The 58,608-nt window shown below is 38.8% G+C and overlaps 2 pseudogenes; both read right to left on the bottom strand.

The window, feature by feature from the left end:
- Window positions 1-27,672: 27,672 nt before the first annotated feature.
- On the bottom strand, window positions 27,673-53,384 carry LOC131903700 (vomeronasal type-2 receptor 116-like; annotated as a pseudogene).
- Window positions 53,385-56,175: 2,791 nt separating this feature from the next.
- On the bottom strand, window positions 56,176-58,359 carry LOC131903691 (vomeronasal type-1 receptor 4-like; annotated as a pseudogene).
- Between the last annotated feature and the right edge of the window lie 249 nt (window positions 58,360-58,608).

The raw sequence follows: 58,608 nt of genomic DNA, 5'->3' as shown, positions 1-58,608 counted from the left end.
GCTCCAACAGGCCCTTCTTCAGGCCCCAGCGCTTCATCTCCCAGACTTAACCTATTCCTTCTCCCTCTATGTAGCAGAGAAGGGGGGATTTGCTCTGGGAACTCTAGGACATCAGCTGGGACCCTCCTTTGCACCTGTAGCCTATCTGTCAAAGAAGCTAGACCTTACCATTCAGGGCTGGGCACCTTGCATCCATGCCTTAGCAGATGCAGAGTTCCTTATTCGAGAATCAAAAAAGCTAAGCTTTGAGTCACCCATTATTGTGTTTTCTCATCATAATCTGTCCCATCTTTTAACTTATAAAGGCTTACAAACTTTACCTCCTTCCCGTGCTCTTTCTCTCCAGTTAGCATTACTAGAAGATGTCACACTTACTTTCTAGACTTGTCCACCTCTTAATATTTCAAGCCTTCCCTCAACCTAATGCTGACTATTCTCCTCATTCCTGCACTGAAACCTTAGAGGAACTGTTACCTCACCCTTCACACATACAGGAGGGCACATTGCCTCAGGCTACTTATACCTGGTATACAGATGGCAGCTCCTTTTTATATGAAGGAACCCGTAAAGCTGGTTATGCCATAGTGTCAGATACTGAGATAACAGAGGCACAGGCATTACCCACACACACAACTAACCAACAGGCTGAGCTGATAGCTCTCACCTGTGCCTTCCAACTGGCACAGGGACAATCTCTAAGTGTTTACAAAGACTCCAAATATGATTTTCATATCCTCCTTCCCACGCTGCTATTGGGAGGGAGCATGGCCTTCTCATAGCAAAAGGGGGATCCATATCTAACTCAGGCCAAATAATGGCCATGCTGGAGGCTTTCCACCTCCCCAGGGCTATAGGAATTGTCCACTGCTGGTCTCACCAGACCAATAGCTCCATCATCTCTAGGGGAAACAACCGGGCTGACCAAGCAGTCAGGACAGAGGCCCTCCAGGGCCAATTTTCACCTCACCCACCACAGGGAATCCATACAGTCTACACCCTCATAGGGAACTCCAGACACTAGACAAATTCTTTCCTATCTACACCAGCTCTTTCATCCTAATAATCTTGCTCTGTCTCAATTCATAAAAGCTCACCTGCAGCCCACCTCTGAGGACTTACAGTTCTTAAGAGCTATTACTGCCTCTTGTGAGATCTGCCAAAAAACAGATGCCAATTCCAAGTACAGGAGTCAGCCTTTTCCTACCCACCAGGCTAGAGGTTCCCTTCCAGGGACTGAATGGCAGCTCGATTTTACCCATATGCCCACCATCAGGGAAGTTAAATATCTCCTCGTGATGGTAGACTCATTTTCAAATTGGGTGGAGGCATATCCTGTTTCTAATAAGCGGGCTCAAACAGTTGCAGGCCTCTTTCCCTGAGGAATTATTCCTCAGTTTGGGGTTCCTGCTTCTCTTCAGTCTGACAATAGCCCAGAGTTCACCTCTCAGATTTCTCAGACACTAGCTAAGCCTCTTAACATTCCTTGGCATTTTCATATCCCATACCGTCCTCAATCCTCAGGAAAGGTGAAGCATACCAACCAGTCTTTAAAAACTTTTCTTCCTAAGATGTCACAGGAACTTCATCTCGACTGGGTAAGATTATTGCCTCTAGCTCTTCTCAGGCTCAGGGCTCTTCCTAAAAAGCTTCTTTCAATTTCTCCATTTGAACGAATGTATGAAAGGCCAGTTCTAACACCAGGTCATTTATCCAAACCTCCAACTATTCCAGATAGCCTGTTAACTCCTCTTTTATGTCACCTAAGGTCTATTCTATGGAGCTATGCAGACTGTTCATTACCTCAGCAGTGTGACAATAATTGTCCACCTCCAATACACATTGGGGATCAGGTTCTTCTCTTCCCTCCAGGCCAGCACCCTTCATCCCTTTCCCCTTAGTGACAGGGACACTACAAGGTAATTCTTGTGACTCTTACAGCTGCTAAACTAGAGGGCTTTCCTCACTGGGTCCACCTGTCTCATCTAAAACCTTTTATCTCACCTCCATCCCAGAAAAATCTCTCTTCCTATACATCAAAACCAACAGGGCCTTGCACTCTCAAGCTCCAGAGGATATCAAGATCCACTGCCTTGTCACCAATTCCAGAGGAATAAGGTATTACCCCTTCCTTTTCCAACCAGGGCCACACAGAGCCAGAGACAAAAAGGACCATGAAAAATATCCAGGTGGTAAGGAATATTATAATGCAACAATCTATCATTGTTCAATATTCAGTAACTGATCACCTGCGTTTCCTAAATGCTAAACTAGTAAAGGAAACTGGTGCCTTAAATAAACTACCTCTAATAAGGTTTGTCTCAGATAAAAATTAAGCAGAGTACTAAGGCCAGGTCTAGCTCAGATAAATGCCAACTCCAAAAATAAAATAATAATGATTCTTTTTTCTCTAAGCTTTTTCTATTTCAACAGTATCTTGTCAAACAGAAGGTTCCCAGCCACAGCATGGATGGACAGCTGCAGAATAAGGGGATGGCAGAACTTCTGTACCCCCCCACCATCCTCCCAGGACTTCACAAGCTACCCTCCCCATTTCCCCAAGAGCCAACCAATGCCCACTCTTCAGCTGTAAGCATTCTTTGAGAGAAACATCACCCTATACCCACTCAACCACATTTATTTTTCTTTTTTAAAAAAGAAGAGTCAGGGATGATGGATTCATAACACGCCCCCAAAGTTGGGCATGTTTACGTATGCCCGGCAGACCTAGACACTTCCATCTAGCCAGTTCCAGGTCAAAATAGCCATTTTTGAGTCAAGGTGTCTTACATGACCAAGACCATGTGGCTTTGCATGGTTTTGTAAGAGCGCACAATGCAACCATGTGATCTGCGCATGAGTGGAGTAGCCACATTGACCTGTGTACACTTGTGCCACCCAGCCTGTATAAGCCGGCACCATATTCCTGGCCTCCTTCTTCCTCTTCTCCACACAGTTGTCTCTCCGCAGGCCTGAGCACTCGTCTGTCTCTTTTATCTTAGTAAAACTCTTGTTAGTGGATTCTGTTGTGTATCATGACATTTCCTCACAGGGTAAGAGCGCAGCTAAATAACTAACAGCTACACTTGAATGCTTGTTAAGTCCATTTGCTTGAAATATATAGTTCTGATCTTTTTTAATTTATTTTTAATTTTGCAATACAATTCAGTTCTACATATCAGCCACGGATTCCCTTGTTCTCCCCCCTTCCACCAACCTCCCCTTCTCCCCAGTGCACCCCCCCATTCCTAACTCCTCCAGGGCAAATCCTCCCCCGAAGACTGAGATCAACCTGGTAGACTCAGTCCAGGCAGGTCCAGTCCCCTCCTCCCAGACAGAGCCAAGCGACCCTTCATAGGCCCCAGTTTTCAAACAGCCAACTCATACAATAAGCACAGGACCCGGTCCCACTGCCTGGATGCCTCCCAAACAGATCAAGCCAATCAACTGTCTCACCCATTCAGAGGGCCTGATCCAGTTGAGGACCCCTCAGCCATTGGTTCATAGTTCATGTGTTTCCGTTCATTTGGCAATTTGTACCTGTGCTTTACCCAACCTTGGTCTCAACAATTATCGCTCATATAAACCCTCCTGTTTCTCGCTAATTGGACTCCCAGAGCTCCACCCAGGGCCTAGTCATGGATCTCTGCATTCAGATCCCTCAGTCGTTGGATGGGGTTTCTAGCATGACAATTAGGATGTTTGGCCATCCCATCACCAGAGTAGGTCAGTTCGGGCTATATCTTGACCATTGCCAGCAGTCTGTTGTGGGGGTATCTTTGTGGATTTCTGTGGGTCTCTCTAGCACTTTACTTCTTCCTATTCTCATGTGGTCTTCATTTACCATAGTCACCTATTTCTTGTTCTCCCTCTCTGTTGTTGATCCAGCTGGGATCTTGGTATCTATCCTTGATGTAAAGGCATGTGTCCCTAATGTAACAGAGGAATGGATTCTATTTTCACATCCATTCTATCAGTGTGGGTATTTTTATTGTGGAATTGAAATCATTGAGATTGAGAAATAGTAATGATGAATGATTGTGGATTTCTATTATGTTGTTGTTGTTATTGGGGTGTTTGTGTTAGTAGTGTTGGTTTTGTGTGTGTGTGTGTGTGTGTGTGTGTGTGTGTGTGTGTATGTATGTGCATTTTTATTCTTTTAACTTGCTTGTCTGGAATTATTTATTTCCTGTGTTCCCTAGGGTGTGATTAACCTCTTTAGGTTATATTATTTCTCTAGTGACTTTTGTAGGACAATATTTACAGACAGATATTTCTAAAACTTAGTTTTATCATTGAGTATCTTGTTTCGTCCATCTATGGTGACTGAAAATTTTACTGGGTATAGTAGTCTGGGTTGGCATCAAAGGTCTCTTAGAGACTCTATAATATTTGCCCATGACTTTTTGACTTTTAAAGACTTCCCAGGAAAGTCAGGTGTTAGGCTCTGCCTTTATGTGTTAATTGTTTAGTTGATTCTTTTCCATTTCAGCTTTTAATATACTTCTTTGTTTTATACATTCAGTATTTTGATTATTATGTACCAAGTGAAATTTTCTATTTGGTCCAGTCTACTTGGTGTTCTGCTTGCTTCTTATATTTTATTCATTTGTTTGTTTTTCATGACATTGCTAATCAGTGTTGTTTTGGTGCCTGTTCTGGATCTTGCTCTATAGACCAGGCTGTCCTTGAATGGCAATATTCCACACTAAATTTTATTGTGTCCTCTGTTTAATCACACTCAGACTCTTGTACATGCTCATGTTTCATTGCCAATCTGTAGTTATATTTTGTAGTAAAGTGTGGTCTATTTGGACTATTATTGGTTACAGGAAAGAAACCAAAAGTGTAAGTATAGAAGAAACACTGGAGGTTCTCACAGCTCCTGACAAATGACAGCCTCAGTAGCAGGTGCTGTGACAGGCCAACTCTACCATGTCTGTAGCTGTCAGATACACCACTGCTGCCCAAATCTCTTCAAAACTACAGATGATGACCTCATCAGAGTTCTCTCCATTTCTTCCACTTTTCCCAAATCCACAAAAGCATAAAATGAGAAAGAACATAAAGACACTGAGATATTTGTCTTCCTGATGACAACCATGTGACCGGGGGATGGGGAATAGCACATATTTTTTAACTTGCCTTCAATTGATGCAGATGGTTATAAACACTGTTTCTTTCTTCTTTTGGTAATTTATATTTCTTCAACCAAGATCTCTCTGTGATATTTATTAATGTATTTCGCAGTTCCATAATTCCTGGGACTCAGTGTATTTAAACTTTCATTTCATGATTTATACATTAATATGTCCTAAAATCTTTTCTTAACAAGTATTTTATGCTCTTTTTCTGTTTATATTCTTATTATATTCATTTATTTATTTTGGGGAGGTGCTTTCTTTTATGAGTTTGGAAGTTACCTTTCAACTGTTCTCTCCATTCCACATGAGGGCCACCACAATTGAACACATGATCAGGATGATGATTGATTCAGTGATTGAGTTTTGCTGTGTTTCTTCTCTCTCTGGATTTTAGGACACACTTAAAAACATTGCTGTCAGCTCTTTAAAGGTTTGGCAGAAGCCAGCAAAGGATCCATCCAGTCCTGGGCTTCTTGTGTAAAGACCGTTTTTATGATGATTCTTCAGTCTTCTATAATTGCTTATACCTTTTGGAGTAATCAAATCAGGTCATATGTATCAGAAATTTGTCTACTTCAATATTTTTAACTTCTTTTTATAATTGAAAATTTAATGTGTTCCCTAATAATTCACTAGATGTTGTTGGGATCTGCTAAGACACTTGTTTTCACTGAAAACTTTATAATCCTCGCTCTTCGTTCTCCTTCAGTTTTACAAATGGCTTCTCTTGGCACAGCAACCTTGGCTCTAAGCCATGTCCTTATCTTTTTTATTTAATAACTTACTTATTTTGAGACAGGGTCTCTCTATGTAGCCTTAGCTGCCATCCACTTATCTTCCAAGAACAAGCTGTCCTTGAATGTGTAGAGATCCACTTGTCTCTGACTTCCCAGTACTTAGATTACAGCAGTGCTCCCCTTAAGTGTTGAACTGCATCTTTCCATGTCTTGCTGCTAACTTGATGCTAATGAGAAGCCTGACATCCTTCTGTTGTATTTTCACTTTCAGAGTGATGTCATTTCACTTTATATCTTGTTATTTGTTTTATTAGTTATGTATTTCCCAATATCTGACTACAATATGAGGGACAGAGTTTCTTCTCTAGACATAACTGTCTGAACTCTAAACACCTCTCATGCTAGAATGTCCATTTCTTTCTCTTCATTTGGGAAATTCCTGTTCCTTCATTAAACACAATCTCTCTGACAACTTCTAACTCAGTTTTGTTCTTTTGATCATATCCTAGAAATGTTGTGTTATTTATTCACCTTCCTTTCCACTATTGGTGTTTGAATGTGGTATTCTGTAGCTTTGTTGTCCATCTTTCACACTCTTACACTGTCAAGTCTTTCTGTTTTGCATTGTGCTTTCTTATTTGATTCAATAACTCATGCAATTCCACCATTTTCTTTTGAAATCAACTTTACCTAGTGCACTGTATATTCTTGAATTTAGTAAATTGGATGATGATTAGCCGGGAAGAATTTTCTTTTGTGCTGTGGTTCCTCTTTATGCTGATGGTTGTTTTCTTTGTGAAACACATAATTTTTCCCTTTCTCTCACTACTTCCTGAAGTATTTCCATACTACTCAGGAAGTCACTGCCTTTACATCAATGCTCAAATGAATCTCTTTTCCTAGAGTAGTTTTAAGTACTTGAATTATGTTAAGGTATTTCATAATCCTAAGTTGAGTTATTCACTAGGTAATTGGTGAGGACTTAGTTAAGCACAGTGTAGGTGGACACTGACGTTTATAGCTTCTTCTCTTCCTAATGCACTCTTTTCTGAAAAGTATTGTTTATATTCCTTATCAAGAATCAGAGGATTATATTCAATTAGGCCTTTGCTTTATAAAATTCTATCATACCTCATTCACTTATGTGTCAGCTCTTAATTCACCTTCAAGGATTACTTTTTTTTTTGGTAACTAATTTTCCTATGGCAGTAAACATAGTATATTTGATTTTAAATACTATGGTAACTTTGCTACTACCTTTCTTTTTTTAAAAAAAAATTTTAATTTGCAATACAATTCAGTTCTACATATCAGCCACAGATTCCCTTGTTCTCCCCCCTCCCGCCCCCCTCACCTTCCCCCCAGCCCGCCCCCCATTCCAATCTCCTCCAGGGCAAAGCCTTCCCCACAGACTGAGATCAACCTGGTAGACTCAGTCCAGGTAGGTCCAGTCCCCTCCTCCCAGGCCGAGCCAAGGGACCCTGCATAGGCCCCAGGTTTCAAACAGCCGACTCATGCAATGAGCACAGGACCCGGTGCCACTGCCTGGATGCCCCCCAAACAGATCAGGCCAATCAACTGTCTCACCCACTCAGAGGGCCTGATCCAGTTGGTGACCCCTCAGCCATTGGTTCATATTTCATGTGTTTCCGTTCGTCTGGCTATTTGTCTCTGTGCTTTATCCAACCTTGGTCTCAACAATTCTCGCTCATATAAACCCTCCTCATTCTCGCTAATTGGACTCCCAGAGATCCACCTGGGGCCTAGTCATGGATCTCTGCATCCAGATCCCTCAGTATTTTGATGAGGTTTCTAGCACTACAATTAGGGTGTTTGGCCATCCCATCACCAGAGTAGGTCAGTTCGGACTGTCTCTCGACCATTGCCAGCAGTCTGTTGTGGGGGTATCTTTGTGGATTTCTGTGGGCCTCTCTAGCACTTTGCTTCTTCCTATTCTCATGGGGTCTTCATTTATCATGGTCTTTTATTCCTTGTTCTCCCTCTCTGTTCTTGATCCAGCTGGGATCTCCTGCTCCCCCAAGCTCTCTTTCTCTAGATACTTGCCCTTCATTACCTCCACTCACGTCCACGTTGTTCATGTAGACCTCATCCATTTCTCTGTCATTGGGCAATCCCTGTGTCTTTCTTGGGGTCCTGTTTTTTAGGTAGCCTCCCTGGAGTTGTGAGTAGCAGCCTAGTCATCTTTGTTTCACATCTAGTATCCTGCTATGAGTGAGTACATACCATGTTTGTCTTTCTGAGTCTGGGTTACATCACTCAGGATGATTTTTTCTAGATCCATCCATTTGTCTGCAAACCTCATGATGTCATTGTTTTTCTCTGCTGAGTAGTATTCCATTGTGTATATGTAGCACATTTTGTTTATCTATTCTTCAGTTGAAGGGCATCTAGGTTGTTTCCATGTTCTGGCTATTACAAACAATGCTGATATGAACATAGCTGAACAAGTGCTCTTGTGGTGTGGTTGAGCATTCCTTGGGTATATGCCCAAGAGTGGTATAGCTGGATCTTGGGGGAGATGGATTCCCAATTTTCTAAGAAAGTGCCATATTGATTTCCAAAGTGGTTGTACAAGCTTGCATTCCCACCAGCAGTGGAGGAGAGTTCCCCTAGCTCCACATCCTCTCCAGCATAAGGTGTCTTCAGTGTTTTTGATATTAGCCATTCTGACAGGCATAAGGTAGTATCTCAGAGTTGTTTTGATTTGCATTTCCCTGATGATTAGGGATTTTGAGCAATTCCTTAAATGTCTTTCAGCCATTTGAGTTTCCTCTGTTGAGAATTCTCTGTTTAGTTCTATAGCCCATTTCTTAATTGGACTGTTGGGCATTTTGATGTCTAATTTCTTGAATTCCTTATATATTCTGGATATCAGTCCTCTGTCAGATGTGGGGTTGGTGAAGATCTTTTCCCATTCTGTAGGCTGTAGCTTTGCCTTGTTGACTATATCCTTTGCCCTACAAAAGCTTCTCAGTTTCAAGAGGTCCCATTGATTGATTGTTTCTCTCAGTGTCTGTGCTACTGGTGTTCTATTTAGGAAGTGGTCTCCTATGCCAATGCATTCAAGACTACTTCCTACTTTCTCTTCTAGCAGGTTCAGAGTAGCTAGATTTATGTTGAGGTCCTTGATCCACTTGGACTTAAGTTTTGTGCACGGTGATAGATATGGATCTATTTGCAGCCTTCTACATGTTGATATCCAGTTATGCCAGCACCATTTGTTGAAGATGCTTTCTTTTTTCCATTGTGCACTTTTGGCTTCTTTGTCAAAAATTATTTGTTCATAGGTGTGCGGATTAATGTCAGGGTCTTCAGTTCGATTCCATTGGTCCACATGTCGGTTTTTATGCTAGTACCAAGCTGTTTTTATTACTGTAGCTCTATAGTACAGCTTGAAGTCAGGGATTGTGATGCCTCCAGAAGTTGTGTTATTGTACAGGATTCTTTTGGCTATCCTGGTTTTTTTGTTTTTCCATATGAAATTGAGTATTATTCTTTCCAGGTCTGTGAAGAATTGTGTTGGCATTTTGATGGGGATTGCATTGAATCTGTAGATTGCTTTTGGTAAGATTGCCATTTTTACTATGTTAGTTCAGCCTATCTATGAGCATGGGAGATCTTTCCATTTTCTGACATCTTCTTCAATTTCTTTTTTCAGGGACTTAAAGTTCTTGTCATATAGGTCCTTCACTTGCTTGCTTAGTGTTACCCCAAGGTATTTTATGTCATTTGTGGCTATAGTAAAGGGTGATGTATCTCTGATTTCCTTCTCCGCTTTTTTGTCCATTGTATATAGGAGGGCTACTAATTTTTTTGAGTTGATCTTGTATCCTGCTATGTTGCTGAAGGTGTTTATAAGCTGTATCAGTTCCTTGGTGGAATCTTTGGGGTTGCTCAAGTATACTATCATGTCATCTGCAAATAGGGAAAGCTTGACTTCTTCCTTTCCAATTTGTATCCCCTTAATCTCCTTATGTTGTCTTATTGCTCTGGCTAGAACTTCAAGTACTATATTGAATAAGTATGGGGAGAACGGACAGCCTTGCCTCGTTCCTGATTTTAGTGGTCTTGCTTTGTGTTTCTCTCCATCTAATTTGATGTTGGCTGTTGGCTTGCTGTAAATTGCCTTTATTATGTTTAGGTATGTTCCCTGTATTCCTGATCGCTCCAAGACCTTTATCATGAAGGGGTGTTGGATTTTGTCAAATGCCTTTTCAGCATCTAGTGAGATGATCATGTGTTTTTTTTCTTTGAGTTTGTTTATATGGTGTATCACATTGACAGACTTTCGTATGTTGAACCATCCTTGCATCCCTGGAATGAAGCCTACTTGATCATGGTGGATAATTGTTTTGATGTGTTCTTGGAGTCTGTTTGCCAGTATTTTATTGAGTGTTTTTGCATCAATGTTCATGAGGGAGATCGGTCTGTAGTTCTCTTTCTTTGTTGTATCCTTGTTTGATTTAGGAATCAGGGTAATTGTAGCCTCAGAGAAGGAGCTTGGTAATGTTCCTTCTGTTTCTCTTGTGTGGAACTATTTAGAGAGTGTTGGTATTAACTCTTCTTTGAAGATCTGGTAGAATTCTGCACTGAAACCATCTGGTCCTGGGCTTTTTTTGGTTGGGAGACTTTTAATGACTGTTTCTATTTTGTTAGGGGTTATTGGACTATTTAAATAGTTTATCTGGTCTTGATTTAATTTAGGTATGTGGTAACTATCCAGAAAATTATCCATTTCTTTTAGGTTTTCCAGTTTTGTGGAATAGAGGTTTTTGAAGTATGACCTGATGATTCTCTGGATTTCCTCAATGTCTGTTGTTATGTCCCCCTTTTCATTTCTGATTTTGTTGATTTGGATGCTCTCTCTCTGTCTTTTGGTTAGTTTGGATAAGGGCTTGTCTATCTTGTTGATTTTCTCAAAGAACCAACTCTTTGTTTCATTAATTTTTTGTATTGTTCTCTTTGTTTCTATTTTATTGATTTCAGCTCTCACTTCGATAATTTCCTGGCATCTATTTTTCCTGGGAGACTTGCTTCTTCTTGTTCTAGAGCTTTCAGATGTGCTGTTAAGTCACTAGTGTGAGATTTCTCCAGCTTATTTATGTGGGCATTTAGTGTTATGAATTTCCCTCTTAGTACTGCTTTTATAGTGTCCCATAGGTTTGGATATGTGGTGTCTTCATTTTCGTTGATCCCTAGGAAGTCTTTAATTTTTTTCTTTATTTCTTCCTTAACCCATTGGTGATTCAGTTGGGTATTATTCAGTTTCCATGAGATTGTAGGTTTTCTGTAGTTTTTGTTGTTGTTGAAATCCAACTTTAGACCATGGTGGTCTGATAGAACACAGGAGGTTATTCCAATTGTTTTGTATCTGTTTAGATTTGTTTTGTGGCCAAGTATGTGGTCGATTTTAGAGAAGGTTCCATGGGGTGCTGAGAAGAAGGTATATTCTTTTTTGTTAGGATGGAATGTTCTGTAGATGTCGATTAAGTCCATTTGAGTCATGACATCAGTTAAGTCCTTTATTTCTCTGTTAACTTTCAATTTGGGAGATCTGTCCAGTGGTGAAAGTGGGGTGTTGAGGTCTCCCACTATTAATGTGTGGGGTTTTATATGTGATTTAAGCTCTAATAATGTTTCTTTTACATATGTGTGTGCCCTTGTGTTTGGGGCATAAATATTCAGAATTGAGACTTCATCTTGGTGGATCTTTCCTGTGATGAGTATGTAATGCCCTTCTTGATCTCTTTTGATTGATTTTAGTTTGAAGTCTATTTTGCTGGATATCAGGATGGCTACACCCGCTTGTTTCTTAAGACCACTTGATTGGAAAGTCTTTTCCCAGCCTTTTATTTTTAGGAAGTGTCTATCTTTGAATTTGAGATGTGTTTCTTGTATGCAGCAGAAAGATGGGTCTTGCTTTCGTATCCATTCTGTAAGCCTATGTCTTTTTATAGGTGAATTAAGTCCACTGATATTGAGGGATATTAATGTCCAGTGATTGTTCATTCCTGTTATTTTTGGGTGGTGATGTGTGTGTACTTTTCTTCGTTGGGGTAAACTGCTGTGGCTTTATCTATTGCCTGTGTTTTTGAGGGTGTATCTGACTTCCTTAGGTTGGAATTTTCCTTCTAGTGCTTTCTGTATGGTTGGGTTTGTGGATAAATATTGTTTAAATCTGGCTTTGTCATGGAATGTCTTGTTCACTCCATCTATGATGATTGAAAGTTTTGCTGGGTATATTAGTCTAGGCTGACATCCATGGTCTCTTAGTGTCTGCATTACATCTGTCCAGGTCCTTCTGGCTTTCAAAGTCTACATTGAGAAATCGGGTGTTATTCTGATAGGTTTGCCTTTATATGTCACTTGGCCTTTTTCCTTTGCTGCTCTTAATATTCTTTCTTTATTCTGTATGTTTAATTGTTTAATTATTATGTGGCAAGGGGACTTTTTTGGGGGGTCTAGTCTGTTTGGTGTTCTATAGGCTTCCTGTATCTTCATAGGCATTTCCTTCTTTAAGTTGGGAAAGTTTTCTTCTATGATCTTGTTGAATATATTTTCTGTGCCCTTGAGTTGGTATTCTTCTCCTTCTTCTATCCCTATTATTCATAGGTTTGGTCTTTTCATGGTGTCCCAAATTTCTTGGACATTTTGGTTCATGACTTTGTTGGCTTTAGTGTTTTCTTTGACTGATGAATCTATTTCTTCTATTGTATCTTCAACGCTAGAGATCCTCTCTTCCATCTCTTGCATTCTGTTGATTATACTTGCATCTGAATTTCCCAATCGTTTTCTCAGATTTTCTATTTCCAGCATTCCCTCTGTTTGTGTCTTCTTCATTTTTTCTATTTCCCTTTTCAGGTCTTGGACTGTTTCCTTCATTTGTTTCATTGATTTTTTCTTGATTTTCTTTCAGTACTTTATTGTTCTCTTCCAGGACTTTATTGATTTCTTCTAATTTGTTTGCCCTTTCCTCTAGTTGTTTACAACATTCTTCACATTTTTTGTCTTTTCCTCTACACGAGCCTCTAGCTTCTTCATGATGACATTCATAAGGCTATTTTCTTCTGCTTCTTCTAATTTCTGATGTTCAGGTCTAGGTGTTGGAGGAGGGCTAGGGCCTGGTGATGCTGTATTGCTATTCATTTTGTTGTATGTGTTTCTGCCTTGACGTCTGCCCATCTCCTTGTGGTTCATTCTTGGCCTTATCTGCACACTTGTTTCAGACAGAGCTGACAGATTCAGGAAGTCTCTCTTTCTTGTCCAGATGGGAGCTCTCTTGTCCAAATTGGAAGTCCGGGGCAGGATGGGAGCTCTTGTCCAGAAGGGAAGTCCAGGGGAAAATGGGAGCTTCTCTCTCTCTCTCTCTCTCTCTCTCTCTCTCTCTCTCTCTCTCCTCCAGATGGGAAGTCCGGGGCAAGATGGGAGCTGGGGGCCGGCCTCTAAGTCTCAGGAAGAGGCTTGGGGCTCGGGCAGATGGGCATGGGGGCAGGACGTGGAGACTGCAGGGTCTACCAGGGGTCTTGGAGAAGGGGATCCTTCCCGGTGGGGCTAGAAGGGAACCTGCCTGGTGGCCAGAACCTGGGGCCAAGTTGGGCAGGTCTTCCCCGGAGTGGCTGGTGCCCAGGGATGGGATTGGGGGCAAGCTAGGGCACTCACCTGTGCTTCAGAAGGGAAGTCTGGGGCAAGATGGGAGCTGGGGGCCAGCCTCTAAGTCTCAGGAAGAGGCTTGGGGCTCAGGTGGATGGGCATGGGGGCAGGGCATGGAGACTGCAGGGTCTGCCAGGGTTCTTGGAGAAGGGGATACTTCCAGGTGGGGCTAGAAGGGAACCTGCCTGGTGGCCAGAACCTGGGGCCAAGTTAGGCAGGTCTTCCCCGGAGTGGCTGGTGCCCAGGGATGGGGTCGGGGGCAAACTAGGGCACTCACCTGTGCTTCAGAAGGGAAGTCCGGGGCAAGATGGGAGCTGGGGGCCGGCCTCTAAGTCTCAGGAAGAACTTGGGGCTCAGGTGGATGGGAGTGGGGGCAGGACCTGGAGACTGCAGGGTCTGCCAGGGGTCTTGGAGAAGGGGATCCTTCCCCGTGGGGCTAGAAGGGAACCTGCCTGGTGGCCAGAACCTGGGGCCTGCTACTACCTTTCTTGCTGAGGATTGATTTGAACATTTGGAGGTTTGGGAAACTGTTTTTGAATTTTTGGAATAATTGTCTGTATGTTTGAGAAGATTGCACAGGGATTTCTATAGAGATTGGACTCAACTGACTTATGTAGCCACGTGAACTGTATGATATTACTGGACCATGAAAAAGGGCAGTCGTTGGAAATACTTAGGTTGTTTCAATTTCTGTGTTCAGTGTTTCATAGTTCCCATTAGTAAATCTTTTATATCCTTGTGTAAGCTATTTGGGTTTCTTAGGCTTCTTGAAAACATCATGAATGTTGATTGTTGGGATTTGTTTTTATTTTGCTTTGCATTGTCTTCTTGGTTATTCTTATTATTTCTTCTTGCAGATATTTTTATTTTCTTTCTTTGTTTTATTAGAATTTTTCATCTCTTCAGTCTGTTACTTTACATTTCAGACAGGATTTCTGTGTGTTGAATTATTCATTTGACCTTTCAATCAATCACATGTTCCTCATTTTTAACATATTCTTAATGAAAGTTAGATATTTGTAACTGTTCATCTTGTTGACTTGGAAATCAGATATATACATTCATGAAGATTTTGCTTCAAAATATGGCTGCTTTGAATTTCTTTATTGTTACAGGCTGGCATTTTCCCTCTCCGGTTGTGATATTTTATTTGTGATCTAACAAAAAAAGCTTGCCTGATAATCACAAGGATTAGCTAGATGCTAGTTAACCACAGAGTTCTGGAGGTCTATGCAGACAGACAGGAAGTAATAGAGCTGGGCAGAAAGAGGAAGTGATAAGGCAGGGTTGAGGAAGGAGCTTGCTTTCTTTAGGCTGAGAATTCCATAGGGGTAAGTAGTAGTGACTTGATGTTCTGCCTCTCTGGTCTTTCAGATTTTACCCCAATATCTGGATCTGTTTTCTTTTTTAATTAAGAAGACAATGTAGCAATTCATGTTCTATCTGGCAACCCAACATTTGTGGAGTGAATTCACTAAAAAGCCATTTTTGGACTTGTAGGTCCTTGGCACTGCCCAAGTTGCATGTAGCCAGAGTCTTCACACCATGTGGGCCAGAGTCTCTTTGGCTTCTTCTCTCCTGGTGGGTTGTGGGCTCTCTCTGGATCCCAAACTCAGACTGCTACCACACGAGGTAGCTGCCTTGAAACTCACTTGGGCTTCTACTGCTCTACACTGAAGCAGTCAGCCTCACATCAAAATCATTATTATCAGAAAATTTGGTGAGTCAAAGATTTCTTAAAAGGAAGAATTAGTTAAAAGAGAATTTTTTTCACACATTAAAAAAGGGGAAACATTTTTACAATGGAGGAAATTTGGTCTCTGTTCGATAGCACATTAAGTGATCTGAAAATGGAGTAATTAAATGAGAGGATAATTAATGTTGATGGGACTTACATAGCATCAATTATGAATATTATTTGTTTGATCATTTTTGTTTTATAATTTAAAAAGTTGGTTGCTGTGGGATGGTCTGTATGTTGCTCTGATTACTCAATAAATAAAACACTGATTGGCCTGTGGCCAGGCAGGAAATATAGGTGGGATTAACAGAGAGGAGAATTGAGAGACAAGGAAGGTGAGGAAGAGACACTGCCAGCCGCTGCCATGACAAGCAGCATGTGAAGAGCCGGGAAGCCACGAGCCACATGGCAAGGTACAGATTTATAGAAATGGGTTAATTTAAGATATTAGAACAGTTTGCAAGAATCCTGCCACAGCCATACACTTTGTAAATAGTATAAGCATCTGTGTGTTTATTTTATAAGTTGGCTGTAGGACTGCCGGGGCTTGGCGGGACCCAGAGAAAACTCTCCAGCTACAAATGGCGCTCAAAGTGTTGGCCTTTGAGACTTTCCACCTAAAAACCTGAATAAAAAGATTCTAAAACAAAACTAAAAACAGTTCCCAGTTGTCTCTTTCAAGCTAGTGGCAGCCTATGTGTTTGAGCTACTATCTACTATGGTGGGTTCTTGGCGAGCTTGCTCCAACTGCAGTATGGCAGGAATAAGGCCTCTGCAAGTGGCATATTGAGCTGCAGTGGATTTAGCCTTTGCTAGTACAAAACAAAAAAAAAGAGATTTTTGGGCTACACGCTGCTTTGATAGAAGAATAGACCTACTATTTTTTTTTATTTTATAATTTAATTTAATTTTACATATCAGCCATGGATTCCCTTGTTCTCTCCCCTCCCACCCCCCCACGCTGTCCCCCCAGCTCACCCTCCATTGCCAATCTCCTCCAAGGCAAAGCCTCCCCCATGGACTGAGATCAACCTGGTAGACTCAGTCCAGGCAGGTCCAGTCCCCTCCTCCCAGGCCGAGCCAAGCAACCCTGCATAGGCCCCAGATTTCAAACAGCCAACTTATGCAATAAGTACAGGACCTGGTCCCACTGCCTGGATGCCTACCAAACAGATCAAGCCAATCAACTCTCTCACCTATTCAGAGGGCCTGATCCAGTTTGGGGCTACTCAGCTATTGGTTCATAGTTCATGTAATGAATGACCTACTATTTCTGGGAGTTAATTGCTCCCAGAGCTGGTGGAAAACATACCACCTCCATGTTGGGAAGCTGAACTGGGTGGACCCATCAGCCACAGCACTGTTTCAGTCTTAGAATGTTGTAGTTTAATGCAATAGGCTCAAGGTAATATAAAAAATAAACCATGTAAAGATGGCTACCACACAGAGAATCTGGATTATGTTCTCTTTGATATTCGTAACTGAAGAAAAACATTTTATTACAAAAGCTGTTGAGTTATGCCAAAATGTATATTTTAAAGGTCCCTTGACTTCAAAATTTGGATGTAAAAATATGGTGCTTTGGAAAGGAGTCTTTGCTATTGTTTTCACAGAAAACCAGAGGCTATGGATTTGTTCCAGATTAAGATACATCAGGTTTGACCAGCCAAGACCCCCTGAAAGGTCTCCGATGACACCAAGGCCCAAGTGATCCAACATCCATAATGGTTTCAAGGCAACTTGCTCAGATGATACACCCCACCGAACTAATCCATAATCCTAAAATTTTCTTTGTGTCCCCATAAGATACAGCACCCCCCTTTAGCAGGAAATAGTAAGAGAAGCTACACCCAAATTCCCAAATATACAAAGCTGGCTTTGGATATATGTAAAAGTCAAAACCTACATTTAGAAAAAAAAAAGAAAGAAAAGGGGAAGTGCTGTGGGATGGTATGTATGTTGCTCTGATTGGTCAATAAATAAAACACTGATTGTCCAGTGACCAAGCAGAAAGTATAGGCAGGACTAACAGAGAGGAGAATTGAGAGAACAGGAAGGCGAGGGGCAGGGGGGACACTGCCAGCCACCACCATGACAAGCAGCATGTAAAGATGCCAGTAAGCCACAAGCCAGGTGGCAAGGTATAGATTTATACAAATGGGTTAATTTAAGATGGAAGAACAGTTAGCAAGAAGCCTGCCATGGCCATACACTTTGTAAATAATATAAGCATCTGTGTGTTTATTTTATAAGTTGGCTGTAGGACTGCCATGGCTTGGCAGGACCCAGAGAAAACTCTCCAGCTACAGTTGGTTAATATAAATGCCAAAAAAAAAGTTTTAGAAAAACTTGTTAAAACAGATCATAGAGAAATTCAGACCCAGACAGAGCAATTTAAAGGCGAACCTATGTCAGCATTGTATTATATGTTTACAGAGAAATAGCCTGTTTTTCAAACAGTCAAAGTTTGATCTATCCAATAACCATATAGGAAGTGCCAAATACTCAAGGCTCTGTACAAGCTGGTTGGACTTATGTGAAAACATTAGATTTGAGGAGATTCAATGAAGCTACAGTGTCATATGGTATGCATGCTCTGTATGTGAAGCAAATGTTAAACTTTTGGTCACTTGTAACAGAATTATTCCTCGAGACTGGAAATATTTGGTTATAGCTGTTTTAGAGGCTGGTGACCATTTATAATGGAGGACATGGTAGAAAGATGAAGCTAAGATCATTGAACAATGATGTAGGGCTAGAGGTATGGAAATTTCACAAGATCAACTTTTGGAAAAGTTGATTATGTTGATATACACAGATAATATTTATTTAATGACCACACCCTAATTTTATGCCAAATGGCAGCCTTGAATGCTTGGGACAGAATTGAAGAAGTAGGAAAGAAAATTGAGTCATTTACAATGTCATTCAAGGCCCAAAAGAAACCTTCACTGATTCCTTACAAAGGCTATCCTCAGCAGTAAATAGAATGATAACAAATTCAGAAACCAGATGGATAAAAATTAAATCCTGGCTTTTGAAAATGCTAATGCACAATGGAAAAGAGTGATTGTACCATTAAAGGCAAGATCAGCATCCTTGGAGGAATGGATCTGAGGTACAATGAATATTGAATTTCATGATCATGATGATACTTGTATAGAGGATGTGATTTCCAGAGTCTTGAAGAAAAATAGTAATGTCAGGTGTTTCAATTTTGGTAAACAATGTCACCTAAAAAAGGGACTGTAAACAGGGTATTCTTAGAAAAAAAGTTTTTTCAAGGAACAGTGACAACAGACTGCCCCTCCCTTATGGAACATGCAGAAAGTGTGGTAAAGGAAAACATTGAACTAATGAATGTAGATCAACACAAGACAGTCAAGGTAATCCCTTGCTTTTGCCATTGGGAAATGACTTGAGGGGCCTCTTGCAGGCCATCATGACAAATTCAGTTCAGTCCCTTCCTCCAGCATAGAAGAAACCTCTTCCAAGACCAATTAAATAAACTAATGCCTATTGTAAAATACAAAACAAAACAAACAAACAAAAAAACAATGCTTGGGGATATAGAACAGATATAGAATGGAGACCAAAAAATTCCAGAGAAACCATATAGTGAATTTTTTTGGCAAACTTCTATAAATAAAAAAGACCAAAATTAAAAATATGGATAAATGACATTCTCATTGAGGGTCTTGTAGACACAGGTACAGACATAACAATAATTGCACTAGAAACTTGGCATCCAAATTGGCCTCTTCAGGAGGTAAATGTTCAGCTCTTAGGGATTGGAACATTATCTTAAGTGAAAAAAAGAGTGTGAGATAGCCCAAATATAAAAGGCCAGAAGGAAAAAGGGGAAAATTAAAACCATATGTAGCTAATATAGCTTTGAATCTATAGGGACATGATTTCTTACAACAATAGCGTACCCAGAATAACATTCCTTAAACATCAGAAAAAAAAACATAAACTAACATATTTCTGAAAAAAATATAGAAAGTATTATAAAGAACAGTCACCAATCATCCAGGTTGTACAAGAAGAGAGCACAACAGATTCTGATCTTTCAAAGACACCAACAGCCTACCTTTAAAATGTTTAATAGACAAGCCTGTATAGATTCAGCAATGACCTTTAATAATAGAGAAACTAGAGGTCTAGAGCAGATGGTACAAGAGTAGTTAAATGCTCAGCATATTGATGAATGAGCAAGCCCTTTGAATTCTCCTGTATTTGTTATTAAAAAGAAATCTACTCTGTTACCAAAAGGATGGCCTCTCATAGTTATTGAATTAAAAGACTGTTTCTTTTCAATACCCTTAAAAGAAAAAGCAGAGAAAGATTTGCTCTCACAGTGCCTACTTACAATAATTCTCAACTTGTTAAAATACTTCAATGGAGGGTCCTCCCACTGGGAATGTTGAATAGCCCAACTCTGTTCCAATATTTTGTACAACAGCCATTGGAAGTGGTATGTAAAAATTTCTTATATCTATAATTTATCATTATATGGATGATATTTTACTAGCTGATTCAAATGCAGATACTTTAGAAAGAATGTTTTAAGAAGTAAGGAAATTTTGCCTTGCTGGGGATTACAAATTGCTCCTGAAAAGATGCAAAGAGGAGAGGCTATTAATTATTTAGGATATAAAATAGAGCTACAAAAATTAGACCCCAAAAGGTGCAAATTAGAGAGATTGACTACAGACTCTTAATGACTTTCAAAGATTATTTGGAGACATTTCTCATCTAAGAACTACTGTTGGGATAAAAAATGATGAACTGAATAATTTGTTCAAAACCTTAGAAAGTGACAAGGACTTAAATATTCCAAGAGAATTATCACCTGAAGCTGAGAAAGAATTGGCCTTGGTAGAAAAGAAAGTACATGAAGGGCACGTAGATTATATTGAAACAAAGCTGGATTGCATTTTGGTTATTTTACCTTGTAGGCATTTTCCAACAGGAATATTAATGCAGAGGGAAGATATTACATTGGAATGAATATTTTTACCAAATAAACCGAATAAAAAATTAAAAACTTATGTGGAAAAAATCTCTGATTAGATTTGGAAAGGAAAATTGAAACTTTGTCAGTTAGCAGGAATAGACCCAGCAGAAATTGTCGTACCTTTAACTAAAGAGGACATTGAAAAATTATCGATAGAAAGTGAACCTTGGCAAAAAGCTTGCAGAAATTTTTTGGGAGAAATTGACAGCAAATATCTCAAAAGCGATAGAATTGGTGTTATAAAGAGAACAGATTGGATCTTGCCTTGAATTGTGCGGAAAAAAAACCCATATCTGGAGTTTGTACGTTTTATACAAATGCCAACAAACAGGTAAGCAGGTTACAAAACAGAAAATTTAAGTAAAGTGGTTCAAAGTCCTTATATTTCAGTTCAAAAATCAGAATTGTATGCTATTCTGTTGGTATTAATGGATTTTTCAGAACCTTTCAATGTAGTAACTGACTCTCAGTATGCTGAAAGAGTAGTATTGCATATTGAGACTGCAGAATTTATCCATGATTCTTCAGAATTAACTTCACTATTTATTCAATTACAAGATACAATCCAGAAAAGGAGTCATCCTTTACATATAACTCAGATCCGATCTGATACTTGTCTGCCAGGCCATCTAGCACAAGGCAATTATGAGATTGATAAATTATTGATAGGAAATGTGCTGGAGGCCTAAGAATTTCATAAAAAACATCATGTCAATAGTAAAGGTTTAAAAAAGGATTTTTCCATAACCTGGCAACAAGCCAAAGAAATAGTAAAGAAATGTCCTACTTGTTCCTTCTACAATCAAATGCCATTACCAGCAGGATGTAACCCAAAGGGTTCTCAGATGAATGTAATCTGGCAGATGGACATGTTACACATTGTACAATTTGGAAACCTGAAATATGTACACCACACCATCGATACTTATTCAGGATTTCAATGGGCTACTGCTTTGAGTTCTGAAAAAGCTGATTCTGTAATCACTCATTTGCTAGAAGTTATGGCCATCATGGTTATAATTGCACAAATCAAAACTGACAATTCTCCATCATATGTCTCTGTTAAAATGTAACAGTTTTTTGCTTATTACAATATAAAGCATATTACAGGTATACCACATAATCCTAGAGGTCAAGCAGTTATAGAAAGATCAAACAGAACTCTAAAGTATATGCTAAATAAACAGAGAGGGGTAACAAAACCCCCCAGAAATAGAATGCATAATGTTCTATTAACTTTGAATTTTCTCAATGCCAATGAGAAATGAACAACAGCTGCAGAGACATTGGATAATAGAAAAAACTACAGAATTAAATCAGCCTATATACTTTAAGGATGTGTTGACCTCAGAATGGAAACCAGGATATGTGTTACATTGGGGACAAGGTTTTCCTTTTTATTTCTACAGGAGAAGATAAGCTGTGGGTACCATCAAAATTGATAAAGGCTTGATTTGAAAAAGAGAGACCTCTTAATTAGAGGAGGTGATAGTACATCAACCACCATGAACATCTAATTTAAACTAACTTATACCAGTAACACATGCCTTTTCATTTAATCAGATAATAACTTGCCAAAAAGGAACATCCCCAAAATTAGTCTTGGGGAAAAGTTTTTGTTTTTGTCTTTTAGGAGAATGAAGGTTAAGGAATCTGAAGAACACTGGACAAATGAGACAACTGAAGAAAAGGGACAAATCATCTATCCCAGGAAACAGAGTGAAATGGTGTATGGGTATGTTATGTAAAAAATTTTATGTCTTCCTAAATGTTTGTTTCTGCTTTTCTCTAAAGATTTAACACTATTGGTCTTCTAATAGTCCCAGTTCAATTAAAATTTAAAGTTGACTTTGGAATTGGAGAATGGCTCTCTCCTTCTTTAAACTCAAGCATGTTGTTAAAAGGAAATTGCAAACTCCCTGTATCATACCAGAAGAGAAGAGCCATCTTCTGCTATGGGACAGGAGAAAAGCCAAATTAACTAAGGGACTATGTATTACTAATCTCAACTCTCTGATTCTTTAAACTATTCTTAAAGTATGAATTTTATGTCAAAATTTACAAGATTAAATATATATATATATATATATATATATATATATATATATATATATATATATATATATATATATATATATAAAACTTTGTTAAGATATGAATGGTCATATAGAGTACTAACTAATTCTAAAAAGAAAAAAGGCTTCAATTAGCTGCATATATATGTCTTTCTGTTTGAGTCTCTTATCAGTTTTCTGCAGGAAATCCTGGCCAGGCCTAACATCAACTGAAGTCTCCAGGAAGAAGAGGGGTCCACACAACAACAACAATTCCACGTGGACAATAATAACATCACTAAGCTGACAAACATCATCTACAGATAAGCTTTGAACTACAAAGTGCTCAGAACAATTTTGAGAGGGCTAGCTGAGATGATCCAGTCCCAAAGACTACTTGAATAAGGATTTGAGATAAACCCTGAACTTTGGCATTATACACAGACTGGATAACGAAGGATATAGTTACCTTTCCTAGAATTTGACATTAACCTAAAATTTTTCTTTTCTGGATAAAGATATATTTGCCCATACCCAGCAGGAAGCAATTTTAAGATTATGACCTCCACATTCCCAAAGAGGTTGTATGGGGCGGGTGGTTTTTTTTTTGGTCTTTTAATGTGTTTTGGGTCTGGGATAATTTTCATTGATTAGGGGGGTTGGTTACAAGTTGTTGTAAAGGCTTAGGAAAAGGGCTAAACAAAGGAGACTAGATTTAAGATTCTTGTTTAAAAAAAAAAGAAAAAAGACAATTACTAGTTTTAAATACTTTACTTTGAATGGGATTGTTTTATATTGTATATAAAATATATATTGAAATTGATATTGTTAGAAAATGCTATATGTATATTTCTAACTGTATTTATACTGTTCATTTAACAATGTAAGATACTTTTCTGATCCTTGAATGTTGTTATTACCAACTATTAGGATATAAAGAAATGAAAGTTAGTAGTTAGACATTATAATAGAACTTGTAGTCATATTAGGTATGTTTTCAAGATTGAGCAGATATATTTTAGATAGACAGGTTATGTTCAAACCCTTCAGAGATCTACAGAATATGGCATTTAAAATGTTTTAATAACTTAGAAAATTTTTCTTTTTTGTTATGACTGTGAGACATGTTGGCTCCTGGCAGTACCAATCTACTTCAGAGAAAATATGGGCATTGAAAAAAAACTACAATTATAGTTAACTTTAATTGTGGCAAAAGTTAGCCACTGGACAACAAAGTATCCTCAAATCAACTGGTGACAAGCAGTACAGACAGGACACAAAACAAAGGACTACTGATTCTTGTCAAAACAAGTGTGTTTATGGCTTTATCGAAAAGCATCTTCTGAGGCCAGGACAATATGGCACCATCCCTGAAGTGGCCTTCGCAATCTGGGAAAGGTACAGTGCTCTTTTCTTCAAAGGCAGCTGAACAGCCAGTGGGCTGATGGCTTCTGATGTGCAATGGAACAGCAGCTGAAACAGTTATTCTTGAAGAGTAACTAAGCTCACACCTCTCAATAGTAGAATGACATTTAGTAGAGGGATGTGGTGAAGAATGGGATGCTGAGATGAAGCCACATACACATATACCCAAGAAGAATGGACAGCTGAATTAAAAAAAAAATCAACAATTTCCAGAATTTAAAATCCTGAATCATGACATGACACTAGTGGAATTCAGGTGTTTCTGGTATATAGACTGCTCTCACCCAATGTGAGGTTGAACTGTTGACTTTGTGTACACCCTACTTCACAAATGAGTCTGTCAGATACGCTAAGACTATAGGCTGAAGATGATGCCCCAATACTGTGGAGAAACCTCAGGTGACTGTCCAAGAAGCTGACTGTTTCTGTCAACTCACAATTTTTTGGAAGTTGCTTGCATGTACTTCCTGTTTTTATTTTTGTTAGTTAATATTATTTCCTTCTTGGGTCTCTGAGGGAGTTGAAGTTTAGTTATTTATAGTTGAAGATTAATTAGGATAGAAGGTGAATTAGTTACATTTTGAACTTACCAAAATAGGATAGATAATGGAATTATTTTCTCTGTATTTGTCAAATACAAATGGACTAGACATTGTTTAGGTATTTATTACTTGTATATATTGTATATAGTTTTTGTACTTTTGTATATAGTTTTTCTTATGTTAGTTATAAGATTTTTCCTTTTTCCTTTTTACTAAAATAGAAAAGGGGAAATATGGTGATATTTTATTTGTACTAAAATGTTATTTGTATGTTAATAAATAAAGTTGCCCAGGGGTCAAAGCTATTAGCAAGCCATAGGAAAGCTGGGTGGTGGTGGTGCATGCCTTTAATCCCAGCACTTGGTAGGCAGAGCCAGGTCAGTCTCTGTATGTTCAGGGATACAGCCAGCATTGAATACACACACCTTTAATTGCAATACCAACCGTAGAAGACCTGGAGGTCTATACAGACAGGCAGTGATGAGGCGGTCATGTGGTTGGGTTTACAACCAATGAATGGCAGAACAGAAATTCTATATAAAGACTTTAACACAGGAAGTAGCTCTCTTTCCGAGAGGTAGGACCACCGCAGGAGGAAGGGTAAGGTTTTAGCTCTTAGCTCTGACCTCTTGGATTTCTTCTTTGTATTGGTTCTGTGATTCTTATTTAATAGGACAGTTGGTTACATCTACATTCTCCCTCCCCATCCCACCTCCAACAGGGTAAGTTCATTCTCTCCTCTAACAATGTAAGTTCTCCCATGAGAATATAGCTAAGTCTGGTACATTTAGATGGGGCAGGACCAAGCCATTACTGGCTGCATCAAGGGTGAGCAGTGTGTCCTACCACAGGTAATGGGATCCAGAAAGCCAGTTCCTGCACCTGTTATAGATCCTGATCACACTGCCAAGGTCCCCTCAAACAGACCCAGCTACACAATCATCTCCCATATGCAGAATTTCTACTCTGGTTCCATGCAGGATCCACAGCTGTAGAGGACAACTCTTTCAAAAAATTTTGATGTGATTTGAAAGATAATTATTTCACAACATATTTAATTACTTAGTAAGGAAAGATAAAGAACATTAAAAATATAGAAGATATAAATGTACTTTAAAGGCCTATTAATAGAACAGCATTGTTATTTCTCATATTGTAATGGAATTACATCATTTTTCCCTTTACTTCTCTCTGGCTACATGATCCTGAATACCTATTCTTTCTCTATTACAAACTCATGTACTCTTTTTTTAAGTTGTTATTACATATATACATTCAAATATCTGTGAGTACATATTAGGAATATAAAAATAAGTATAATTCCATTACATAATATATACCTTATATAACATATAATTTCAATTATAACATATAAATTATGTACTATATGATTCATGTATATGAATACATATAAATATACAGTCCTAAATTGCACATGAATACCATTTTGTCTTACAAATCATTTAGTGTGCTCTGCCTCATGGAAGATATTTTCTTCCTCTGTCAGCTTTACTTTGTTCCTTGTAATCTTTGCATGGTTGAAGTTTACTGAGGTTTGCCATTCACATATGCATGCCTATTGCTGTGTTCCTAGTTCTGCTCATATTTATGAAGTCATGTTGATCACACATTATGTGTGTTTATGGGTAATGTATAACATTCCTAAGAGACATAATCTCACAACAAATTCACAGGTCCTCAGGCACTTAGATTCTTTCTGTCCCATTTTCATCAATGAAACCTGAACCTTAGGGGAATATTTACTGTAAATGTATCAATTGGAATTGGGATTCACCATTATTCAATTTAATTGCTTGTGGCGTTGTATAATTGTATGCATCTGTTTCAATATGACACATCTTTAAAGAGATCTGAAGAATAGACTTAATTGTATATGAGAACAAATATTTAGAATGTTTAGGGACTATGCTATTTTAGTAAAGTGGCAGTTGTAACTACTCCTCTGAGATCCAAAACTTCACTAGTTCTTGATTGTTGGTTTGGTTTCCATAACTAGGGTTGGTTTCCCATTGACAAGCAGTAATTATGTTCAATTACAGCTAACAATAGCATTTATGAAACCTCCTAGCCAAGGATATAGACATAAAAGCAAAGAGTCACCACAGCTGAGACAAAACTCACAGTAGTAAAAGTCTAACAATTTTATACAATTTTGCGTTTATTTAATGATGTGGAAATAGAAAATATTTTACTTCATATATTGTATATATTTGTGTGAAATGGTGATGAATTCTGGAGAAATATGTAATAACAAAATGACACATTATAACTTATTCATGATTTTACATGAAGAGTATATACTAAATCAATGAAAAGCAGTTAATTGGAAGAAGCATTCAGGTAAATGATGCGCAAATGTCTATATTAAAATGGAACTAGTTGTAGTCAGCTAGACTTAAAACAGGTGGAAATGTGACATACATCATATTAGGGCAAATAAGGGATCCATGTAGTTAGACCTAGTTACTTGTTCTGATTGACTGACATTTGACATTGGGTAATAAAATATAATTCGTAGTAAGTCTACATTCTAACTTAGCATGCAACATATTATTCTATGACTGATGAAACCTTATGTACATAAAAGATTACATATACATTTTGAAAATCCCATATTCTTCAATATAATTACATAAACTTGAATGAAAACATGATAATTAAGTAAAGGGCCTTGAGACCTTACGAAACAGATGGATGTTCTTGTACAAATCTGGTATATTAAAAGTTGAATATAAAATAAAATTTTGATCTATATATTTTTCCACAGCTGTTAAAAGACAAGATAAAATTTTACTAGGAAATACTTTCAAAATTTAAAACAGCATGTGATGAGTACAATTGGAAAAGAGAATATAATTGATGCTTTCAAGCAATTTAAATCAATAACATGAATCTTACAGTCTATATTATAGAAGAATATGGTGGGGTGGTGGGATTGGCCATCTTTAATCCTAGAAGAGGTAGTGTGAGGCTGTCCATCTCAGAAAAGCAGAGGCAGATGGAGGTACATCTCTATGAGTTCAAAATATCATGATATTCACAGAATGTTTCAGAAAAGCCCAGATACATACTGAGGTCCTGCTCTTATGAAAATACAACCTGGATTTCAAGTGTAGATAACTCCAATAGCTCCAGTATAAAGAGGTTCTAGGACAATTAGATGACTATAGACAGAAATTTTTCTGCAAGCAGATGACCGTGTAAAAGCACAAAAAATCAAACCCATACTCTAATTGCATAACACATATTTGCAGTAGAGATCAACTGGACTTCATCTTTGAAGTTCATGTCTTAATATGAGAACTATATTGACTTTTGAACTAGGTTTTGAGAGGGTTATTTCTTCTAGAATGTGGCCTGTTCCTGACATGATGAACTGAGTTCTTATCTGGCCTTATTAAGATAATATAGCACTTAGGGACAAAAATGAAGCCAAAGAGTGCTGCACTAGAAGCCAAGATAGAGAAGACTTCCATAGCTACCATGACCTTCCCCTTGGTGCTGTGGTAGACAGGGAGGAATGTGATCCAGACACAGAAGAACACCAGCATGCTGAATGACAAGAAGTTGGTTTCATTGAATGTGTCTGGAAGATTCCGTGACATGAAAGCCATAGGAAAACTTCCAAGCGCCAAGGAGCAGAGATATCCCAGTACACCATGAAAGGCAAAATCTGAGCCTTTGTTACACACAAGGATGATATGTCCATGTTCAGCATGAACATCTTGATCAAGGAAGGGAGGGGAGGTCCCTAGCCATATTCCACAGAAGACAAGGTGGATCAGAGTACACATGGGGATAATGAAGTTTGGAGCCTTTGATATTATTAACCACCTCACCACTCTCCTTTAAAAAGTAATCTTGAAGGCAATAAACACAGTGATAGCTTTGGCCAACACAGTGGCAAGAGCCACTGTGAATGCACATCCAAATGTGATCTGCTGCAGGATACAGGTTGTGGTGTTGGGATGGCCAATGAAGAGCAAGGAACAGAGGAAACAGATAGTGATTGTGATAAGCAGTGTGTATCTAAGGGTCCTGTTATTAGCTTTGACAATTGGAGTGTCTCTGTGCTTCACAAAGAGTCCAAGAACCACAGTTGTGAGTACAGAGAAGCACAGAGCTGTGGATGTGAGAGACATTCCCAAGGGATCCCCATGATTAAGAAAACTCATAGCTTTCTGTAGGCAGTGTTTCTTCTCTGTGTTTGCATAATGACTCTCTGGACACTTCATGCACTTATCCAAACCTGATTAGAAATGAAGGTGAGATTTAATCAAGCTGAAGTTATCCATCTTTTCTAAGCCATTTTTTCTATAGAGTTAGGAAAACATCCAATTTGTGCATTTTATTACTGTGTGTTAAATAATGTGGGGAAATAAAGCATATTGATTAGTACAGAGAATAGGGGTTTTCTGCAGGAAACAATAGCTGAAGTTGATCATAAGTGTAAATCAATTTAATGTAATGTAATTTTCAGTGCATACTCTGCACTATTTCAAGACATGGAGATGCACATTTCATATCCTAAATAAGAGAAGGAATACATTTTTTCTGACTTCTCTCTAGATATTTTTCTGTTTTTTAGATAATTCAGAATCCTGTGGAAATGTGGAACCATTTCTATAAGATTTATTCTTACTTGTGTCATTGGAAATCTCATTGTCTTCACAAGGAGTGCAATCATAGCAGCAAACAGCCTTGCCCTCTAGGGAAACTTTCCTGAATCCAGGACCACAGCTCTCACTGCACACAGAATGAGGAATCTGAGAAAATGTGAGCAAAGTTAACAAATTCTCATGCTTTATTGAAATTCTCAATAATATTATTAATATCAGATAATTAATTTCCAAGTTTTATTCCTATAAGAGTGGAAAAGGAATTTGAGCATCTGTGATCTGTACAAAATTGGTCTGAGGATTATCTCATTATTAGATAGTTTGGATCATAATGATGTAGGGACAAGTCTGATGCAGGTAGATCATAGAAGACATGACCTAGAAGGTCAAATGGTCCTTCCGGATGGATCTTGCCTCTGTGCTTGCTTTCTAATGTGTTGAGAAACTCTTATTTCCTACATGATTGTAAGTCTTGCTTGTCTACTTGACAGCACTTATAATCACCATGTAAACAAATTGTTGGGCATCCTTGTGAGTGTTTTTAAAGAGAAGTTTAAAGGGTTCACTCTAAGAATGAGCATCACCATTCTGTAGGCTGTTGTCTGAGAATTGAGAATGAAAAAAAGGTGTTTCGTGGTATTTACTTTGTTTCTATTGACTGAGAATATGATGTCATCAGGAACCTCATGCTCCTAGAGCAGTAAATTTCCAAAGATAAGGGCTGAAGGCTCATACTGTCAGCCAAAAGAACACTTGCTTAAGTTACATTAGGTATGTATGTATTTTCAGTAGCAGACCAAGAGATAACAGACACACATGCAAGATATAGTATTTCAGTTCAAGGGTAACTGTTTATCTTCTGTAATTTTAGGCATGGAATCAAGATGAACTACTCAAATTTTAGATACAGTGAAGGAATTCTAATAGAGACATTGCGTATTGGTTTGAATGAAAAGTGGCAATTATAAACACAGATATGTGACTATATATTTCCTCAATGGTGGTGCTATCTTGAGAGTAATTGCAACTTTGAGAGTTCCAGACTTATTAGCAGAATTATTATAGTGGTTTGGGATTTTGAAAATGTATGACCCTCACCTAATTCCACTATTCACTCTCTGCTTCCAGTGTGTGGACTCATACATTTTGTTTCAGGTTCCTGCCCATCTCTCCAAGGATGCCAAACACTGGCATGCCTCTTGAGTATAAAAGACATGCGAAAATCCAGAACCATAAGTGAGATAAACTCTTTTTTCCAAAAGTCACTTCTGGTGATGATGTTTGATCATACCAAGAAAATATAACTTATTCAGTTTTCTGTTGTGAATGTAGGTATTTTCTACATCAGATTGTCTTGTGAGACATTACAAGGATTGCATATACCGCTTCTCAGGTGTACTTAATTTGTTTCAAAAATACAAAATTTAACCCATGCACCACTGAATATTAGCAGACATTCAAAGCTTAAAAACGTCCTTTTTTAAGAATCAGGGATGATAAAGCACTATCTTCTAGTAGTTATTTTTTTGTCTTTGTCTACTGGATAATTTATAGTACTGGGATTTAATTTCAAAGCAGAAGCTATTATACTGGAGGATATATTTGTGTTATTTGATAAGTTTAATGCATTGAGATAATATATAACCCACCTCTGAATATTTTTCAGGCCATTTTATCATCTTCTCAGATAAAGTCAACTGTTGACTCTGGGGATCACTGGGCAAAAACATTTCCTACTTTCACTTTTAGTCCAAGACCATTTGGAAAATTCCAAAATTTGAGAATATCATACTTATCATCATCTAACTTCTGTTTCCATTCTAAAGTCATGTTGGCTCCCACATGGACATTCTTCAAGAAAGGATGAAGCTAAAATAATGCAAGAAGATGTTTTTTTTTTTTTTTTTTTTTTTTTTGTGAAATGTCTTACTTTATTTATATCATGCCCCCTTTGTTCACATTGAAATTCTTTAATATATACTGTATATTTAAGCAAGCATTATAGTACCATGTAGGAGAATCATTAAACTACTACAAGTAATGACTTCCATTCTTCCTCAGATTCAGAGAGAACAGTTAGAAGAATATGTTCTTTCATAGACTGGATTTTTCAGCATGCCCTTGACAATGTCCATCTGGACACACCAGGCCCAAACATTGAGCATCTGTTTGGACAGACCCTCATGGATATTTGTCAAGATGGTGAGGAGCTGCCTGCTCCAAATCTGGGATGCATCATTTTTTTTCTTCTGTGGCCACAATATTTCCAGAGAATATAGCCCTTTCTCAGGGCTGCAGAGGTGGCTCAGAGGTTAAGAGCAATTCCTAGCAACCTCATGGTAGCTCACAATCATCTACAATGAGATCTGGTGCACTCTTCTGCCATGCAGGCATATATGCAGGCAGAACATTGTATATACAATAAACAAATAAATCTTTAACAAAAAATCTTTTTTCAATTGGAAGAACCATTAACTAACCGATAACTAGGGAAGAGAAAGCCAGTAAAATATCACTTTAAAAGAAAAAAAAAACATTTAGGTTCTACTGATTTATAGAAGCAAGCATGAGAGGAAAATACATTATTGTCTTTTCCATTGGTTTAAGAAAAGACACTACCTTCTGGATGATGGCAGAGGGCCCAAAAATAATTACTCAATTAAAATATCAAACATTCTAAAGAACAAAGCCCTGTGCCACTATTTACTGTGTTGTTACTTTCAAAATAGTTTGTCACCCTACTTGCCTCATCTCAAATACAGATAAAATATCAAAATAATTAGCCTATTAAATGGTTTAAAAAGGACATATTGCACAATGAATCTCTGAAATAATACCATGAGTGTAGTAAAGTTTTCCTTGAAGTCAGCAGTTAGTGTCATACAAGCCCAGAGATTTACAGACAACTACTAGTTCATAACTCACTGTCTAAAATGGAAATGAGATTCAGAACTTGAAGTTATATATCTTTAGTCCTTTCATCTTCATATGTCTGACATTTCTTTGTTTGATGTTATTTGTTCATTTGTTTTGGAAAATCATAGAAACTATTTCAATAAGAACTAAGGTAAGTCTAGTTTCTGAGAGGATATCTGTACTAAAATAACATATTTTTCATTTAACAGTGACTATAGGACAACATTTGACCCAAGGCCATTAAATTCCACAGCATTCTACAAAAGGGACAACTGCGTCAGGGTGTCTGAGGCCCCATCTGGATCAGCCTGTTTAGTTAGCTTTTTTTTTTTTTTTTAATTTTTATTTTGCAATACAATTCAGTTCTACATATCAGCCACAGATTCCCTTGTTCTCCCCCCTCCCGCCTCCCTCACCTTCCCCCCCAGCCCGCCCCCATTCCAATCTCCTCCAGGGCAAAGCCTTCCCCACAGACTGAGATCAACCTGGTGGACTCAGTCCAGGTAGGTCCAGTCCCCTCCTCCCAGGCTGAGCCAAGGGACCCTGCATAGGCCCCAGGTTTCAACCAGCCAACTCATGCAATGAGCACAGGACCCGGTGCCACTGCCTGGATGCCTCCCAAACAGATCAGGCCAATCAACTGTCTCACCCACTCAGAGGGCCTGATCCAGTTGGTGACCCCTCAGCCATTGGTTCATATTTCATGTGTTTCCGTTCGTTCGGCTATTTGTCTCTGTGCTTAATCTGACCATGGTCTCAACAATTCTCGCTCATATAAACCCTCCTCATTCTCGCTAATTGGACTCCCAGAGATCCACCTGGGGCCTAGTCATGGATCTCTGCATCCAGATCCCTCAGTAGTTGGATGAGGTTTTTAGCACGACAATTAGGGTGTTTGGCCATCCCATCACCAGAGTAGGTCAGTTCGGACTGTCTCTCGACCATTGCCAGCAGTCTGTTGTGGGGGTATCTTTGTGGATTTCTGTGGGCCTCTCTAGCACTTTGTTTCTTCCTATTCTCATGTGGTCTTCATTTACCATGGTCTCCTATTCCTTGTTCTCCCTCTCTGTTGTTGATCCAGCTGGGATCTCCCACTCACCCAAGCTCTCTTTCCCTCGACCCTCGCCCTTCACTACCCCCACTCATGTCCAGGCTGTTCATGTAGATCTCATTCCATTTCTCTGTCATTGGGCGATCCCTGTGTCTTTCTTGGGGTCTTGTTTTCCAGGTAGCCTGCCTGGTGATGTGAGTAGCAGTCCAGTCATCCTTGTTCCACATCTAATATCCTGTTATGAGTGAGTACATACCATGTTTGTCTTTCTGAGTCTGAGATACCTCACTCAGGATGATTTTTTCTAGATCCATCCATTTGTCTGCAAACCTCATGATGTCATTGTTTTTCTCTGCTGAGTAGTATTCCATTGTGTATATGTACCACATTTTGTTTATCCATTCTTCAGTTGAAGGGCATCTAGGTTGTTTCCATGTTCTGGCTATTACAAACAATGCTGATATGAACATAGCTGAACAAGTGCTCTTGTGGTGTGGTTGAGCATTCCTTGGGTATATGCCCAAGAGTGGTATAGCTGGATCTTGGGGGAGATGGATTCCCAATTTTCTAAGAAAGTGCCATATTGATTTCCAAAGTGGTTGTACAAGCTTGCATTCCCACCAGCAGTGGAGGAGAGTTCCCCTAGCTCCACATCCTCTCCAGCATAAGGTGTCTTCAGTGTTTTTGATCTTAGCCATTCTGACAGGCGTAAGGTGGTATCTCAGAGTTGTTTTGATTTGCATTTCCCTGATGATTAGGGATGTTGAGCAATTCCTTAAATGTCTTTCTGCCATTTGAGTTTCCTCTGGTGAGAATTCTCTGTTTAGTTCTATAGCCCATTTCTTAATTGGACTGTTGGGCATTTTGGTGTCTAATTTCTTGAGTTCCTTATATATTCTGGATATCAGTCCTCTGTCAGATGTGGGATTGGTGAATATCTTTTCCCATTCTGTAGGCTGTCGCTTTGCTTTGTTGACCGTATCCTTTGCCCTACAAAAGCTTCTCAGTTTCAAGAGGTCCCATTGATTGATTGTTTCTCTCAGTGTCTGTGCTACTGGTGTTCTATTTAGAAAGTGGTCTCCTATGCCAATGCGTTCAAGACTACTTCCAACTTTCTCTTCTAGCAGGTTCAGAGTAGCTGGATTTATGTTGAGGTCCTTGATCCACTTGGACTTAAGTTTTGTGCACGGTGATAGATATGGATCTATTTGCAGCCTTCTACATGTTGATATCCAGTTTTGCCAGCACCATTTGTTGAAGATGCTTTCTTTTTTCCATTGTGCACTTTTGGCTTCTTTGTCAAAAATTATTTGTTCATAGGTATGCGGATTAATGTCAGGGTCTTCAATTCGATTCCATTGGTCCACATGTCGGTTTTTGTGCCAGTACCAAGCTGTTTTTATTACTGTAGCTCTATAGTACAGCTTGAAGTCAGGGATCGTGATGCCTCCAGAGGTTGTTTTATTGTACAGGATTCTTTTGGCTATCCTGGGTTTTTTGTTTTTCCATATGAAGTTGAGTATTATTCTTTCCAGGTCTGAGAAGAATTGTGTTGGTATTTTGATGGGGATTGCATTGAATCTGTAGATTGTTTTTGGTAAGATTGCCATTTTTACTATGTTAGTTCTGCCTATCCATGAGCATGGGAGATCTTTCCATTTTCTGACATCTTCTTCAATTTCTTTTTTCAGGGACTTAAAGTTCTTGTCATATAAGTCCTTCACTTGCTTGCTTAGTGTTACCCCAAGGTATTTTATGTCATTTGTGGCTATAGTAAAGGGTGATGTATCTCTGATTTCCTTCTCCGCTTTTTTGTCCCTTGTATATAGGAGGGCTACTGATTTTTTTGAGTTGATCTTGTATCCTGCTATGTTGCTGAAGGTGTTTATTAGTTGTATCAGTTCCTTGGTGGAATCTTTGGGGTTGCTCAAGTATACTATCATGTCATCTGCAAATAGGGAAAGCTTGACTTCTTCCTTTCCGATTTGTATCCCCTTAATCTCCTTATGTTGTCTTATTGCTCTGGCTAGAACTTCAAGTACTATATTGAATAAGTATGGGGAGAGTGGACAGCCTTGCCTCGTTCCTGATTTTAGTGAAATTGCTTTGAGTTTCTCTCCATTTAATTTGATGTTGGCTGTTGGCTTGCTGTAAATTGCCTTTATTATGTTTAGGTATGTTCCCTGTATTCCTGATCGCTCCAAGACCTTTATCATGAAGGGGTGTTGGATTTTGTCAAATGCCTTTTCAGCATCTAGTGAGATGATCATGTGGTTTTTTTCTTTGAGTTTGTTTATATGGTGTATCACATTGACAGACTTTCGTATGTTGAACCATCCTTGCATCCCTGGAATGAATCCTACTTGATCATGGTGGATAATTGTTTTGATGTGTTCTTGGAGTCTGTTTGCCAGTATTTTATTGAGTATTTTTGCATCAATGTTCATGAGGGAGATCGGTCTGTAGTTCTCTTTCTTTGTTGTATCCTTGTTTGGTTTGGGAATCAGGGTAATTGTAGCCTCATAGAAGGAGTTTGGTAATGTTCCTTCTGTTTCTATTGTATGGAACAATTTAGAGAGTATTGGTATTAACTCTTCTTTGAAGATCTGGTAGAATTCTGCACTGAAACCATCTGGTCCTGGGCTTTTTTTGGTTGGGAGACTTTTAATGACTGTTTCTATTTCGTTAGGGGTTATTGGACTATTTAAATAGTTTATCTGGTCTTGATTTAATTTAGGTATGTGGTAACTATCCAGAAAATTATCCATTTCTTTTAGGTTTTCCAGTTTTGTGGAATAGAGGTTTTTGAAGTATGACCTGATGATTCTCTGGATTTCCTCAATGTCTGTTGTTATGTCCCCCTTTTCATTTCTGATTTTGTTGATTTGGATGCTCTCTCTCTGTCTTTTGGTTAGTTTGGATAAGGGCTTGTCTATCTTGTTGATTTTCTCAAAGAACCAACTCTTTGTTTCATTAATTTTTTGTATTGTTCTCTTTGTTTCTATTTTATTGATTTCAGCTCTCACTTTGATAATTTCCTGGCATCTATTTTTCCTGGGAGACTTTGCTTCTTCCTGTTCTAGAACTTTCAGGTGTGCTTTTAAGTCACTAGTGTGAGATTTCTCCAGCTTTTTATGTGGGCGTTTAGTGCTATGAATTTCCCTCTTAGTACTGCTTTCATAGTGTCCCATAGGTTTGGATATGTGGTGTCTTCATTTTCGTTGATCTCTAGGAAGTCTTTAATTTCTTTCTTTATTTCTTCCTTAACCCATTGGTGATTCAGTTGGGTATTGTTCAGTTTCCATGAGATTGTAGGTTTTCTGTAGTTTTTGTTGTTGTTGAAATGCAACTTTAGACCATGGTGGTCTGATAGAACACAGGAGGTTATTCCAATTGTTTTGTATCTGTTTAGATTTGTTTTGTGACCAAGTATGTGGTCGATTTTAGAGAAGGTTCCATGAGGTGCTGAGAAGAAGGTATATTCTTTTTTGTTAGGATGGAATGTTCTGTAGATGTCGATTAAGTCCATTTGAGTCATGACATCAGTTAAGTCCTTTATTTCTCTGTTAAGTTTCGATTTGGGGGATCTGTCCAGTGGTGAAAGTGGGGTGTTGAGGTCTCCCACTATTAATGTGTGGGGTTTTATATGTGATTTAAGCTTTAATAATGTTTCTTTTACATATGTGGGTGCCCTTGTGTTTGGGGCATAAATGTTCAGAATTGAGACTTCATCTTGGTGGATCTTTCCTGTGATGAGTATGCAATGCCCTTCTTGATCTCTTTTGATTGATTTTAGTTTGAAGTCTATTTTGCTGGATATCAGGATGGCTACACCCGCTTGTTTCTTAAGACCACTTGATTGGAAAGTCTTTTCCCAGCCTTTTATTTTTAGGTAGTGTCTATCTTTGAATTTGAGATGCGTTTCTTGTATGCAGCAGAAAGATGGGTCCTGCTTTTGTATCCATTCTGTAAGCCTATGTCTTTTTATAGGTGAATTAAGTCCATTGATATTGAGGGATATTAATGTCCAGTGATTGTTCATTCCTGTTATTTTTTGGTGGTGATGTGTGTGTACTTTTCTTCATTGGGGTTTACTGCTGTGGCTTTATCTATTGCCTGTGTTTTCGAGGGTGTATCTGACTTCCTTAGGTTGGAATTTTCCTTCTAGTGCTTTCTGTAGAGCTGGATTTGTGGATAAATATTGTTTAAATCTGGCTTTGTCATGGAATGTCTTGTTCACTCCATCTATGATGATTGAAAGTTTTGCTGGGTATATTAGTCTAGGCTGACATCCATGGTCTCTTAGTGTCTGCATTACATCTGTCCAGGACCTTCTGGCTTTCAAAGTCTCCATTGAGAAATCGGGTGTTATTCTGATAGGTTTGCCTTTATATGTCACTTGGCCTTTTTCCTTTGCTGCTCTTAATATTCTTTCTTTATTCTGTACGTTTAATTGTTTAATTATTATGTGGCGAGGGGACTTTTTTTGGGGGTCTAGTCTGTTTGGTGTTCTATAGGCTTCCTGTATCTTCATAGGCATTTCCTTCTTTAAGTTGGGAAAGTTTTCTTCTATGATCTTGTTGAATATATTTTCTGTGCCCTTGAGTTGGTATTCTTCTCCTTCTTCTACCCCTATTATTCGTAGGTTTGGTCTTTTCATGGTGTCCCAAATTTCTTGGACATTTTGGTTCATGACTTTGTTGACTTTAGTGTTTTCTTTGACTGATGAATCTATTTCTTCTATTGTATCTTCAACGCTAGAGATTCTCTCTTCCATCTCTTGCATTCTGTTGATTATACTTGCATCTGAAGTTCCCAATCGTTTTCTCAGATTTTCTATTTCCAGCATTCCCTCTGTTTGTGTCTTCTTCATTTTTTCTATTTCCCTTTTCAGGTCTTGGACTGTTTCCTTCATTTGTTTCATTGATTTTTCTTGATTTTCTTTCAGTATTTTATTGTTCTCTTCCAGGACTTTTTTGATTTCTTCTAATTTGTTTGCCCTTTCCTCTAGTTGTTTACAGCGTTCTTCACATTTTTTGGTCTTTTCCTCTACACGAGCCTCTAGCTTCTTCATGATGACATTCATAAGGCTATTTTCTTCTGCTTCTTCCAATTTCTGATGTTCAGGTCTAGGTGTTAGAGGAGGGCTAGGGCCTGGTGATGGTGTATTGCTATTCATTTTGTTGTATGTGTTTCTGCCTTGACGTCTGCCCATCTCCTTGTGGTTCGTTCTTGGCCTTATCCACACACTTGGTTCAGACAGAGCTGACAGATTCAGGAAGTCTCTCTCTCTTGTCCAGATTGGAGCTCTCTTGTCCAAATTGGAAGTCCGGGGCAGGATGGGAGCTCTTGTTCAGAAGGGATGTCCGGGGAGGATGGGTGCTCTCCTCTCTCTCTCTCTCTCTCTCTCTCTCTCTCTCTCTCCTGTGCTTCAGAAGGGAAGTCCAGGGCAAGATGGGAGCTGGGAGCTGGGGGCCGGCCTCTAAGTCTCAGGAAGAGGCTTGGGGCTCAGGCAGATGGGGGTGGGGGCAGGGCGTGGAGATTGCAGGGTCTGCCAGGGGTCTTGGAGAAGGGGATCCTTCCCGGTGAGGCTGTGCTTCAGAAGGGAAGTTCGGGGCAAGATGGGAGCTGGGGGCCGGCCTCTAAGTCTCAGGAAGAGGCTTGGGGCTCAGGCGGATGGGGGTGGGGGCAGGGCGTGGAGACTGCAGGGTCTGCCAGGGGTCTTGGAGAAGGGTATCCTTCCCGGTGGGGCTAGAAGGGAACCTGCCCTGTGACCAGAACCTGGGGCCAAGTTGGGCAGGTCTTCCCCGGAGTGGCTGGTGCCCAGGGATGGGTTGGGGGGCAAGCTAGGGCACTCACCTGTGCTTCAGAAGGGAAGTCCGGGGCAAGAAGGGAGCTGGGGGCCGGCCTCTAAGTCTCAGGAAGATGCTTGGGGCTCAGGCGGATGGGGGTGGGGGCAGGGCGTGGAGACTGCAGGGTCTGCCAGGGGTCTTAGAGAAGGGTATCCTTCCGGTGGGGCTAGAAGGGAACCTGCCCTGTGACCAGAACCTGGGGCCAAGTTGGGCAGATCTTCCCGGGAGTGGCTGGTGCCCAGGGATGGGGTCGGGGGCAAGTTAGGGGACTCACCTGTGCTTCAGAAGGGAAGTCCGGGGCAAGATGGGAGCTGGGGGCCGGCCTCTAAGTCTCAGGAAGAGGCTTGGGGCTCAGGCGGATGGGGGTGGGGGCAGGGCGTGGAGACTGCAGGGTCTGCCAGGGGTCTTGGAGAAGGGTATCCTTCCCGGTGGGGCTAGAAGGGAACCTGCCCTGTGACCAGAACCTGGGGCCAAGTTGGGCAGGTCTTCCCCGGAGTGGCTGGTGCCCAGGGATGGGGTCAGGGGCAAGTTAGGGGACTCACCTGTGCTTCAGAAGGGAAGTCTGGGGCAAGATGGGAGCTGGGGGCCGGCCTCTAAGTCTCAGGAAGAGGCTTGGGGCTCAGGCGGATGGGCGTGGGGGCAGGGCGTGGAGACTGCAGGGTCTGCCAGGGGTCTTAGAGAAGGGTATCCTTCCGGTGGGGCTAGAAGGGAACCTGCCCTGTGACCAGAACCTGGGGCCAAGTTGGGCAGGTCTTCCCCGGAGTGGCTGGTGCCCAGGGATGGGGTGGGGGGCAAGCTAGGGCACTCACCTGTGCTTCAGAAGGGAAGTCCGGGGCAAGATGGGAGCTGGGGGCCGGCCTCTAAGTCTCAGGAAGAGGCTTGGGGTTCAGGCGGATGGGGGTGGGGGCAGGGCGTGGGGACTGCAGGGTCTGCCAGGGGTCTTAGAGAAGGGTATCCTTCCCGGTGGGGCTAGAAGGGAACCTGCCCTGTGACCAGAACCTGGGGCCAAGTTGGGCAGGTCTTCCCCGGAGTGGCTGGTGCCCAGGGATGGGGTCAGGGGCAAGTTAGGGGACTCACCTGTGCTTCAGAAGGGAAGTCCGGGGCCGCAAGAAGATGTTTTAATGAAGTTATGAGAGTTTGACCACCAGTGGATTATAGAATAACTCTCAATGTTCATAATCTGTGGTGTAGGACACAATAATAATGTAGGTATGATTGAAGGTCAGCAATGGTGACCTAAGTTAATGGGATACAATTCTGCATCTGAGGAACAGTCAGCCTCAGGAACATCTTCTATACAAACTTAGGAATAGAATCGGTGAATATTGATTGAAGCAAATCTCAATTTCTTTAAAAGAAAGCTATACCCACTTACACACAGGGTTCATCCCAAAGTTAATTGAGTAAAATGTGGGTGCTTATGACTAAATAGTAGTTGAAAGAAATCATTTATGTACTAACAGCTTGGGATAATGAGCTTTCATTGTTTCACTGAGAAAAATCTTAGGGTTCTAGTGTAATCCTTACAATCAAAAAATTGTGCAGATATTTGTGACACAATTTTTATATTCATTAAAATAATTTCCTCTTTGCCACTAGCAACTTAGTCCACTGCAACATGGACACAAAGATCTGCACTGACCTGGAAGATAAGATAACACATAAAGAATCTCCTATGGATGGATACACACACACACAAACACACACACACACACACACACAAACACACACGTATACATATATGTATGTATATATACATATACTATATGTAAAATACTGAAATATGTAATACCTAGTTTGGTGCCTCTGAAAACTGTCAAAATTTCACATTGTTGATGCTCTAATACAGTGGAAGGAACATTACCTGCCAGGGGAAGAAGACCAATTTTTCCCCATTTCCAAATGGTTGCATTTGTACTTGCTGAAGACTCATCTCATGGAGACTGTGGGCCACAGTATATATAGCCTTGTATGTATTGTAGCTGTATTAAATATATGCCTAGGCAGTAATTCCAAGGAAGCATTGGGTTGGCAGTTCTCCAAAAGATGACAATCCAGCTCTGAAAATGGGCACTTGAAGAACAAAAACCACAATTTAGGAAGGTAATTGTCTTCTGGGTATTTATAAGGATTAACTCTTTGGATAAAATTTTTAAATTCAGCCACCTGCTCATGGTGTTGTGAAAAAATGAGACTTCCATGGAATGAATCTAGCAAGAAATAATCAGCGATATTAGTAACATCCCACTCAGATGTCATGACCCAGACTTTACTGGTCAAAATCTGTTGCCCTAGATTGCTAATTAAATTTAGTAGTGAATCTTTGTCACCATAAATGATGATAATATTGGCCAATGTTTCCTGGATGATGCCAAGACTTTTCTAGTATTTGTATGAAAATGAATTCCAGGTGCTTTGGATCATTTCAACAAAAGCTATGCAGACTTGATTTCTCTCCATATTTTCTCTGATATCTGCTATAAACTGAGTCCCTCTGTGATCATCTGTGATAATCAGACCAACCCAGGACCAGCCAAAATGAAGCATCAAAGAGACCATGGCAAGAGACAGAGTTGTGCCTTGGGGGGCCATCTGGTAGAGAGAAGTAAACTGATCTCGGTCACTAAAGATAGGCTCAAAAGGACCAACAGCGAGCTGAAGAGAAAAAAAAAATGACAACCAGGGAAAGAACAATGGCATTATGCACATTCCTTGTTCTGCAGAAACAGATGGAAATGGTTAGCACAATGATGGTTCACCCTGATTTTAAAGGCAAATTTCTGTGAGAGAGGTTTTCAGAAAATGACTGGCCTATTTTCTATTTTTATTAATCCTCCTTGTCTACTCCAACCTCCACTTTCTTTTCCCAGTGACTAAAATAGAGGTCCATTTCCAATTGTCTGGACAATTGCCATTTATATCTAACTAATCCAAATATAGCTTTTTACCTATGGACACACCTGAAATATCAGCAAAGGAGATCTGCATTTTTATTCCATACAACTCCTCACCTGTGGAAATTTGTAGAGCTGAAGCAGTGTCCCAATATGGGCAGATTTTACCCACGATGGTCCTGTTATTGCAGCAGTTGTCTTTCTCTCCTTTTTACAGTTATAATTAGAGTGAAGACTCTGAAATCTACTGAGGCCTGTGATCCAAAAAAGAGCATTCATAAGAATGTTTATCTCACTGTATGGGAGATTATAGAAGTCAAATCCCAGAGATATGTTTGGTAAAAGATGAGGATTCCTGTTGATCTCCTCAATTGCAAATACCAGGGCCAGAACACACTGGTGTATTTTAAAATTATATCTGCAGAGATTGAAAAAAGAAACATACCTGAGGAAATTACAGACCACACTGAACTGCAGATTCCAACTTCCAAGACTAAGGGACAGATTCCAGAATTCCTGGGTGCAGCTGGGTATTTCAGTGTTTGTGGAAACTGCAATACCTCTATATATAAGCACAAAGTAGGACAACTAAGACCCTAATCTTGACTGAGACTAAATGAAAGACATTCTAGGCTTTAAACATTTCTCTGAATTTGTCTCGAGACCTAGAACTTCCAGATGCCTCACAACCTTTTCAATGCCAGTCCATGACACAAAAGACAAAGAAAGGGGTTTTACCCAAATGTTGGGACCATGGAAATTCCCTGTGATACACCAGTCCAAATGATTGGACCCTGTAGCCATAGGATGGCCTATCTGTCAAATATGTGTGGACAGTATTGCTAGCTTAATAAAAGAATGCATTCGAGTTAAATGTGTTAAAATCTGATACACATAGTATCTAGGAAAAATGAGGTCTTCTAGTGAGGAAAAAAAAATCATCAACTGCTTAAGGACTCTTTGACCCAATACAAGACTCTACTCCTGGCCCCAACTTGAGTTCAGTTTGTCATCAATCCAGCTATCCCTCTTGCCTGATGATGACCTACAAGTGCTCAGACAAGACTGTCACTAGACGAAAGATGAAATCAGGAACATGGCAGATGCAATACTTACTTTTAATAAAATTATTTGTGCCTAAAGCAGGAACCTCATCCCAGATGGAGGAACAGATTGATCTACCCATTATCTCATATGGGGAAAGGAAACTCTACTAATATATACATAGACCATCAGTTGATATGATTTTAAAGTGAGTATGTCAACTGTGTGATGTATAGAGAAAGATGGCATCTCACTACTGGAAAAAAAGGACATTAAAAAATCTTGGTCCTCCTAGGGGCTATGTGGCTTCCCCTAGAAATTGCTGTCCTCCGTGGGCACACAGTTTAACTCACTGTCTGACAGCTGACACTAAAACTTGGTAATGTTCTGATGACACATACCACAAACCAGTGCTACCTGATACTTCAGGGTAAAGAAAAATGGTCAGTATAAAACTATATGTAGCCAGGAGATTTCCTATATCCTGGTGTGATGGCAGTTGGGACAAATCTTTCCCACTTGTGTCCCCCAAGTAAACACAGAGAGGCTTATATTAAGTATAACTACATAGCCATGGCTCAAGGTTTTTGCTAGCTAGCTCTTATATATTAAATTAGCCCATAACTATTAATCTATGTATCATCATATATTCTGTGGCTTTACCCCCGTCCCATTAAATGTTGCTCCTTGAGTGGCTCGCTGGTGTCTCTCCCTGCCTTCTTCCTGTCTCTCTCTTTGAAGTTAATGCTGCCTCTAAGCTGCATTTCCATAAGACAAATGGCTTTATTTATCAACCAATCAGAGCAACACATATTTGCAGTATACAGAAAGTCATTCCTCCATCACATATGTGCTAATGGAAGGTACCAGAGGAAAAGTTCATTCTCTCAGAAATAACTGGCTGGATTCTTGAACATACCTTCACCAGGCTATTCCCCTGGGTACCACAAAACTTTTTGAGTTGTTCAGACCAAGGTATGTTATAGATATAAGCGAAACACTAGCATGGCATATCTCAGCAATATACCAGAATTGTGTTAAAAGTAAATAAAAAACAGAGAGTTTTTACCCAGGAAGGGATCCAAATGAAAGAACAACACCCTGTCAAATGTTGGAAAAACTGACTTCAACCAAGATCTGGCTTGTTGGGGAAGGGAAAAAGACTTGGTAGCCCAGGCTGGCCTCGAACTCACAGAGATCCGCCTGGCTCTGCCTCCCAAGTGCTGGGATTAAAGGCGTGCGCCACCAACACCCGGCTTACTTGCAACTTTCTTAAAGATACCATTTTTGAGTGGTTAGAAGTGTTCCCCAAATAGACTAAAAGTGTTCAAATAGTAGCTAAAAAGCTCAGGCATAAATGGTGCTCCAATTTGGTTTCCTTCTAGCAATAGTGTCCAACAATATCCTGATTTTCATAACGAACATCCTCTTAATTAATAGCTATGGCTTTAGACATAGAGCAGAAACTTCACTGTGTATCTAGACCTCAGAGTTCTGAGCTGGCAGAAAGAATGAACAGGACATCAAATGAAACTCTAACAAAATTCTCATTAGAGTTCAGAAAAAGATGGATAGGCTTCCTGCTTTACTGTGCCTCAGTTTACTGTTCCCTATATAGGGAGGGATTAACTACCCATGAGATGATATTTGGAAGAATTCCTCAAATGCTTCCCAGGCTCAGAGACAAGAAGTTGGCAAAAATCTTTAATCATTCCCTTATCAAGTCACTAAAGGCCTTCTAGTTCTCCACGCAGGCTATTTACTGAATTATGTGAGATAGCAAGACATCTTCTGTGTCCACCACCAATTTCACCCTTGTTAAGTTCAGTGATATCCTCTGTGTCAAGTGAGTAACTGAAGGGACACTGGAGCTAATCTGCTAAGGACCCTACAAGGTCATTCTCTCTATTCATATGGTGGTGAAAGTAGGTGCTCTTACATCACAGACCAACCACACCCAGATAAAGAAAGTGGACGCCACAGATGCTATTCTCAAATGGAATGTCTCTGAACTATGAGCCCATTAATAATAAGGTTTCATTGGTCGCAGGTTTTTGCACTCCCTGCTCTTATACCTCTTATTGAATCTTGTGTTGCTCACTATGGGTACAAATACAGGGTCACAGTCCAAGCCTCACTGCTCTCAGGACTGGACTGGAGATTGAGGATGACAGATACATAGAAGGTATTATGTAATGCGACTACAGATCAGCAGCCTTTATCTCATCTTGACCTTTACTTGCTGATGCCTACTTTAAGTGTTTGGCTGTACTGGAGAAATGAAGGACGTGAGAGTTTACCTTTTTAGAGAGGAATACAGAGTTTACGATTCCGTGCATTCCCCATGGCTTTGTCCCCTAGTTGCCAGCATCAAGGAGGTTTCCATTGTAAAACTGGGAAATTCTAAAAAGATTGATTTAAAAAGATTGTGGTCTTTGGGAAATAGGAATAACCTAAGAAATCAGACTCTATTCTGCAGGTGGGACCTTAAGGATAGTGTTATATCATTCCCATCCAAAATCAGCCAGAATTGCTGGTTATGCTTAGACCATGCCCTCATACTACATAGAGATATGAATTAAACAGACTGTCAGCCCATTGACTGACATACTTACAGTGACGGGGGTAGCCTTAATTAACATTAGGAGACTTACAAGAGACAAAGAAATCTAAAATCCCAAATTTTTAACCTACACACTTTTCCTTATTTGGATAGCTGATATTCAGCTTAATGGAATGATTTATAATATATGCAATATACTGGGCCTCTGGGACTACTTGGTGGACATATACAAATTGTTTGACTCAATGGCTCTTCTAATTGTTTCCAAAATAAGTAGATATGTTGATCAAAACTTAGAGGTAATAAAAGTTCCTGTTTCTGAATTAAAAAACAGATTTCTTTGCAGAAATGTTCCTACAAAATTGGAGAGGCTTAGAGTTCTCATGAAATAAAGGAAAGTATGTATGGATTTGGAAGAAACCGGTTTCTCTTTACTAACTAATCAGGAGAAATTAGAGAAGTATTTGGCATGGTTGTGAAAACATTTGCTCCCTCTGGCAAACTACTCTGTTATCAGCACTGGGTGGGCATCTAACTCTCATTCTGATTGGATCATAAACTAAAGTAGTCATGATTTGTCTCATTCCCTGAGAACAGTGGTGAATGTAGCAGTGCCCCAGGCCTTAGTAGGTCTCCAGAGCTTAGCACAACTGACTGGATGGTAGAAGTGCCATTCAGCTTGTAAAGCTCAGCAAATGGACAGCACCACCTGATGAAAATGAAAACAACACACATAGTTTTCAGAAAGATTCTAAAAGAATTCACTTGTTTTTTGCTTCTGTACTTCCAATTCTAGCTAACTGTTCTTGTTAACTGATGTATTTTAACACAGAACATGTTTTTTGTAATTAAAAGCTCATCCTGAGAAAGTCTCCATGCTACCCTGGGATTCTGATCACCCAGTATAGTTGCAGGCTAGATAAGAAAGGTTTTCTATTGGCTTAAATCAGTTCCAAAATTCTTCTCTGGTGAATACCCTAAACACTAAATTGTATGAAACCAGGAATAAGAATTAGTTGACATCATCCAGTTATGTGCCCTGCAAGATACAAAAATAACTGACCTAGTAAGACATGCCCTCTGATGCAATAGAAAAAGAAAAGTTACATGAATATTCAAATCATTTTCTGTTTGGATCATGGACATGTCCCATGAGAAAAAATTCATTCATAGCATGGTTATTTGGAACACAAAAGAGACCATAAGCCCCAGAGAATATAAAAATATTATTATGCTAAATGGACATAGAATTAGCATGATTCCTAATAATTTATTTTTCAAACCATTGATCCATTTTTGTAACAGAAACCTCTGCTGTTAGGTGTAAATTAAAAGAGACTTTCAACTGATCATTTTGAGGAGAATGAGGAACTGGATAATGTTCAGCTTCAAATGAGGAAGACATATTATTCTCAGGCACAGAAATCTCAGTGATCTTCCAGATGTTGTAGATAATTAAAAGAAAATTATTTTCCAGAAAGAACAGAGTAATTGTAGATACAAATGCATAGTATCAGGGGCACCAGAGCTGCAAAAGGTCATGCTAGAAAAAAAACTCAATTATAGAGAACAGAGTTTTGTGTGAAATCACACCACTAGCCATGGGGATTTTGTACTTGATAGGTTTTGAGATAGTCGGTTATTATTAAAGCTTTGAACTCTAGTATGTTTACCACCGTAACTGAGAATGTTCCACTTTTATGAGTAATACAACAACATAGACAGGTTACTTTGAGTAAAAATAAGAAATGTCAAATTGGGTGAACAGGAGGTCAGTATAAAGGAGCACATACAGAAGGAGTTAGGGGAGGAGTGAATATAATCAAAACACACTGTATATAAGTTCTCAATTAACTCATGAAGGCATTTAAAAATCAACAAGAAAGCAGCCAGACACACCAAAATGGTAAATAAAGGCATGTACTGGAAGGGAAATGGGCACCAAAGTCCTTCATAGTGGAAACCAAGAAAAATAATGGAAACCAAGTTTTCATTCCTAACAGAAAGATTTAAATGTGTGTGTGTGTGTGTATGTAGATGTATATATGTATGTGTATACATATGTATGTATATATGTACACACACATATAATGCATGCATTTTGAGAATTTACAACATGTATGTAGTCTTATGAGCACATTATATTCATAATCCCTGTTATATTTTCCCATGAAAAGACAGCAGAGGTGATCAAAGCCTCCAACCACTAAGCAATGACAAGGGGATGAAAACTTTAAGCACAAAATCTGATCAGTATTTTTTAGATCTCTGGTTTTTCTTCTATATATAGAACATTATGTCAAGTTCATATATGATAATAAAATGTGGGTTTTTTCAGCTTGAATGATATATTATTAGATTTTTAAAATGAAAAAGCACCAAGATAGGTGTGGAGAACATCATACCAGTTTCTTGGAAGAGGACAATGGGAGAGAGAAGAAAGACAGCCATGCTTAACTACGTGAGTTCAGCAAACATGGAGGTCAGACAGAGATGGAGAAGCCACATTGCAGGGAAAATGGCTTCAGAGAAAGAGAAAGGGAGTCCAAGATATCACAGAAGCATAGTGAGGATTTGTCCAGAAACCAAAAGAAAGAAATAGAAAGGAAGAAAATGAAATTAGAATTTTCTGAATGAGCACTCAGCTGTGTTCAAAAACAAGGAAAGTTATGACATACTCAAGTACATAAATGTTGTGATATGAATATTCACTATCGTTATACACAAGAAAGTTCAATCCTATCTCCTATCTACTAGTAAAAATTGATTTGGGATTTTAATATATTTCATGCACATTAATTTTTAACAATTTTAACTAAAGTGAAAAACTTAAGAAATTGGCAAAAATGGTGAGAAATAAAAATACAAGATTCTGTCTCTTCATAGATATATATTAGTAACCTATGATGTACAATATTGTCACTGGATGATTGCTGTAGAAGATGGACAGACATATTGAAAGGTTTAGAAATCAGAGAATATGTTGTAGGAATTATTGTCCCTGCATTGCCTAATTTCAACTGGAAATCATAGATGTCATTATTTATTAACTCAATTACATTAGGCATGAGAGTGACATTGGATAAATTAATACTTATTAATCTTATTAGACAAATTCAGTCTAAAATGGTCCAAAGTATCACTGAATGTGAATACAGTGATAGATAGACACATATATTTCTGCAAGTGACACATTGAGGTAAGTAATAAAAGAATTCCCATAGTGCTAACAATGACAGCCATCAGTACTCACTTCTGCAAGAATCCAAAAAACATTCTTATACCAGGTAGGATGGTGTGTATCTGATTAGCTGTATGTGAGTTTCTTGCTGTGTTGTAAAATAACATGGAAGATTACACATTCTTTGCGAAACACCCTAAGAAAAGGGGAGCTAGCAAATAAGATCTCCATGCTAATGAAAAGTACCAAGTCAGGATAATCAAAGCACAGTGGCTACAACAGAATGGACACCAAAGAAGGGCTTTCTAATAAATTAAGGCAGTCCACATAGACCTTCATACAAGGATGTAGAGAGCTTTCAAAGATTACTCTGCCCATATGAAGGGAAAAGGCCACAGAGCTTCAATTCATGGAAAGAAGAGATCAATTATAAGGCCACAGGCAGCAATGGAGGGAAGAGCTCAGAATCATGATATAGATAGACATCAAGATATTTTCACTGCTAATACACAAAAGGAGGACAGATTGGGCAGAACCATGAAAGCTGACTTTACTGTCTGAGTTATGTTCTGAAAATTGATAGATATATCTCTTTATTGCTTTTTTTCAATTCTCCAAAAATACAATGTACATATATTTATGTGTATGTGGTGTTGCTCTTAACTATTTGTCTTGAAAAAAGATAATAAAAGCATTTATTGCTATTATTAAAAAGCAATGTTGATAAATCTTGGTCATTCCAAATGAGGGTATATATTTGAAAATTTTGACATTTTATAATTAAAGTCTTAAAAGTTTCGTGAACATGACTGCCTAAACATGATATGAATTAAGAAGGCAATAATAGATATACCACAGTGGCTGTGAGAAAGATCATAGGGTCTTATTTCTATACCAAGAACTAGAGGCAATTAAGGAATATCAAAAGTCAGAGAAATAGTCTTCTACAGCGAAAAGCAAAGCCATTGAATATCCAATATCAAATGGTCATCCTCAAAACTATGCATAGGAGTACATTTATGTAGACTGATCTGTTTGTAGTTAGGAACATGTATATATATGTACACACATATATTTATGTATCAATAATTTTTTAAACAGTCCATAAGTTTGGAAGGGAGGAAGAAGAGTTATGTGACAAAGTTTGGACGTAAGGAAGAAAAAGAGAAATACTCCAAATACATTACAACTTCAAAAATAAATGAAATAATAAAAAAAATTTGAAACAAGCATCACACTGCAAAATAGAATAAGCTGCCAGGAAATACTTTTCAATTTTGATGTGTGAAACTGCTCACAAAAGGGTGTATATTTATAGTAGAGGGGAAAAAATCCTAACATCCAAATTGTAAAAGATAATATTCATATGATCCACGAATTTTTGTCACACTATTAACACAAGAAATGTTTGAAGATTTGGGGTAATCTACTTGGACATATCTAACCAACCACAATTTAAAGTCAAAGGGATAAACATGTACTTTATCTCATACATTTCTAGAAACAGTACCAGTTTTAATTTGGAAGGATAACAGGCACCATGTATAACAGGACTGGTCATATGGAAAAAATATATTTCACCTAGGACAAAAAACTAGCACTGAGTATTGGATGAGTTTGATGTCAACACACACATGATGGGAGGTGAAGTGGTCCTTCCACAGATGATCTCTCACCTGCATGTGAAACCTGAGGCATGAATGTGCTTGGACACACACAAAAATTATGGTAAAGTGCCTTGTAAAGTCTGTATCATGTGCAGTCCAGTAGACTAAGTCATGTTGCCTGAAAAGAAAACTTACATTAGTCTGGAAATTAATATATAATTTTATGTTTGTATATCATATCATCTGAATAGTTATAATAGCCCTAAAGAAAAATCTGTTTAAAAATTTAGACCACAAAAAAACCAACGCAGTGAAGCAAAATTCCTGCCCACAGCTAATACATTTTGTAATCTTGATAATTAAGATAATCATTTCTAGAAATGTAAAAATTCTATGCATGAAAAAAGACAAAGAGACTTAGAGAGCAAACATATTCCCTCTTTGAATACATATATACACTCTCACAGTGTAGTAAAGGATGTAATCAGAAGCCTTACAAAATAATTTTAGCTTTGAGATACATACACTTCCTGTTTCCCAACTTGTATAAAAAAATTAGGAAAGGTGTTGTACAATGGAAGATTTTGAGGGAGTAATGGAAAGGGAGAAAGACACACATATTACTCTTTTGTAGTAACAAAAATATTTCCCTACTACAAACTTAATTTTATTTCTGACTTAATAATAAACAACCCTAAGTGGCCACAAACTTGTCATTGTGTCTTATAATCACATCCATGAAAATGAGACTAAAAACTTGTTAGAAATGCATGGGAAGACATGTAAAAGAGAAAAATGCTTCTGGTAGTAAAATATTAGTAAATAATTAATTTAACTAAAAACTTTGAAGACAGGCAGAGCTGTTTTGACCACAAGAAACTAATGCCAACTTCTAAATCTGACACCCTTACTGCTAAATCAGTGGTATCTAGCAGATGCAAACTTGTTATTCTACCATCAGATCCCTCCATAGTAACAACTTTTGGTGGCATCACCTCTTTTTACACGAGTACATATAGACTTCTAGACAGTCCTGAAGAGCCAGGTAAACTTTGATAAAACCATCCTCCCTCTGAAGACCTAACATGAGAAACATGTGACTGTAAAGGCATGGCCAAGGAAGATCCAATATTTCAATTGTCATATTTGGAAACAAAAATCAATAAACAATCAAGCAACTTATTGTATCATCTTTGAGAATAGAAAATAAATGAAGAATAACATAAAATAAAATAAGGAATTTTGGATTGGAAGAGCGTATTTCATGATAAAAATAAGAAGCATAGGAACTTGAATACACATCACCTGGGTCATTTGTAACATCAAATCTGAAACAGCATAAATGAACAACAGCACTTACTGTATGTAAAAGTCGGTATAAACATATGGCAGATAAGGATGTGGAACTTTGTTGCCTGTGTACATAGTATGAACTGGGAAAAATACACCAATGGTTACCTCTCCTTCATGGTGAAATTCTTCTTTGATTCTGAAATAACACTCAGAGGAGTTATAGGCATAGGCATGACTGTGATTAAACAAGATTCTGATAATAATAAACAAAAGAAAACATCCCACCAACACACATGTCTGCTCAGACATAAGTCTAATGGATCCAGATCTCACAGTGTCCAGCAGGTTTATACTTAGCTCAGGTGCTTGTGACCATATGCACTTCTAACTTTCTTGATGGGTGAGGCTGTCACAGTAACCCAGAGAGCTGTCACACTCTGAGCACTTTCTTATACCTCTTCCACTGCCACTGAGAATTCTGGAACTCTTTCTTCCCTTAGGCTATACATCTGAGTCCCTGTATTCAGGTGAAAAACAAGCTGGAAAATATGTTTATAGATTTTCTTCTGCACCTGTAGGCACCATGATTTCACCTAAAACAAAAGGCAGTAAGAGCTCAGGGATGAACTCCTTTTTGGATAATTTGGTCGCAAGAATGAAGCAAAAAACATTTCATATGAAAATAACTGAGATTAGTGTTAACAGTCTACATCAGAGGATGATATTCCCAGTGTAGTGGGAGAAGAAAGGGCCAAAATCCCATGATGAATGAAATCCACAAAAATGATTGAGACATTATGATTTTCCAAACCAAAAGAAGTCAGTAGATTCTACCTTGCTTAGTGTCTGTGTCTCAGAGACTCTTTGCTTCTATGATACATCTATATATGCATATTAATATAATGTCCACATCCAATAAAATCCATTTATTTCTCACTTTGAGAAAATTAATGATCTTACTTAATTATTCAGTTTCAAATGCACCAACTAACTGAGTAATAAAGTTTCCTGTTTAGATTCTATGCTTTGAGCTACTGCACGTTTGCTGTCCTAGCAAATCCTCAGTAAATAATTGAGTAGATGTGTTGTTCTGATAAATACCTGTATCTAGTGCAGTGGGTTTACCAGCTACTTACCCTGTTCTGAGAACTTAAGGATGATAGGAAATCCTTCTCTTTTCTCTATGAAGCATAATAATTTAATAGCCTCTAAATGTACCCTTCACCTAATAAACCAAATGAAGCTGTTATAAGCAGCATTCTATTTCCTAGTTCACAGGATAAGTAACACAGTGAAAGTCTTTTGTATTATGTTGTGTAAATGGATTGGTGCTCCAACACATTGGTAAGTTCCCTAAATAAAGGATGGAAGAGTGTTGTGAATAAAAACCAACAGACAATTGTCTGAGGATTGATAAACATTATTATTTCTTTTTCAGTCATGTGCATTAGAAGGCAAACTTAAACATCAAAATAGTCCAGTTGGCAGTAAAATTAGTAAATCCCTCCATCATTTGTGCTTCAGTAACATAGAAAGCAGGAGGAACTTAATTAACCAAACAGGTTATCTAGATGCTGTGTGAATATAGGTAGTGGACTCCAAAAAGCCAGCTCATGCACCAGGGATGGATCCTGATCCCACTGCCAGGAGCCTCTTAAGCAGATCAAGATATAAAACTCTCTCAATTATGCATATTTTTCCTTTTTTAAAAATAAAACTTTTATCTCTTCAGTTTGTCACTTTCTTTTTCAGGCAGGTTTTCTTTGTATTTAATTATTCATTTGACCTTTCAATTGATACATATTCTTCATCTTAAACATACTCTTAATACAAAATAGAACTTTGTAAATGTTAATCTTGTTGACCTGGAAATCAGATACTTACATTCCCACAGATTCTCCTTTGTAAAATTCTTGTTTTGATTTCCTTTACTGTTGCTCCTCTACAGTTAAGGACCATCCTGCATTAGAAATCGTGGTCTTGTTGTGTTCTGTTAAGCTATGTGACACCATGTGCTGTCAAAATGTCATTTTCTGTGACTTTGTACAAGCAAGTTATTTAGAAGATGTAGCATCTTAAATGTTTATCTTCCAACAATGCTACATGGAATAGGAAAAGAGAGGGCAAAAACAAGAAAAGAGGCAAGTGGTCTGCAGGTCCTGTAGTGGTGAGGGGTCATGTGACATATTGGCGCTCTATCTTTTTTCACCACCTCTAAGAGTAAAGGAAGCAGGTGATGATAGACCTTCAACATATACATGCAGATTTCTCATATCTGAGCATGATTTCTGTAGATAATCACAGGCTATTCCTGTAACAGTAACCAGCCTCAAGTCATGAGATTAACTCAGTAGATGTTGGTACATTGATGTGTAAAGGGGTGCAAACAGAACAAAGACAGCAATACCTCACAATTTTAACTTTCTTCCAGAAGTTTTCATCACTCCAGGATCATGATACTCAATAGTTACCACAGTCAACTTAATCTCTAGGAGAAGTCATAGCCCAGCTGATTCTGACCACACAGTCTTTGTTTCTAATATTTAGTATGCTGCTCTGTATTTCTGCTTTTATACATGCAAGAGCAAATGTACTTTTTTGTGTGTTCCTATTTTGAACAGGTATGTGATGTTAGCTTTCTGGTTTTCTAACTCTCTATGTTCTTCTATGAGGCAAAGTATTTCAAAAATCTCAGCATGCATAATCAGTCTGTGCTGTTCACAGGCTAGCCAGTGATTTCAAGGAATCATCTTGCCTCTTGCCTCCAGTAGTAGGATTGTAGACCTCCACCAACACTCTTGGGATTTCACAGATGCTAAGGCTGTAATCACAAATCCTTATTTTTAGGTAGTAGGTATTTCATCCACTGAGCCACCTCCCAGGCCCCCTTATTCCACGTACAATTTCAACAAGAATGTCCACTACTGAAGTGTTTGCTTTTATAATAGGGGGCCAAAATTCTATGTTATTATGCTGTAGAGGGCATGAGCTCCTTGTGCTCACAGATACACTCCTGGGAATCCAGAAATGCTAAACATGCAGGGTTGACTCTTCAAAGAAAGATATATGTAACTTGTTTTATACCAAGAATGTTGTGACTGGATGCAATTAATAGTATGGAGACCTGTGCTATCTGTGGGGCCAGGACACACATGAATTCCCCAGAGTATTTTGCTTATCCAAGACACTTAGTTCCTAGGCTTTCAAGCATTGTTTTTCAGTCAATAGAATCTATCCTTGTAGGAGATATCACATGCACTTTGCAATAGCCTAGGTATTATCTCTAGGACCAGGAAACACCTGACTCCCACAGACTTTTATGCCTATTTCAATTCCTCTCTTTAGACCTTATGCTTAGGGTTGTTTGTCAGTTAATAGAACCCACCTTTGTGGAAGAGAGCATATGTACTTTGTAAAATATTTCAATGTGAACATGTCTTAAACCTTGTTGTACACATGGTAATAAATTAATTACCATATGAAAACCTTTCCCCAAATTTGTGCTGTGCTTAAAAATGCCTAAAATAAACTGCCCAGACTCTAGAAATTTGAGTCAACAATGAAATATGAGTTGTATTAAACTGGATTTGCTTCTTGCCTCAAGTGCATATTACTCTATAGGCCCTGATGTTTGCAAATAGCCCCCACTATATCCCTTGAGGGAAAACTTGAATTCATGTGCACAAAATTGGATTTGTACATCAGCATAACAATGTATAAATTTATTGAAACTGTCACTGTTAAATCCCATAAGCAACATATGAACAATCAGAAAAATTAAAAGGACTTCAAATTTTAAATGTCTAGTATAACAGAATTCATACAGATATATTCTACAACTTTAAATATAATCAGTTACATTTGATCTATGTTGGGAAAAGTTATATGTCACCACTCATTGTTTAGTTACATGAGAAGCATCAGGCGGCACATTTGAGATTGAAGATATTATTCTTACATGTATAATCTGCATGCAGACTTTAGTCTGGTTTGGGAAATTCATTGAACAAAGAAGGTCTGACTTGTTTATAAAAACCATTTCTAAGATACAAATCAGTGTTTAAACCCTAGGTATTAAAAATGAAACATAATAATGTCATGATTCCTAATAGAAAGTGGAATAGAGAATGCAGAACACAAATGGGCTTTCAGAATAAGGTTTTAAACACAGAATGTGGAATTATCAAAAGGCATTAACAATAAAAATAAATAGATGGAATTTGAAGAAGTGTAAAAAACAGACATTAGATCATAAGTTTTCTATCTGATTCCACTGCTATATAAAACATGACAATTTCCAGTTGCTCCTATCAAATAGTTTGATAGCATTTAATTGGATGGGGCTCTCAAGAAATACAGATAATGATAAAAGAATAGAATCAGAGCAAGGAGAAATAAATTTTATTTAACAAGCTAATCACCAAACATACCAATAAAGTATGAACATAGTTGGTCTTGTTAGTCTGTTTATCATGGTCACAGTAACTTTTTTTTCAGAAATCTAAATTTTGCAATTTTGTTTTTTATTTAGCCTTTGTAGATTACACTATGTCACCAATAACTTGACAAATACATTGCATGAGATAGGGTAAACACAATCTGACTGAGTGTTTTTATGCACTGACTTAAATTAAATACAGATGCATAAAAGCACATACACATATTACAATACAGAAGTTTATAAATGCATAGCAATGTTCTTCTGTTTTTTGTCCACAATGTGCATACCCTTCCAAGGCATAAGGGATTAATAAAAAACCATGTATGGTGCTTTCAGTTCATGTTTTTAATCATATCAAGTTCTTATAAATTTCTCATCCAGGGAACACAGTGGTTGGATGCTATGGAATTGTGTTGCATGAGCAGAAAGTGACTCACAGCTGGGAAACACCGAGAGATTACTATGGTTGTATTTGCCAGGAACCAGGTAGGATTATTCAAGAACACCAGAAACAGTTGAAAGAGGCAGGTGATTATATAAAAGAACACAAAGGTAATCACCTGAAGAAGGAAAGTTTTGATAGCCTTGGAGTCAGTGGATGATCTTGGGAAAGTTTTGGTCCTGAGCATGTGTTGCATTCTCTACTTGTGCCTGTACAAGATAAGAACAGTTCATATGCTGGCCCAAACAATGTGGTCCTCATACACAGCACCCTTGAGAGGCAGGAACACACCATGTAGGATTTGGTCAGTTTTGTCAAGACAAACAAAGCATTATTCAAATTTTTGTATACTTTGCATGCTTTTATCTCCCAATTTTCAACTCATGTAGAGGAAATTAGAAATACTAGTGGGGACTTTCAGAATGCAACAAAAACACAGGAAGAAGTCAATGTGCTTGAATGTTTTGTCTTGAATCTCTGCCCACCTGGAATTGCCATGGCTGATGGTCTAGCCTTGGAAGACACTCATGAAACTGCTCCTATAAAGACATGCATCCCTGTCCATTTTGTGATGCTATAAGAGGAGCTTGTATCTAAAATTACAAAAGCTTTCAGTCCAAAATCTGTCATGGTGTAGGGCACTCCTTTACACAGAAGAGTTAAGAAATGCTCAATCATACCACAAGGGCACTTGCTCAGCTATGTTCATATCAGCATTATTTGTAATAGCCAGAAACTGGAAACAACCTAGATGCCCTTCAACTGAAGAATGGATAAACAAAATGTGGTACATATACACAATGGAATACTTCTCAGCAGAGGAAAACAATGACATCATGAGTTTTGCAGACAAATGGATGGATCTAGAAAAAATCATCTTGAGTGAGGTAACCCAGACTCAGAAAGACAAACATGGTATATACTCACTCATAGGAGGATACTAGATGTGGAACAAGGATGAGTGGACTGCTACTCACATCACTAGGGAGGCTACTTGGAAAACAGGACCCCAAGAAAGACACAGGGATCACCCAATGACGGAGAAATGAATGAGATCTACATGAACAATCTGGACATGAGTGGGGGTAATGAAGGGTGAGGGTCGAGGGAAAGAGAGCTTGGGGGAGCGGGAGATTGCAGCTGGATCAACAACAGAGAGGGAGAACAAGGAATAGGAGACCATGGTAAATGAAGACCACATGAGAATAGGAAGAAGCAAAGTGCTAGAGAGGCCCACAGAAATCCACAAAGATACCCCCACAACAGACTGCTGGCAATGGTCGAGAGACAGCCTGAACTGACCTACTCTGGTGATAGGATGGCCAAACACCCTAATTGTCGTGCTAGAAACCCCTTCCAATGACTGAGGATGCCAAGATCCACTGCCAGGCTCCAGGTGGAGCTCCAGGAGTCCAAATAGTGAGAAAGAGGTGGGTTTGTATGAGCGAGAATTTTTAGACCAAGGTTGCATAAAGCACAGGGACAAATAGCCAAACAAATGGAAACACATGAACTATGAACCAATAGCTGAGGAGTCCCCAACTAGATTAGTCCTTCTGGATCAGTGAGACAGTTGATTAGCTTGAACTGTGTAGGAGGCACCCAGACAGTGAGACCGGGACCTGTCCTTAGTGCATGAGCTTGCTGTTTGGAACCAGGGCCTTATACGGGGATACTTGGCTAAGCCTGGGAGGAGGGGACTGGACGTGCCTGGACTGAATCTACCAGGTTGAACTCAATCCTCAGGGGAGTCTTTGCCCTGGAGGAGATGGGAATGGCAGGTGAGCTAGGGGGAATGCAGGGGAGGGTGGCGGGAGGAAAGGAGAACAAGGGAAACCACGGCAGATATGTAAAATTAAATTAAATTATAAAATAAAATAAAGAAATTGGCTACAATCAAATAGTTCAGAATTCAGTCTGTGGAGTTCAGCTTGTACCTTGTGAAGTAAAGCATTAAGTAATTGTAAAAGACAGAAGAGTTGCCCAGAAGTCCAAATGTAGTCTGAGATAAGAAGATCATTCCTAGAGCCAGATTCTTACCTGTCATCCTGTAATTTCCTGATTTCTGAACCTAAGGATCATGCAGGGGAAGATGAGGCATGGGCTGAATTTCTGTCCGAACAAAATTTCACATTCTCTGTCCACAAAAGCTCCACTAGGAACAATGATTATTTGAGAAATTTGGAAGGTTTGAAGATGTTTATGTGGGTTTTAAAGCATGCACCCTTCACACAGAGCTGCCTCAGAGACAGGAGACTTGATAACTCCTGCACTATTCCATCTGTGAGCAGAGCATGACTTTACCAAGCACAGAGAAAATGACTTTAGCAGAGAGTGGTTACGGATTCATAAA

Source organism: Peromyscus eremicus, chromosome 1, assembly GCF_949786415.1.
Source record: "Peromyscus eremicus chromosome 1, PerEre_H2_v1, whole genome shotgun sequence".
In the NCBI taxonomy this organism is placed as follows: domain Eukaryota; kingdom Metazoa; phylum Chordata; class Mammalia; order Rodentia; family Cricetidae; genus Peromyscus; species Peromyscus eremicus.
This window is presented reverse-complemented; position numbering and strand designations above follow the sequence as displayed.